Here is a 72,089-nt window from a genome sequence, read left to right as displayed (position 1 = left end):
GAATTAATTGATTAGTTTAATAAAACACATTTAATCAAAAATAGTAAGTGGGAGAAGGTGAACATTTCAATGTGACCTATGGTCTCCATTATTAGTACAACACCGTGAGATATGAATAGGGCCTTGAGGCGGTTTTGTTTCCATCCCCCTAAGGAAGGTTTCTAGACATAATAATACCAATGTTGGCTTCTTACGAAGATAGGAAGGAGTGATGTATTTTAGGCTTGACCGACCCTAAGGCGGCACTCTCTAAATTAAGTCATGAATTCCAAAATAATGGGTGTTTTCCTAAAATATTTGCATCTTGACGTGGCATGTTTAAAAGGCATATGGACACACGTGACTGATTATTGATGAAGACGAGTTAGGGATGATGCAAGATGAGTTAGCCAATCTAAAATCTAACTGTAGCGTCCCAAAATTACCTAACAAGGCTTAGGGCCATGATTAGCAGGTCAGGATGAAAATATATGAAATTATATGTGTACTTGAAATATTTGATTGTGATTATGTGAGTTATATGATAATATAACTAGTTATGCATGGTTAGGGATATTAAATATGCATGTGGGCCCTTCTCTTATTAGAAGAGCAACTTTCGTAATTTAGTCTGTTGTGGGCATAATTGTATATATGTTCATATATGTAATATATGTGAGAGAAGACATTATTATGTCAGTTTATTTGGGTTACTCGGCACATGACGATCCTAGGGAGCAAGTTACCGGGAAAGTCACAATGCGACCTAATACTTGACTTGGGGTGAGTCAAGGGTATGTTAAGTATTTGGCATCAAATCGGGTTATCGGGTAATGGGAATGAATAATTGAGGATTTATTTGGAATTAGTGAGATTAGGAGGGAATACTAAGGATTTTGACCATTTTTCCCTCGGGGATGTATTTGGTACCCCGAGCCTCAAGATTTGCTTAAGTCACTTAAGCCTTAACGAAAACAAAAACACAAACACTCAAAACACTCCTTCTTAGAACCAACTCTCTCTCTCTCTCTCTCTCTCTCTCTCTCAGCTTCCTAAGTAAGTTCTTGAAGAACTAAGAAGATTTTTGCTAGAAACTAAGGAATTGAAGGCTCGGGATTAGAATTCAGATAGCTTGTGGCTAGGGGATCACCTTTCACAGCTGAGGTAATGTGTTAATCTCTGTGTTTAACTGAATTATGTTAGAATTCGTAGCTGTTCTTGAGGTGTTCTTGAGCCTTATAGCTCAAGAGTTAAATTGGAAGTTTTGATGAGTTTTGCATCTGGGTGGTAGTTGGGTTTTGTTGATGGGGAGATATTAAAACTGTTATATGGATTGAATTATTATATTAGGGTGAAATTGGGATAGTTTTGGTTGGATTTGGCTGATGAAAAATGGACGAAATTTGGGTTCGCAGGGCCAAGTCGCGACGCTGTTCTTGAGGGGCTGCGACCCAACCGAACCTGGGGCCTTAGGAGGCGCACCACGACCCCCAAGGGCAGGTCGCAGCCCGTGTTCCATTTCCATGGGAGGAGGGCCTCTGACTTGAGGGGGGCGCCGCGACCCTCAAGGGTAGGTTGCAGCCTGCCTAGGATATTTTGGCCATGGGGAGTTTTTAGAGACGAAAATATTTTCCTTAGGGCTCGGGATCGATACTACTACCCGGTTTAGTAGAATTCAATGTCCCAGAGGCTAGGACTCGGTCCAGAAGCCTTTATTTGCCCATTATTGAAGGAATCCTATATTATGGTTTTGACTAGGTTATTGCTAGAGGCATAGAACTAGGATCGTGCTTAAGGGTCGTTCTTATTTTACACTATACTCGGTCCTGAGGTAAGAAAACTCCACCCAATACATGTTATATATGATTAGGGCTTGGCTAAACTATTAATAATAATTATGATTAGGGCTTGGGCTTGGGCTTGGGCTTGGGCTTGGGCCCCTGAGAATATTTATGTTTAAGTTATCATTCCACCTGTTAATTAAACCTACTTGAATATTTTATACCTGCTTAGGTGTTACATGACTGTTTGCATGGTTTGTGTGGCTAGGGTTGACCCGTTAAATAAGCATGATTATTACTATGATTACGATTACTTAATGAGGTTATGTGATTAATATGTATGAATGTTTTTCTTATTAAGGTATGCCTATCCATATCTGTTTCTGTATCGATATTCAAATACCTGGTTCAGGGCTTGACTTATTAGACAAGGACGACAATAGTGCGCTGCGCATTGGTCAAAAGGCTTAGGCCTAAATCAGCAACGTACTATTACATTGGCCAACCCAATGGTCAATGGAAAAAAAAGTGTAACGCCCTGGATAACCAAGACCGTTACACTGTGTGTTTAAAATAGTGCAAGACTTGCTAATCAAGTCATTCAAACAAAGTGTAAACTCTATACCATTATCAGAGTAGGAATAAAAAGATTTTGGTCACAAACAGGCTATTTTCATTAAAAATGACAGTTTAATACATGGAGACTCAAAACAGGGTTTAGATGTCTAAGTTGCAACAAGTTCTAGAAGTTACAAATAGTTCAAGCCACTCTAATGGCAAAATATACATTTTAGGTTTCCGTTCCTGTACAATTTGTCGACCGTGGCGGCCGAGCACCTGACGTTGTACACCTCACCCCCAGAGCTCTCCAACTCATGGTTGAATCAGCCTACCCTTGCCTTTACCTGCACCACGTAGCACCCGTGAGCCAGGGCCCAGCAAGAAAGCATAATAACATAGTAAGATTAACATCAATAACCAATTATTCCACAGTGCATAACTAGAAATTCATCAATTCATAACACTTACTCAAGTAGTGATAACAGATGTCATCCAGACAGTCAACTAACTATATCCATAACACAATACTCACATTCAGAAACAGTAAGTTGTCATATCCATCAAATAACAATCAGGGTTGGCGCCCTTAGTCGCACCCTCTATTTAACACACTGTCTTCGGCTCATTAGGGCCGCCCCCAGTGTAATACTCACTGACTCCAGCCAGCTTAACCGAGCTCAGTGATAAATAAGCTGCCTCAGCTCCCAGTGGCTGAGCCGCGCCCCAGTGCGCAAATAATGATTCCGACACCCTTAGGCCGGTAATCGCATGTCCCATGGCGTAATAACACCATCTCACGACATTATATACAAATATTGGGAACTCTTAGTCCTATCGTGACCACATGGTTAATCACATTCACGTAACAATGCATACAAACATAGGGAACACTTAGTCCCAACCTAACCACATACTCAGGTGCAGCTTTCTTACCTGTAACCCGAGCTTCCGATGCCCCAAAGCCGCGAGCACGGTCCTCAATCCCGAGCCTCATCAAAGACCTAGTCACAACACAAATGAAACATCCTTTATCACTAACCAATCCAAAACTACTTCCCGGAACCAATCCCACACTCTCGGAATCCCCAAGACCTTAAAACAATACCCCGGAGACATCCCCCGAACCCCCGGAGCAAAGGCCCAAAATTGCAAAAATTCATGCCCTGAAATTGGCCTTGGGCCGCGGCACAGCTTTATTGTGCCGCGGCACCCAGCAAGTCAGGGGCCTCGCGCCGCGGCACACAAGAACAGTGCCGTGGCACGCCTTCGCGAGCCCAGAATTCTGGGTTTTTCTTCACGTTTTTCCCGAGCCTAACTTACTCCAAATCACCCCAAACTCCATCCTAAGTCCCAAAACCAACTCTAAATCCTTAGTAAACCTCACAGCACCCTAGAAACATCATACCCAAGCCCATTCACACAACTATTCCCAAGATTCACTCTTGAATTTCATGCTTAGTAACTCAAACCAGAAAATTAGAAACAACTTGAACCCAAACACAAACCACATTCCAAACTCCCTAAACCTCAACAGAAATAAGCCTAATAATTACACAGAAACCTTACCTTGAGTGGTGAGTCCAACCTCTAGCTTTAAACCTCCTTCCCCTTTGATTACCCAATTCTGAGTTCATACAAAACCAGCCACCAATTTGTTTCAATTCACACTTATCAACCAAAAATCAGACTTGAAACTTACACAAATTATAGACAAACCCTTACCTCTGAGTAACCTTGATTTATGCTCAATTTAGTTGCCTAGAACCATCAAAGCTCCCCTCCTAGGTCTCCCAACTTCATCTTTCCTCTTCTTCTCTTTTCTTCTATCTTTTCCTTACATTTCAGCATAAATCAATTCCCCACCAAGTGTTATACGTGACCCCCCTTTCCTTCAGCTGAAGTAATCCAATTCCTTGCCTAATGACCACTTTACCCTTCCATCTATTTCCCATTCCAACTAAACCTCAAGGCCCTTTTTGTCATTCCTACTTCCTTACAATTCTACCACTTCCTTTAACCAAACTTGTTACTCTCTATGGTTACTAACAGTTACACAAGTTACCAAACCACCGGTTACCAATATCTCACAAGAACTAAATTACAAAATCCCCAAAATACCCCTAGGCTCTTCCCGAGCCGGGTATAGAATCCCGTTGTGACTTTTGAGTTATCTAGCTCTCTAGGACCGTCTCGGCACGTGCATCGCATTAATATCACCACACCCACGTGGTACAAATCACATCACATAATTATCACACTTATGCCCTCAACGGGCTAGAATTATCACATATCATAATACACATAATCATGCATCTCAAGTACTCGAATAGTCATATAACATGCTTAAAATCATAATCATGCGTCTTAATCATTAAATTCATGCATACTTCCCATTATGCCCTCCAGGCACGCTAATCAAGGCCCTTAAGCCTTATTAGCAAATTTGGGTCGTTACAAAAAGTGTTTGGCAAAATCTATGGTCGGTTACGCATATCTAAGGGCGCGGGCCCCAAATGACTCTATGGTCAGATAGATAGGGGATAGGGCCTCAGGATTGATACTATGGTCAACTACACAGGACAGCGGCCCCAGAATAGTCTAATGACTATTTATTTGTAATTGTATGCCAGTATGAATAGGTTATTACTACTGGACGTGCTAGATAAGTATCTGGAGATTTATACTTCCTGTTTTTACACATGATTAGTTTTCTTGCTGAGCCTTGGCTCACGAGTGATTTGTAGTGTAGGTAAGGGTAAAGGAAAGCTTCACCAGCCACGAGTTGGAGAGCTTCGGTGGGGGCATGTACATATGCGGCTGTTCATCCACCATAGCCGAGGATATCTAAGAGGAACTAGGGTTATAGCCCTAATTTTTCTACTTAGGTTGGCATGCTGTAACTTTTGATGTATATACACCCTTTTAAATGTTTGTTTGTAATATTTTGGGATCCCATGTATGTATGAAACTTTTTAAATAAAAGTCAACAATTCCTTTGACCAAAGCTTTTTACTCTAAACCTTGACATTAACCTTAGTTACACGTTTATAACCAAATGACTTGATTAGCAAGTCTGACACAATTTAAAATACACAGTGTAACGGTCCTATATTAGGAGGACGTTACAACTTGGTATCAGAGCTGTCAAGGTTTAAGGGTTCTTGAAGACTGGTTGGGCATCTACACTCGCCACTAATGACAAGCTCGACTCAGGGTTCAGTAATTATTATGTAGTTATGTGCTTAAATGCTTAAACATAATATGAATGCCTTATCTACGTGCCTGTTTAGGAAGCATGAGATAATATGATAGGGTCTGGCTCTTGATTGATGCATGAACGCTAAAAAACATGCTTATTAGCATTGTTACTGCTTATGAATGCAAGGGAACTGCTTATTAGCGTTATTATTTGCATATAGCCTAGGAAATTGTAACGCCCTAATTTCACATAGATTACCGAGAACACAGCGTTGGGTCGTAATCCTAAATATTGCTATTTTATTTAATAAATACTTAAAAATAAATACATGGACCCATGGTTTTACAAACACAAAATAATTGTCTCTGACATAAAAATATGAACAACATTTAAATAAAAATTTAAAATAACTTTCTTAAAAAAAATAATAATAATAATTTGGCCCGCTTGATCTTGCTTGACTATATGGTCCCCAACGAATACATCATGAAGCTCTTAGGTCCCACTCGCCACCAGCCATTCTATCCTTAATTTCCTGAAATAACAACATCATAAGGAGTGAGCTTCTAAGCTAGTAAGGAAAATACAAACAAGAGTTAGTCATATAATCAAACATAACATAATTCATAAGAGTCATGCAAACACAAACCTCTAAATCATATCATAACTTAAGTCATAATTCTAAATCATAATCCAAGCCATAAATCATACTCTAAGTCATAAGTCATAGGTCATAAGTCATAAATCATAACTATAGGTCATATATCATAGTCACAACTCAAATAACAAGTCAGATATAATAAAAAAGATAAGTGTTTATACAGGGGTGGAAATTAAGCCTCGGACAAAAGTCTGTCATACACCGGACATAGGTCCGTCATAAAATTTTGGGAAACCGAGCCTACCGGACATAGTCCGTCATACATCATTGGACACCTTAGGTCCAGACACACTTACTCCTTTATTGTACCTGAAATGTTAGGTCATACAAACATAAACTATATCACACATTACATAAACTAGATCATAATACTAAACTATCTAATTTTCCTTACCAACACTGGGATAATTTAGAACAAATGCGGGACTTGGAACACTCCTAAAACCAGCAATAAAAATAGCGAGTATTTCTAAAGGAAAGAGATGAAAGGAATAGAACTAAACCACCAAGAGGAAACTTACCAAAAATACACCTTAAGTTCAAAGAACTTAAAAACCTAACCACAAAACCATAACAAAAGTTAGAACCTGAATGAAAACTAAAGAAACTAAGGAATCTAACATAATTGAACTTATGAATAAGGGTACCTTTTATTGACCTTATGGATTGGTCTATCCCCAATACCTAAATGCACTAACCTCACTTCCCAAAGTGTTTTATAAAGCTTAAGAATAGAAAATCTTTTCCCAACCCAAGTGTTTATCACTCTTATGGTCCCACTAGCACCTTGGAGTCTGATCACAGCTGAAGAGTAAGTGAAAGGGTTGGGTCCTAAGTCTTATTTATAGAGTTCTAGGAATAAAAATTTTCTTTTTGGCTTGAATAAAAATAATGAATTTAATTGAAGATATTTGAATATTCGTCAATCAGAGGCTGAAAACTCGGTCAAAACTATCAGAGGTAGGTCTAAGGAGTCAAAGTTCTTTTAAAAAAAATTAAAACAAAAGTAAAATAAAAAAAATGTATAATATAGGCGATATATCATCCCTATGTGGCGATATATCAGCTTCCCCCTAGTCCCGAGTCTCCGTTCGTACTATTGTGCAACGTCAACGTGTTTTCCGTATTCTTCGGCAGGCGATATTTCGGCTCCTATGCTGCGATATATCGGCATATGTGATTATTTTAAACAAGTAATTGCACTTTTTCAGCATAATTAGGTTGGGTAATTACTTTGACTGAGTCAAACTACGACCCTAACAATTTCTGGTGAAAACTAAGTCCTATATTTCCTTATTTTATCATTAAAATAATAATTCCTTAATAATCATGCTTATGACAAGTGTCGTATTCTTATTGGCTGCATCGAAACCTTAGGTTTTAATAAATATCATATTTATAACCAGCAATATTAATCAAACCTTATGTTATAATTAATATTCTTAAACTATAGGTTAAACTTATAAAATCCATAACTATTGCTAGGAATTTCCAACTTAGTCTCGGTTTGAACCAAAATCCACGAAATCTAAAATACTACAACTACCACTATCTAGCTAACTAAGTAAACATTTTGGGGCTCTACAATCATCTCACTTTCTAAAATTAATTAAAATAATATCACAACTAAAAGTATTATTTTAAATTAACACTGTTAATGAACATGTCATAGCAAACAATTAAATAACTGGGCTACTTGGATATTACAAATCTTCCCTCCTTAAATAAATTTCGTCCTCGAAATTTTACTCACCAAATATCTCAGGATATCGCTCCCTCATATTTGCCTCCAATTACCATGTTGCCTCTCTTTCAGTGATATTGCTCCACAAGATTTTAACTATCGGGATACTTTTGGACCTTAACTCCTTAGTTCCCTGCTCTAGAACGCGTGCTGGTCGTTCTTCATAACTGAAATCTTGTTTTAACTCCAGAACCTTGTAATCAAGCACATGAGATGGATCTAATATATATTTTCTCAACATTGATACATGAAAAACATTATGCATTTCAGCTAATGATGGCGGTAAAGCCAACCAAAATGCTACATGCCCTACTTTGTCCAATATCTCAAAAGGACCTATAAACCTCAGGCTTAACGTTCCTTTCTTTCCAAAACTCATACTCCCCTTCATCGGAGAAATTTTGAGAAAGACTTGGTCGCCTACTAAAAACTCAACATTTCTTTTCTTTGTGTCAGCATAGCTTTTCTGGCGACTTTGAGCGACAACCATTCGTTGTCTTATCATTTCTACTGCCTCTGTTGCTTCTCTTACAGCCTCGGGTCCTAAGTATCATCTTTCACCAACCTCATCCCAATGAAGTGGTGATCGGAACTTCCATCCATATAGCATCTCATAAGGCGCCATGCCTATAGTTGCTTGATAACTATTGTTGTAAGAGAATTCTATTAATGGAAGATACTTGCTCCATGAACCCGAGAAGTCTAAAGCACACGCTCTCAGCATATCTTCTAATATTTGTATGGTGCGTTCTCACTGACCATCGATTTGAGGGTGAAATGCCGAACTTAGTATTACTTAGTGCGCATTGCACGAGGTAAACCTTCCCAGAACTTTGATGTGAAAACCGATCCTCTATCAGAGACTATCATCTTTGGAATTCCATGTAGTCTCACTATCTCCACCACGTAAAGCTCTACATACTGCTCAACATTATAAAATGTTCTTACTGGTAAGAAGTGAGCATATTTTGTGAGTGTATCTACTATCACCCAAACAGAGTCATGCTGCTTGGTGGTCCTTGGTAATCCCGTCACGAAGTCCATCGCTATATCTTCCCATTTCCATTCAGGAATCTCCAATGGTTGCAAAGTTCCAGCGGGTCTTTGATGTTCGACTTTAACTTGTTGACATGTAAGGCATTTCGCTACAAATTCTTCTATGTCTTTCTTCATCCCCGGCCACCAGTACATTGTCTTGACATCATTGTACATCTTGGTCGATCCGGGTGAAGTGAATACGGAGTAGTGTGCGTTTCCTTCATAACACTTTCTCTTTATCCTCCACTTTCTGGCACACATACACGGTTTCTATATCGTAGCATGCCTTCTTTTGTCAAGGAGAAATCAACATTCTCTGAGCTTTGTATTGTTGCCTTCATCTTAAGAAGAAACTCATCTTCTTATTGTTTCTCCTTTATTTCCTCCATTAGAGTTGACTTGATTGCGAGATCAGCTAGTTGTCCAGTTATTAGCTTTATTCTGAACCTCTTAATATCATCTTGTAAGTGTTGAGCTATCCCATTAAGTGTTAACAAGCTTCCGTAACTCCGCCTACTAAGTGCGTCTGCCACGACGTTAGCTTTTTTCCGGATGATACAAGATCTCACAATCATAGTCTTTTACTAACTCCAGCCACCTTCATTGCCTCATATTAAGCTCCTTCTACGTAAAGAAGTAACTTAGACTTTTGTGATCCATATAGATTTTGCACTTTTCTCCGTATAGATAGTGCCTCCAAATCTTTAGAGCGAAAACCACCGCTGCTAATTCTAAGTCATGAGTCAGATACTGCTGTTCGTACTCCTTAAGCTGTCTCAAGGCATAGGCAACTACTTTTTCATCTTGCATCAAAACGCATCCAAGTCCCTGCTTCGACGCATCGCTATACACTACAAACTTGCCCTTATCATTTGGAACGCACAGAACTGGGGCTGTTATGAGCTTATCCTTTAACGTCTGGAAGCTTTCTTCGCATTTCTCCATCCATTCAAATTTTTGTTGCTTCCTCGTCAAATTTGCTAAGGGTGTAGCTATCCTGGAGAACCCTTCAACAAATCGTCTATAGTATCCTACCAATCCCAGAAAACTTCTCACCTCCATTGCATTCTTAGGTTTGGGCCAGTCCTTCACTGCTTTGATCTTGGCTGGATCTACTTCCATGCCATCTTTAGACACAATGTGTCCTAGAAATGCCACCTTCTCTAACCAGAATTTGCATTTCTTAAACTTAACATATAATTGATGACCTTTGAATCATTCCAACGTCAGTCGTAGGTGCTCTTCATGCTCGGCTTTCATTTTTTAGTAGATCAATATGTGGTCTATAAACACCACAATGAACTTATCCAGGTAGTCCTTAAATACACGGTTCATAATATCCATGAACGCTATTGGTGTGTTTGTTAAGCCAAAAGACATTACCAGGAACTCGTAGTGTCCATATCTAGTTTGAAAAGCCGTCTTTGGGATATCTTATTCTCGTACTCTTAGCTGATGATACCCTGACCGTAAATCTATCTTCCAGAATACCATAGATCCTTGTAGTTGATCAAAAAGATCGTCTATTCGAGGTAAAGGGTATTTTTTCTTGATCGTCACTTTATTCAGTTCTCGATAGTCGATGCACATCCTCATACTCCCGTCCTTCTTTTTGACAAAAAGCACTAGTGTTCCCCAAGGCGAATAGCTCGGTCGGATAAAACCCTTGTCTAATCGCTCCTGTAGTTGGATCTTTAACTCCTTTAACTTGGTAGGCGCCATTCTATCAGGAGCTTTTGAGATTTCTGTCGTCTTAGGTGCCAATTCTATTTCAAAATCAATTTCCTTACTCGGAGGTAATCCCGGTAGATCTTCTAGAAATACCTTGGGAAATTCACATACAATAGGTACATCATTTGGTTTGAGTTGCGTCTCCCATGACTTGTCCACCACACTAGCTAGAAATGCCTGGAAACCACTATTGATTAATCGCTGAGCTTTGAGAGCTGAGACTATCGGTATGCGAGTTCGAGAAAATTCTCCTTTGAAAGTGAACTGCTCTCCGCCTTCTGGTTGAAAGTTGACTTCCTTACCCTTACAATCTATTGTTGCCCCATGTTTTGCTAACTAATCCATGCCTAAAATTACATCATAATCTGTAAGGTCTAACTCGATCAAATCTACTGGTAATTCTTTTCCTTCGATTCTAACTACAACACCACGCACCCCTCTACTAGATAGCATCCTTTCCCCCGAGGGTAACTCCATGACAAACTTATCTCTAAAAAGTTCGCATGGTCTATCTAAGCTATCGATCATATTCATAGACACAAAAGAATGCGTAGCTCCTGAATCGAATAATACATTACATAATTTACCAGAGATAGTGACCTGACTTGCTAGCACTGTACTACTAGTTTCTGCTTCACCTTTAGTAAGAGCAAAAACTCTAGCTGACACGAGCTTGTCATCTTTCTTTTGATCCTTCAACTTTGGTGAATCCTTTTTAATGTGTCCTTCTTCTCCACAATTGAAACAACCTTTCATCTTATATCTACATTCTCCTGAATTCTTCCTCTTGCAGATAGGGCACTGGGGATATTCCACGTATAGCTTCTTATTTCCATTACTTTCTGACGCAGTCTTATTCTTTTTACCGGCCTTTTGATTTTGACCACCGTCATGTTTTCATTTGTGGTCATTCTGGTCATTGTTATTCCTTTTGGTGTCCCTTCTGGCCGCACCTTCCTTCCAGATCCTTTCTTCAGCCTGCTCAACTTCCAAGGCTACCTCTAAAGTTTCTGCAAAAGTGGTTGTTCCCCGAATCAGCTTCACATCATGAGCTATCATAGGTTTCAATCCCTTCATGAATCTTTGAATTCTTAGCGTCTCAGTGGGTACCATGTCCGCCGCAAACTTAGACAACCTATCAAACTTCCTGGCATAATTTGTCACAGGCGAATTCCCTTGAGTAAACGCGACAAATTCATCCACCCTTGTGGCTAGAATCGCAGGATTGTAATACTTCTTGTTGAACACTTGGATAAACTCATCCCATGTCATATTTCTCACATCTCTAGTCTGTTTCACTATATCCCACCAGATGCGGGCGTCTTTCTTTAGCAAAGTTGAAGCGCATGAGACTCGATCTTTGTTTCTCAGCCGCATGTGTTCTAATATGGACTCCACCGATCGAAGCCACTATTCTGCTTCTATCGGGTCTGACCCACCATCGAAGTTCCGGGGTTGCTGCTTTCTAAAGCGTTCATATACTGCCTCATAGCGAGGTTCTGCCAAAGGTAGTACTTGCACTATAGGAATAACTTACTGCACCACTTGTTATTGTTGCCCTAAGTTTATTTGGAACTCTTCTTCCCTTCTCCTTAGCTCTGCCCTAAGACAGGCATTCTCCTTTTCCAAATTTTCTCAAGTAGCAGCAGCTACTGAATCTTCCACTACATTGGGTGCCTCTGGCACTCCTGGGGCTGCTGGAAATTCTTCATAGGTAAGGGTGGCTGCTACTCTTCTTCCTCGCCCCCTTCCCCTTCCTTGGCCTCTCCCTCGGCCTCTTCCATGACCATTTAGTCTTTTGGATTTTCTTGGTTATTGCTCCATGTGTCTTCTCTGTTTCCCCAAAAGGGAAAAGAATTGAAATACTAAGACAAACAAAACAAAAGAGGGTGCAACTTAGCCTATTGTACAACTGTCTATTAGGTCCATCTATCTATAAAAACTACCCTATTACAATTAAGTCCAACTCGGGTAAATGGGCCTTAACAACTGAATCTTCCATGGAGAAGGGTTGGGTTCAGTATATCGTACCCACTACTAAGGCCCCCTAACTTCCACTTGGACCCAAAAGACAGGAATTCGAACCCTTGCTTAATTAATTGTTATTTATTTTAAATTGGATCCATTCTAATAATGCAAAGAAAATGGGCCTTCACAAATGAGTTAACCCATAAGAGAGGAATTTAAACTTTACACTTTCAATTGAATCCAAAAATTTCTTAACACTTACTAAACAATGAAACAATAATAAAAGCAAATAACATGTTAAAAAAAATAGCAACTAAGGAAAATATTCTAAACAACATATAATAACATTTAACGATGTGATCTTATATGTGTAATCCTTCACATCGGATCCATCATCATACACAGGGTTTGGTATATTTCTTATTGCTTTAACCTTTGTCCATTGGGCTGATTTATGAAAATAACACAAGAAAAACATTACAAACATATTTTTAAAAAAACAATGTATATACTTACTTAGTAACAAGTAGGTCCTTTGTAGCTATCGTGTGTATTTCGTAGGCACGTGTAGGACCAATTCGTTGCTCTGATACCACCTGTAACGCCCTAATTTCTCATAGATTATCGAGAACACAACGTTGGGTCATTATCGTAAATATTGCTCTTTTATTTAATAAATACTTAAAAATAAATACATGGATCCATGGTTTTACAAAAACAAAATAATTGTCTCTAACATAAAAATATAAGCAACATTTAAATAAAAATTTAAAATAACTTTCTTTAAAAAATAAATAAATAAATAAATAATTTGGCCCGCGTGATCTTGCTCGACTATATGGTCCCCAACGAACACATCACGAAGCTCTTAGGTCCCACTCGCCACCGGCCATTCTATCTTTAATTTCCTGTAATAACAACATCATAAGGAGTGAGCTTCTAAGCCCAGTAAGGAAAATACAAACAAGAGTTAGTCATATAATAAAACATAACATAATTCACAAGAGTCATGCAAACACAAATCTCTAGATCATATCATAACTTAAGTCATAATTCTAAATCATAATCTAAGCCATAAATCATAAATCATACTCTAAGTCTTAAGTCATAGGTCATAAGTCATAGATCATAAATCATAACTATAGGTCATATATCATAATCATAACTAACATAACAAGGCAGGTATAATAAAAAAGATAAGTGTTTATACAGGGGTGGCAATTAAGCCCCAAACATAGTCCAGCAATAGTAACCTACACATATAGTTTTTTAATTACAAACAAATGGTCATTGGACAAATTTGGGGTCGCTGCCATGAACAGTTGACCATAGAGTCAATCCTGGGGTCCTATGCCCAAGCTACGAGACCATAGAGTCACCTGGGACCTTTGCCCTTAGCCGTGAGTAACTAGATGTAGAGCTAGTCCAGTGTACCTGGCGCTTTAATGTTTCTTCGACCATAGGATCGGCCAACATAATAATACGTTGTTGGTTTAGGCCGAAGCCTTTCGACCAGCATGCAGCGCGCTATTGACATCCTTAATAAGTCAACCCCTGATCCAAGAATACATACCTCAATACATAAACAGATTTGGATAGGCATATCCCAACAAATAAGCATGCATGCAGGTTAATCACATAACACCATCAAATAACCACTCCCATGATACTAATCATACTTATTCAACGGGGCCTCATTCCCTAACCACAGAATTCATACAACATTCATGGAACACTTAAGCAAGTATCGACCAACATGTGAAGCAATGGCTTAAATATAAATGTTCTTGGGGCCCAAGCCCTAGTCATGATAATTGATAACAATCAGACCAAGCCCTAATCACATATAACACATATTGGGTGTGATTTTCTTACCTCAAGTCTGAGTATAGCATAAATAAGAACGAACCTCGAGCACGTTCTCGGTTCTGAGCCCCTAATGATAACCTAGTCCCAACCATAATATAGGATTCCATAAATAACGAGTAAATAAAGGCTTCCAGACTGAGTCCTAGCCTCTGGAGCCTCGAGTTCCACTAAACCGGGTTGTGGAATTGATCCCAAGCCCTAAGGAAAAGGTTACCTTTTTAAAAAGCTTCCCAAGGCCAACAATGCCCAGGCAGGCCGCGGCCTGACCCTGAGGGTCGCGGCGCGCCCCTCCTAACAGCAAGCCCCCTCCTCTCTGTCAAGGGGCGCGGGCCGTGACTTACCTTTAAGGGTCGCAGCGCCCCCCCCCCCCCCCCCCCCTCCCCCAAGACAGAGGCCTTCTAAGGCCCTGGGTTCAAGCTGAGTCACAGCCCCGCAAGAAAAAGGTCACGACTTGGCTCCACGAACCCAGAATTTGCATACTTTTCAGCAGCCAAAACCAATCCAAATTAACCCAAACTCATCCCAAAATCATAATTCAATTACTAGAATTTCCTTAAGCTTAAATGACTTAAGCTAATCCCGAGGCCCAGGGTACCAAAAACATCCCCAAGGGCAAAATGGACAAAATCGCCAATATTCCCTCCTAAACTCAGTAACTCAAAATATATCACTAATTATTCATTTCCATTACCCGATAACCCAATTAAAAGTCCAATACCCAAAATACCCCTCGACTCGCCCCGAGTCGGGTATTGGGTCCCGTTGTACCTTTCGCGCTACCTTGCTCCCTAGGATCGCCTCGTGCCGAGTAACCCACATAAACCCACATAATAATGTGGTCTCACACATATATCACATAATATACAATTATGCCCGCAATGGGCCAAATAATCAGAATTTCCCTTCTAATAAGAAACGGGCCCACATGCATATTTAATATCTTTAAACATGCACAATTAGTCATATAATCACATAATCCACATAATTACAATTAAATATAACAAATAATCACATAACTCCATATATTTCCATCCTGGCACCCTAATCAAGGCCCTAAGCCTTAATAGGTAATTTTGGGACACTACAAATAACCTACTCATACAAGCATACAATTACAAATAAATGGTCATTGGACCATTCTGGGGCCACTGCCCTGAGTGGTTGACCATAGAGTCAACCCCGGGGCCCTTTGCCCTAGATATATGACCATAGAGTCACCTGGGGCCCTCGCTCTTAGCTATGGGTAACTAGCCATAGATGCAACGACCCCAAATTCGCTATTATGGCTTAAGGGCCTGGAGTAGTGTGCCTGGAGGGCATAATGGGATTCTGTGTGTGACTTTTATGAATTTAATGCATGATTATGATTTAATGCACATTATATGACTATTTGATTAATTGTGATGCATGACTATGTGAATTAGTATGCATGTAGACCTGATTGAGCATATTTGTAATTTGGCCATGTTGGGCATGACTATGTTGATACCTGTGATCTATGACTCGAGACGATCCTAGAATGAGCGGGTTAGCGGAAAGTCAAAGCGGGAACCTGTACCCGGCTTGGGTTAAGCCTGGGGAGTTTAATTGAGAATTTGGGAATATATTTGATGATTAATCAGGTTGGGTAGCGAGCGGGAATTATTAGGAACACTTGAGGAATTAGTGGGAATTTGGGTAATATGACTAAAATGCCCCTTTATGGACATAAAGGTTTAGAATTAGTAAGGGAGGGCATTTTGGTCATTAGGCTTGTAAGAGATAAATTAAAGAAGGGCTTTATACTTAGTGCATTTAGTAGAGAAAAGTTATAGGCTGAAAAGAAAGAAAGAAAAGAAAAGAGAGGGAAAGCTGAAGGGTTTTGTCCAAGAACGGTTTGTGGCTCTCCCAACCTAATTCCTTCATTTTCTTGGAGTCAAGCTCAGTGGAGAGCTAGGGTAGGCTGAGCATCAAGGATCCTAAGCTAGGCTTGAGGATTGGCAAGGGGTTAGCAAGATCACATTTGAATTTGAGGTAAGTTCTTGGGGATTTTCTATTTTAGGGCTTGACTGGTTTTGAGTTGTGTTTTGAGCTAAATGGATGGGGTTTTTGGGGAAAACAGGTCAAGGTTGTGAAGGTGCAAGCCAAGGAGGTCTAGGGTTTGATTCAAGGTCGAAATTCCACCCACGGTATGATTTCTAAGATCCTATCCTTGTTGTTTGAGTGATTTTCTGGTTTTTGGGTTCATTGAGTTAGATTTTGAGTTGTGGGTTGCTTGAGCTTGGGGTTGAGTTCATGGGGTGCTTGGGATGAGTGTGATGTGTGTTTATGTGTGTTTTATGTTTGGAAAAGATTTGGGCAAGATTGGAGTTGAAATGGGAGAAGAAAATCGCAAAATGCAATTTTGGGTTTGGTTTAGCTGCAACTAGCGCTACTGCGCTAGTCAGGGGGCGCTGTAGCGCTAGCCCCTGTTCTGGTGGGGTGGTTCTGCTTGTAGCGCTACAGCGCCCTCTTTTGAGCGTTGTAGCGCTGCACTATTCACAGAGGGGATTTTTGGGCTTTTGTGAAGGGATTTTGACCTAGGGTTCGGGGCTTGATTCCGCCACTTTGTTTTGAGGATCTAGGACTTCCCGGGGGCTCGGGATTAGTCCCGAGGCTAGGTTTTGGTCTTGGGATGTGGTGATGACTTTGAATTATGGATTTTGCTTAGGTAAGCGCTAGGGCTCGGGTAAGATCATGCTCAAGGAGTCAGGTTGATCAAGGTTACCGAATCTAAAGGTAAGAAAACCGTAACACCCGAGACTAGGACATGGCCCCACTGTGTGATTGCAGGGCATGGCCCTAGATTGTATTATGTGCAAACGTTTAACATTAAATGAATCATGATGTGTGTGAATGATTATTTCGAATGTACTATATGTGTGATTATAATGAAATGAACGGCAAGGGCCGAGTGCGGCGTAGGCTGGGTACGGCCGTGGGGCCGAAAGTAACACTCAGCACATGGGATGCTTATAGTCAGGGTGGGACCCAAGGGATACATGAGTTATCCTCGCGGTGAGAACCGAAACCCCAGGCTTTGGTAAGGCCTCTGGGGCGGCATGGTCGTACTTGTTTAATTGATGGTTTTCCTATTTATCAGTGAATTATGCCAGCTATATGATTTGCATATGTTATGTACTATTTGGGTTTTCTTGCTGGGCTTCGGCTCACGGGTGCTCCGTGTGGCAGGTAAAAGCAAGGAGTCGGTCAACCGGCCATGAGTATGGAGAGCGTGGGGGCGGCGCGTACATGTTCGGCCTGCCCGACTGCTTTGGTTGGGGGCATTTTGTATATGGCTGTATTAAACCATTCTTTTGATAACTGATCAAGTGTAAATCTATTTTTGAGTTGTAAATATTTTGTAAACCTTATTTTGGGATCCCAGATGTTTTATACTTAACGTTTTCAATGAAGTTAAACATTTTAAAAGAGTACAGCCTTAAATTCTAATTTATCCACACTTTTGGTTTTAGAAACCACTTAGAGTCAGTCAAAAGCACGATTTCTATTTTAAACTCACTAAGTAACGGCTCTAAGGTAGTAGGGCGTTATAATAGAGCTAGCCAAATATTTTTGTTTTCCATCAACCATTGGGTCGGCCAACATAATAGTATGTTCCTGATTTGGGCCTAAGCCTTTCGACCAGCGTGCAGTGCACTATTGCTGTCCTTGACTAGCATTATTGCCGCCCTTGACTAATAAGTCAAGCCCTGAACCAGGTATTCGAATACAGATACAAAAATACACATAGATAGGAATACTTCAACAATACAAGCATGCATACATATTAATCATAATATATCATCAAGTAATCGCAAACATATTATTAACCATGCTCCTTAACGAGGCCAAGCCCTAGCTATGCAAACCATGCGAACAGTCATGTAACACTTAATGAGGTACAGAATATTCAAGTATGTTTAACCAACAAACGAAATGATAACTTAAAAATAATCATTCTCAAGGGTCCAAGCCTTATTCATAACTATTATTCACAGTCGATATATCGACCCCTATAGGCGATATACCGCCTACCCTTATGCCCTGAGCCTTTGTTGTTTCGTTCGTGCGAAGTCGACGTGTTTTCTGTATCAACCTTAGGTGATGTATTGGCCCCTATAGCTGCAATATATCGGCATACGCTGATATTTTAAATGCGTTTTTGCACATTTTCAGCACACTTGAAGTTTGTTAAAATAACTTTGACTGAGTAAAATGTGATCCCAATAGCTGCTGGAAGGTTCTAGACCTTCTAGTTCTATCCTTTATTAATTTATTCATCTAAAGTCCTTAAATCCTTAATAAACATGCATGTGACAAGTGTCACGTTCTTAATTATTCTATCTAAACCTTAGGTTATAATAAATAATATTTCTAGGACCAGCTATATTAATCAAACCTAATGTTAAAATTAATATTTCTAAACTATAGGTTAAACTTATAAAATTCATAACCATTTCTTCGAGTTTCCCACTAAATCCCGTCTTGAACCAATAATAACGAAAACTAAAATACTACAAGCTACTACCACTACTATCTAGCTAAGTAAAATTTCGAGACGCTACAATTCTCCCCTAATTAAAAGAATTTTGTCCTCGAAATTTACTTAGCGAAAAATTCTGGATACCGAGCACGGATGCCTTCCTCCAACTCCCACGTTGCCTCTCATTCTGTACTATTACTCCATAAGACCTTTGTGATGACCCACTAATCTATACTCTTGGACCATTATCGAACTATACATACAAATTCTTACTAAAACATACATTTGCGAAAATACCATAATTTATTATAAACTTGTAGAAACAAAGGTTACTTTCATAAAAATAAGTAGGATATGGGTACCCATTGTCTTTAAAACAAAAATAACTTAAAGTAAAAAGAGTTACATAGAAAATGCGGAAAATACATTTAAACCATAAAAAACATAAACAAGACTACATCCTCGAATCGAATAACGATCGGCCCCTTGACTCCATTCACCATCGATACACATCCTCTAAGCGTCACGAATCTTACCGCCTCTAAAGCTATTTTCCTGCACATAAAACAGAAAGGAATGAGCCTAATGCCCAGCAAGGAAAATCTAACACATAGTCATAAACATAAACTTCATAATAAACGTAAAGACATATCATAACACATATTACATACACTTATTATAATGGCCATTATTACTTGGGGTCCCATAGACTAAACAAGCTTATGCCCATGAGATTAGTGGGGTCCCACTAGCTAAGTGGGCATATGCCCATAACCTTTTTGAGGTCTTGTTAGTCAAATAGGGCATAAGCCCAAGCCTACAAACATACATATTCATAACACATTTAATAACATAAAACATATTTCATAACATAACACATAAGCAATACACATATAGATTCTATCCTATTTTCCTTACCAAAGTTACCGGGATGTGTGGACTGAGTTGGGACTTTTTGGAACACTCCTAAAACCATAAGAAAGAGTGAGTCTAAAGAAGAAAGGAGATGAAATGAAAGGGATGGAAAGACTAAACCATTTGAGAAACATGCTCACCGAAACTTATGTGCTCAAGAACTTAGATTCCCTAACCAAAATGAAGATTAAGGTTAGAGATTGAGTAGAAGACTATGAGAAAGAAAATAACATAATACAGAAATGAACTAGAGTTTTGGTTACCTCAAAGACTAGAAACACCAATCTACTCCTCAACCGAAAAACTCACTTCCCAAAGTGTTTGATAAGCTTATGATGTTTAAGCTTATGATTTTCCCAAACCAGGTGTTTACACTCTCACACTCACTTAACACTAGCAGCTTCTGAACTTAGAGCAAAAGGTGAATAATGGCTGGGTACTAGGTCATATTTATAGAGTTTGGGAATGAAAGTATCTTGATTTTACTTGAATAAAAATAATGGCTTTTTAGGTGAAAATCATTTGAATAATCGTTCAGTAGAGGCTGAAGACTTGTTCAAAAGATGTTGGACTTATGGAGGAGTTTGAATGGCTGAAAGGAAAAGAATTCAAAAGTGTTTGAATTTATGCTGGAGGAGGCGATATATCACCCCCTGTAGGCGATATATCGCCTGGGCCAGTATGCCCGAGGCGACCGTGCATCGTCTCGTGTTTTCCGTATCTACGTGCTGCGATATATCGCCCCCTATAGCTGCGATATATCGGCACACGCTGAATAATTAAACACGAAATTACACATTTTTAGCTAAGTTTGAATGGAGTAAACAGCCTTGACTAAGCCTTCAACGTATTCAAAGCTGCTGACTGACCCTATAACATTCAAACTTTACCCTTATTTAATTTAATCCTCAAAAATACTTAATCCTTAATTACCCATTCATTACATGTGCTTAAAATCCTATTGGTTGATATCTAAACCTTATAGTATAATAAATATAATCCTTAATTATCAGTCATATAATCAAACATTAGGTTATACTTAATATTCTTAAACTATAGGTTAAACTTAGAAAATCTATAAGTACTACTATGAGTGTCCAAATAATTCCCGGTCTGAACCAAAAATCCACAGTAACAAAGATAATACTAAACATACTATAATACTACTGAACAATTAGCTAAGTAAAGTTCTTGGACTCTACAATTTTGACTATCAGAATACTCTTAGGCCGTAATTCCTTTATCCCCTTTTCAAGGATACTAACTCGTCGTTCCTCGTAACTTAGGTCTTTCTTAAGTGCTAACGTACCGTACTTGAGAACGCGAGATGGGTCTGACACATATCTACGCAGCATTGAGATGTGAAACACATTGTGGCTATCTGCTAGAGCTGGCGGTAGGGCTAATCTATATCCTACTGGTCCCACCTTGTCCAATATCTCAAAAGGACCTATAAACCGGGGACTAAGTTTGTCTTTCTTCCCAAACAGCTTCACTCCTTTCATAGCAGATATTCTTAAGAAGACTTAATCTCTAACTTTGAATTCCACATCTCACTGCTTGGCATCCGCATAAATCTTTTGTCGACTCTGAGCAGCGAGCATACACTTTCTAATCAACTCTACTGCATCTTGAGCCTCTTTAACAGCTTTGGGTCCAAGAAGTTGTCTTTCTCCTACCTCGTCTTAATGTAATGACGACCGGCACTTCCTTCCATAAAGTAACTCATAGGTTTCCATACCGATCGTTTCCTGGTAGCTAGTATTGTGGGAGAACTCTATAAGTGGAAAATACCTACTCCACGATCTTTTGAAGTCTAGTACACAAGCGCACAACATATCTTCTAAAATTTGTATGGTACGCTCGGACTGACCATCGGTCTGAGGTTGGAATGTCGTACATAGACTTAGCTTGGTACCCATGTCTTGCTACAAGCTTCCCCAAAATCTCGATGTAAACACTGATCCTCTATCAGATACTATTGTCTTAGGGATTCCATGCAGTTGTACAATTTCTTGAACATAAATGTATGTGTACTGATCTGCAGTATACGTAGTCTGACGGGCAGGTAGTGAGCTGACTTGGTGAGTCTATCTACCACAACCCAAGCCGAGTCGTGTTGCTTATTTATTCATGGCAATCCTGTCACGAAGTCCATGGCTATGTCTTCCCATTTCCATTCTGGAATACTAAGCGGTTGCAATAAGCCTGCAGGTCACTAATGCTCTGCCTTTACTTGCTGGCATATGAGGCATTTGGATACATATTCTCCTACGTCTTTCTTCATTTGCCTTAAGGTCGTGAGTCATCAGGGTCGACCCCTGGTGAACTGTGTTAGTTTTTATAGATCAAATTAGAGATTATACGCAGTGGAACAACAATCAAAATTGTTAATTTAACCCCACAAGATTTCTAGATCTACTTCTTCACATACATATATATATATTGAATCAAAGAGATGAATAGAAAATTACTTCAAGTCCTTCCTTGCTGCTATCTTTTTGTACGGCAAAAATCCTTGAGATCTCACACCAGGATCTTCCAAAATGTTCTCAAGACACAAAAGAACGAGTGTGGGCTCGTTATACAAAACAATAGGCAAAATCTATTTATTAGATGTTCTCAACACATGAGATCTGATAAAGTTTGGACCTAAATTTGTGAAGAACAATGACATATGCTTGTAGCATTGTTCTATTTCTCTCAGGGAGATTTCACAATATATTTTCTATCGCTGAAAAGTATCTCTCTAAAAAACTAATCTCCTATCTTTAATATATCCAATATATTAAAAAAAAACATTAGTTATTTTAAACAATTTAAAAATAACTAATCATTATCAGATTTTTGTTTAAATAATAATATTTTAATCATATTAAAATATCTCATTATTTATTTAATATTTAAATAACTAAAATTGTTGAACCAAGATTCTTCTAGAACCTTCTTGTGCGTGTAGCACAGTGACTGTGCACTGTGCTACACACCCACCTCATGCCAGGAAGGGCATGTGATTTTCCCAATTTTCATCATTATTTAAATACCAAAAATCCAAAAATAATTTAATTCAAAATTAATTATATTTTTGTTAAATTAAATAATTAATTAATTCTCAATTAAATAATTACACATAATTATACAATAATTATGTTTAGTGCATAGAAAATATTTTACTTATCAAATAAGCCATTTTGCTCATTTTTGTATTTATCTTTGTCAGTGTTTGTTTGAGCCATTTCAGGGACCATGGACCTATAACATTAAGCTCCAATAAATTAAAACTAAATAATTAAACTCTTTAATCATTATAGTTAATTTATTAATTATGATATTTCTCCACTATAAATTCATAATTGAACTCTTTATGTTATAGATATACTTTTATAGAAATCTTATTTTAAGTTGTCCATTGATATAACCATTTTACAATAGTTCAACCCTCTAATTAATTAGTTCATAAATTAGAATGGAAGAATTACCATTTTACCTTTCTAATTTACTTCTTATTCCTTAAGTACCATTAATTCACTAGTGAACAATTAATCTATAATCTAATTATAGATTTGAGCTCAAAACCATTCAGTTCCAGAATTAACCCTTAAGGGAACCAATATACAATCTGTTAGGAAAGATTAGATTCTGTATTGTTGATACATGTTCCCAGCCATCCACGATATTAAATCTCCAAAACAAAAGTCATTAGCCTCATTCTATGAAGAGACCTTAACGAATGAATCAAAAGATTTAATAAACATAAACAGGAGTTCATGAACACTCAGGATTTAGGTTGATCTATAAATGATCATCAGTTATGATATGAATTACAAATCTTTATTATTAAATGGTTTTTGGATAAAGACTTTTATTCATATCGGTCCCTGTCATGTATAATCATATTATATAAAGCACATTTACCGAGATGTCTTTCCACATCAATAATCTGAATCTAGATTATTTGTATCAACATGATACTCAGTAAATCGTACTTACAACCCCAATTAAATAATTCCATAACTTCAATTTGTTGTTGACTATTTTTATTCATTCATGTGATCTTAATTCTCTCATACTAATACAAGATCGCATCCTCAATAATGAATATGGAATTTTTCTATTATTTACAAAATTATTCAAACAATAATTTAATAATCTAAATATAACAATAATAGACCATTGTATTTATTTATTCATTGAAATAATAAATGTCTTTTACATGCTTTTAAGACATACTCCTAACAATCTCCCACTTGTACTTAAAGCAAGTAAGGCATTTCTCTCAATCCCATATTATGTACATGACCCTCGAATTGCTTTGTAGGAAGCATCTTTGTAAGCAGGTCTACCAGGTTGTGTTCTGATGCGATTTTCATAATGGACACATCTCCTCTATGTACGATTTCTCTGACTAAGTGGTATTTGCGCTCTATATGCTTTCCCCTCTTGTGGCTTCTTGGTTATTTAGAATTAGCCACTGCTCCACTGTTGTCACAGTAAAGAACAAGTGGTTTCTCCACTTCTAGAACCACTTCCAGATCCGTGTAGAACTTTTTCAGCCAAACTACTTCTTTAGCTACTTCACAAGCTGCTATGTATTCAGCTTCCATGGTTGAATCAGCTATACTGGATTGCTTAATACTTCTCCAGACAACTGCTCCAGCACCAAGAGTGAATACTGACCCAGAAGTAGAATTTCTACTATCTTTGTCTGATTGAAAATATGAGTCAGTGTATCTAGTAGGTTCAAGGTCACTACCCGAATATACTAACATATAGTTCCTCGTTCTCCTGAGATACTTGAGAATATGTTTCAACGCAATCCAGTGTTCCAAACTTGGATTTGACTAATAACGACTGACAATCCATCTGCATAACATATGTCAGGTCTAGTACATAACATTGCATACATTAGGCTCCATACAGCTGATGCATAGGGATACTTCTCATGTCCTCTTGCTCGTGTGGTGTCTTTGGACACTGATCTTTGCAAAGAGTGATTCCATGTCTGATCGGCAATTGACCCTTTTTGGAAATTTCCATAGAGAATCTTTCAAGCACTTTATCAATATAATTTGCTTGTGAAAGTGCTAAGTGCTTGTTCTTTCTATCTCTTAGAATTTTAATGCCTAGAACATAGCTGGCTTCTCCCAGATCTTTCATTTGGAATTATTCAGCCAACCATTTATTTACATTTGATAATGTCTCTACATCATTCCCAATGAGTAGGATATCATCAACGTAAAGAACGAGGAATACTACTATACCATCTTTGATTTGTTTATAGACACAAGGTTCGTCAACATTTTGTTCAAAAACAAACGTTTTAATTGTGTCATCAAATCTAAGATTCCAAGATCTAGAGGCTTGTTTGAGTCCATGAATGGACCTAAGAAGCTTGCAAACCTTTTTCTCTTGATCTTTTAATTCGAACTGTTCTGGTTGAGACATGTACATGGTTTCGTCAAGGTAGCCATTCAGAAAAGCTGTTTTGACATCCATTTTCCAAATCTCATAATCCATGCACGCAGCTATGGACAAGAGTATACGAATGGATTTTAGCATGGCTACAGGAGAAAATATTTCTTCATAGTCAACGCCTTCTTTTTTTTGTTTAACCTTTGCCTACAAGCCTTGCTTTGAAAGTCTCTACTTTCCCATCCGCTCCTCTTTTCTTCTTGAATATCCACTTGCAACCAATGGGTTTGATATTCTCGGGTGGATCTTCAAGAACCCAGACAGAATTGGAATACATCGATTCCATTTCTTGGTTCATGGCATCTTGCCATTTTTCCTTGTCAGAATCATTCATTGCATCTTTAAATGTCAATGGATCGTCTTTGTTCTGTCAGACACAAGCATTTGAACTTCGTGTTCATAACATGTGGGCTTCTTACTAACCCTCCCTCTACGATGAGGTTCTCTACTATTCTGACTAGAACTAGCAGTTTCATCTTACCGTTTCTTATCAGTTTTTGTTGGTGACTTTGCAACTTCATTCGAGACCATCTCCTCCAGGGCAACCTTACTTCGAGGTTTGTGATAGTCATATTCAAGAAAAATTGCATTTGTCGATACAAATATTTTATTTTCTTTTGGACTATAGAAAATTCCACCTCTAGTCTCTTTGGAATATCCTACAAACATGTGCACTTCAGAGCGTAACTCCAACTTCCTGGTCTTTCCTTTAAGCACGTGTGCAGGACACCCACAAATTTGAAAATGGTGTAAACTACGTTTACAATTATTCCATAATTCTATGGGTGTCTTTTAAATAGACTTAGATGGAACATCATTCAATATGTATAGAGCACATTGAATATCATAGCCCAGAATGACAGTGGTAATGATGAGAAGCTCATCATTGATCTAACCATATCTAATAACGTTCTGTTCCGTCTTTCTAAAACACCATTTCACTGTGGCGTTTCAGGTGCAGTGAGTTGGGATTGAATGCCATGCTCACACAAATGGTCCTCGAATTCAAAATCCAAGTACTCTCCTCCTTGATCAGATCGAAGTGCTTTTAGTGATTTACCTAATTGCTTTTCAGCCTCTGCTTGAAATTCTTTGAACTTTCCAAAAGTTTCAAATTTTATTTGCATCAAGTATAGGTAACCATATCTTCAATAATCGTCAATGAAAGTGACGAAATATTCATAACCTCCTCTTGCTTGTATATTAAGTGGACCGCAAACATCCGTATGTACTAGCTGAAGTGGTTTTGTGGCTCTTGAACCTTTAGCAGAGAAAGGTCTCTTGGTCATTTTGCCTTCTAGATAGGATTCACAAACAGGGAGAGATCCAATAGATAGTTCTCTTAAAGGACTATCCTTTACAAACCTATTTATTATGTCTAGAACAATATGGCCCAATCTCAGGTGCCACAGATATGTTTCACAATTGGAATCAGTCTTATGTCGTTTAATAGATCTAGGATTAGTTGTTTTAAATAATTCAGAATTATAAAAAAAATCTGTCATTCATCATAAGTATGTAAATTTTGTTTATCTCAAAGCATTTGCATAACAAGTAAATAGATCATTTCTTTAAATAATAACAACTTTATTAATCAAAGAAATAAATGTTATGCAAAAAAATAGAAATAAGTTTCCAAACATTAATAATCAAAATTACTAATAATAAACTAAATTCCTAGACTGTAGTTTTCTTTGTTTAAAGAAATCTAAAATTTCTAAAACAAAATAAAGAAATTTAAATTGTTCAACTAACAATAAAATTACTAAATAAAACTACTCTCCAACTTCTCCATCTCCTTACTTGCTATTAAAATCCTCATTAGTCTCTTCCTCATTTTCAGGGTTCTGATTTTGTAAAGGAAAAACAAAAGAAAAATAGATTAGTGGCATATATTTTTTAATCTACTATCCAAAAATTTGAATCTTATATTCATAGTTTTTTAATCTATTATTCAAAGTTGAAAAATATATGTAAATCTTATTTACTTTTTTCGTTTGATATAAACGATGACACTCAGCAAAGACTTCCTCTGTCATTGCTCGCCACATCTCATGTGTTGAGTTATAATGTATATATTTTTCATTTGTTTCGTCAGGCATGGTTGAAAGCATGCAATGACGTGCCAACCGATTGGATTTCATCCAATTTGCATATTTTTCTTCTGCTTCATAGCTAGTAGCCAAAGGTGGTTATGTTGGAGGTTTGTTACAGACGGTTGACATCATCTTTTTATAAGAAAAAATGGTCAACATGCCTCGAAACTAGTGTTTTATATTTTCAGGTTCAAAAACCAAGGATTTGAGAAAAGCATCGGTGTGTAATTCACCAATAGACATTTTTGCTGGGAATAAATAAATAAATACAAATATTATTATATTTAGAAAAATAAATATCAAAGTTTCAGAAATTAAACGTGATGCATGAGCACAATTAAAACACATAAAATAAAGTTTAATTTCCACGATAAAACTTTCTAACAATTAAAGTGCCGCCTTAGGGTCGATCAAATTAATCTTAGAGAATTTATAAGACATTCTTATCTGTATTGTTTAAAACTTAAAATAACTCATTATTTTCTCTTTTAAACATTAAAGTGCCGCTTAGTTTGGTCAAGTTATGATTATCCACTACAAAAGCTTAATCATAACTTTGTGAGCGTAACCCATTATTTCGGAGTTCATGACTTAACTTAGGACATGCCGCCTTAGGGTCGGTCAAACCTAAAATACATCATTAGTTCCTATCTTTGAAAGAAATATAACCTTGATATTGACATGTCTAGACACCTTCCTTAGGGGGATGGAAACAAAGCTGTCGCGAGGCGCTATTCATATCTCACAGTGTTATATTAATAATGGAGACCACAGGTTATGTTGAGTTATCAACCCTCTCCCACTCACTATTTTGAAATAAGTGATTTTAACCTAATTAATTATAGATTCTTTAAACTTTATGAACATAATTAAAACTGGTAAGAAAGCAAGTTTCTAGGTCCATATCCAATTTAAAATTACCAATTATATTCATCTAAATTTTACTAAAAAATAATTTTAAAATAAAGTTTGTTTAAAGAAATTAAGTCATAAAGACTTAACAAAAATGGTGTGATATTTTACCAAGTTTTCAAAGAATAAAACTAAGTAATTTATATGCAATTGGTTTCGCAAAACAAATCATATAAAAATATAGGACAATCTCAATAATCATGTTTCTACCAATGAGATGCATGATAATAACTGTGTGGGATTTTTATGTATGGCACAAAATGCATGAACATACTATCAATCACATGAAAACAATTATTTAAATAAATAAATAAACAATAAATGTTGAACCGGGTGCTTTTAGGTATTTCTAATTTTACAACCTCTTTATAAAATTAAAATAAAATAAAATTCGCCTTGATCTCCATCAAACTTCTTTACTTTACTTTCGGTAGGATATGTATCGTTGGTCCAGAATAATAATAAGAAAATAATTTTCTAATTATCTTGATTAATTAAAATAAAATTTTTAAATAATAATAATTTTATTTTCTCTCTAATTAAAACAAATTTTAATTAAAAAAACATAAATAAATTTAATTAAAATCTGTTATTTTGAAAATTAAATTTTTAAATAAGATATCCAAAAAAATTTGTTAGGATAACAAAAATATCTCATTATTTAAATATCAAATTTCTAACAAATAAGATATTTAACATTTTCAAAAAAAAAATAACTGATTAATTTCAGAAAAAAAAAAAAAAAAATTCTGGACCAGTAACATGAGGACAAGTGGCACTGAAAAGTGTTGTCAAGGCCCATTGTACGATCCGTACGACGTCCCCGACAGCGGCTCAGAGGATGGCCTCAGAGGAACAGTGGCTGAATTTTGAATCCCGGGCTCCGTTTTGACTTTGTGTGATCGGAATTACAATTTTATGATTTTAAAAACCAAATAAAATTACATAAATCCTATGCCCCATAAACAAATCCTAACCCAAAAACACCATACAATTAACGATTCAACATTACCATGCATTCAATCATATTAAGTCATCCATTCATTCATCATAAATAAATAAATGCATAAAACTAAACCCACACAGATTCAATATATATATATATGTGTGTGTGAAGATGGCTCTAGTATCATTCTTAATGAGATATACGAGTGTGTTGCTCCCGAATCAAACAATACTTAACATATATTAGTGAGGATTGGAAGTTGACCTGTGACCACTTTGTACTAACTTCGGCTTCTCCCTGGGTCGAGGTAAAGACTCTGGCTGGAACCATCTTGTTGTCCTTCTTTTCATATGTTTTGAGCTACAGACATTCATTTTTCCGATGACCTTCCTGGCCACAATTGAAACAACCCTTGGTGTTTGCGTGACACTCCCCAGGATGTCTTTTCTGGCACTTGGAGCAGTGAGGGTATTCCACATAACCCGAACTATTATTTACATTGTTAGTCCGTGCTTTTTTGTCACCATCGTCTTGCTTATTATCAGGATGTTTTCTTTTTTGTCCATTATTGCTATGTTGGGGGTTGTTGTTGTTTTTATCATTTTAAGTCTGATTTTGCTACCTGGGTTCAGACTTGCTTGCCTCCTCCTTACTAACATTTTCTTGGATCCTTTCCACCTCTATAGCCATTTCCCGAACATCGATGTAAGAAGTGGTTCAATTATTTTCCAGCTTGACACCTAACTCAATCTTGGGTCTGAGTCCCCTGGTGAACTTGGTTACCCTTAAGAAATTGGTTGGGACCAACTCTGGTGCAAACTTGGCTAGACGATCAAATTGTCGAGCGTACTCGACTACCGTCAAATTGCCCTGCTTCAGACTGGCAAAATCTTCCACCCATGTAGCGATAACAGCCGAGTTATAATACCTTTTATGAAACAGCTCTACAAATCTAGCCCAAGTCAGGGTGGCGATGTCATGAGTCTGTTGTACTAAATCCCACCAGATTCTAGCATCCTTTTTCAAGAGAGAGGAAACGTAGGATATGCAATCCGCGTTGCCAAGGTTCATGTATGCCAAAATTTCCTCTACATTCCTGAGCCATTCTTCCGCCTTAAAGGGGTCGGTTGTCCCTTCAAAGTTTAGAGCGTGTTGCTTTGGAAACACTCGTAAATTTGCTCTATGTACTGAGCTGGATAAGGCGCGTAGTTCGCCATCGGCCATCCCCCATATGGACCTACTTGCTGGGGTGCTTGAGCCACTGGCTAAGGCTGCGACTAAGGTTGTGGCTGAGGCTGCGGGTGCGGCTATTCTCATTGTTGTTGTAGCAGTTCTTCCACTTTTTGACGTAGCCGGATAATTTCAGCGGTGTTGTCCACCAGAGGTGGTGCATTTCTATTGGTAGCAGTAGTAGTAGCACGCATTCCCCTTCTTCGGACTGGAGGGGCTTCATGAGTCTCGTTGGCAGTGCTGGAGGCATTGCCGTTCGTGCGTGCAGATCTTCGTAGAGACATTTTCAACAAAGTTCTAACAGTCAAGAAAACACGTTAGAACTTACCCTAATAGGTTCTAAGGCAAAACTTAGTCTAAACAAACATAACTCGGACCTATCAGTTATGATTTCTTATGAAAAAAATTATGTAAGTCATCTTTATAAATTAGGGTGTGTTTGTACACATAGAACATTAAGCCATCTTTATTATTCTCTAAGTCTATTTCTAACCACCCTATATGACTTAATTCTCAGGCTCAAAACTCGTCGCTGTTCCAAAGTTAACCATATTGAGGGAGGGCTGGGATCAATAAAATTGTTCCCACTACTATGGCCCCCTAAACTTTCAATAAAAAACCCGGTTCATTGATTTGTATCCACCCTCACTGAACTCAATCATTATTTATTGAATTTATTCTAAGTTTATTATGATTGTAAAAAAAAAAAATCAAACTCATACATGTCATTCAAAAAAATAACAACTTTATTCATTTGGAAAAAGATTTTCACTAATTACAATCACAAATTCAAAATAAATAAATAAACTATACTAATAATAACTAGGGTAAATATCTAAAAATCAGGATATTCTACATCTGACCCTTCATCTAACATATCATCATCTATCTCCTCATAATCATCATTACTATGAGCCTCAAAACTACCTCGAGAAATATTCATTAAGATATTATGCTTTTGTTCATTAGTCAATTGAAATTCAAACTTAGAAGTAAACCTAAGTATAAGAAAATAATATCTCATGGCTACCGATAAATCATCTTCATCATCCATAGTCTCTCATAATTCTTCTAATTTTGAAACTACAGTAGGAAAATCCTTAAAAAGCCTAATTACTAAGACATATTGTTCCATGGCTCTCATCATAATTTGCTTAGTGGTTTGAAGGTGAACTATCTCCTTGAGAAATATGATCAATCTGGGAGTGATTCTTTCCAGCACTCCTATTGAATCCCTTGGCTCTCCAACCCTTTTCAATGCCTTAATAGCTTGGATATCATGATAAGTCAAAGCTCCATTCAGTTTGACTGAAAAAATAATGACTAAAATGTTAGCTATTATCATAAACATAATAATCATAACATAAACACTTACATTGGCGGTTAGATTCGAAGCTTTTGCGTGTGTATCAAGGAGAACTTCATACATATGAACTATGGGCTCTAATACCAACTATAATGCTCCGACTAATTCTAAGACCACTAATCATAACTACTATTTTGGAATACATGCATAAAATAATATAACTTTATTATCACCAGCTCGGGTGTATGAGTCGGGCTAAGCACGACCTCCGACCCTGGGATTAATGGAGGGGAGGGGGAATCTAAGGATATAATCTTTAAGATCCTAGGGGGTTCAGGTCCCTCCTCGAGGATGGATTCATCTACATACTGCCTAAACCAAGAAGCAAACGCTCCCTGGAGCAGAGAAGGCCAAGTCCTAAGGTTGGTTCCGTACTCTTCAAAGATAGAAGATCTAAAGTTCAGCGTGTTGTCAAATACAATGGTGATTTTTGGGATAATTGTGGTCGTAACATACTACTAAGCGATCCACGCATTGAAGGAGAGTTACATTTAGGTCCGGTTCAGTGGGGTGGTGACTAACTAGCTGGTTGGGGTTAAAACGTATTAACCTAAAGCTAGCAGCAGCCCGATCTAACTCCCTAAAAAGGTATGGGTTACCTTGGCCAGAGGGGCGACTGCTGCCCCAGAAGCAGACCGGTCAAGATCAGGTCTTTGATTAGCTTCAGGAACCTGTCTTTTCCAAACAAGAGTCACCTCTACCTCTTCCTCGTCGGTGTCCTCAGCGGTTGGCAAAGACTCTTGAGAGGAGGGAAGCTCGAGGATCACCGAAAGTGGAGCTCGGGTCCTCAAGGCCAATGTTTGACCCTCACCGATCAGCTTGCAGGCCAACATCGTGACATCATTCATGACCTGGCGATAATCTTTTTCCCCAAGGGAAAGTCTGGATAGTTTCTCATACTGACCCCCGAGGGTCACAAATTTTTCCCTCTTGGTGAATATGGCTGCACGAAAAACAAATCAATCAGGACGTGTACGAAATATATATATATATATTTTTAAGTAAAAGGAATGAAAGTTCATGAGCTGGGTTTACAAAGGTAGAAGACTTACGAGGCCGGTTGAAGTATCAGTGTTCGCAATTCTTGAAGCCATTCCATATAAAGAATAAATCTTTATAGTTGTTTGGATAGCTGGGAAGCTCATTGACGGAGGTGGAGCTTGGAAACCGCATGAGGAAGTAAAACCCCTCACCGCGTCCTCTCTGGTTGGGGCTTGCTTTGAGACAGAAAATCGAATAAAATATCCACTGGAGAGGGGACCTCCCACTCATGCCTCAAGAATAGATATTTCAGCCCCGCCAAAAGTCTATATGAATTTGGGGGTGCTGGAAAGGAGCCAGTTTCACGTAGTTTAAGAAATCTATGAAATACTGGTCCAGGGGAAGGAAGGCCCCAGCCTTCAGATGCTCATCGGTCCATGCCGCATAATCATCTTGGAAAGGGGCACAACTCATTTCCCCTTCAAACACATGTCGGGCAAGGAGACCACCAGCTTTGATCTCGATGTTGTGAATCAACATGATTTTATTCACTTTCCCTTGAGTCTTGATTTTCGAGATTATGTGCTCGGCCTCGAATAATGCGTTGGGATCGATGGAAACTTCTTTCTCCACTACCGGACCGAAGTGCGGAATGGGAGAGTCAGGGGCGACTTGCTTCCCTTTGTCTTTGCATTGGGTGGATGAGCTCACGGATTTCTTCTTAGGGGGTGCCATCAGATCGCTTGACGACAAATCGGCCTAGTTAGTAAGCGACCTAAGATGATCTATAACTATGTCGTAAAGGTACGAAGGACGAAATGGATTATTTTCGTTATACGAGATAAAGTTATTCTTAGCCCCGTCACGTGGTGCCACGCGATATCCTAGGCTACATGCCTCGGTTTCTTAATAATCCACAGATACTTCGGGATCTGCATGTCAGAAATGTCAGACCTAGTACTCTCCTTTGGAAAGTGGTTTAGTGTGAAACCACTCAAAGAAGCGTAACCCCTAAGCTACCTAGTATTAAGCCTAAAGACCTTTCAGTTTCTTTACCCCGAATGGGTATTCTTTAAACTAATTTGCCATTAGGGCTACCCCAGATGAACCCAGAAATTTTCCCAAGTTCATGAGTATCTTATTTTTAAAACATGTTTGGGTTCACGCATTGAACCTAAGTCGAAATCTATTTCCTATGAACATTTAGAAATAACCTAATGGTAACAAACAATGAACATTGTAAACGAACATTATTGAGAAAAGAAATCTCATTGGATAACGAAGAACAAAAAAAAAAAGAAAGGGAAATCTTTTTCAAACCAAGGGATGAGATACTTACAAGAAATATGTTCGGTGACTAGAGGATTTAGATTCGGCATTGGGAAGCTCCTGGAAAGCTTCTGAAGGTCTGGGCACGATGAATAGTTTTGGGGATTCTGGGGAAGAAGAAGGGAAGTTTGAGAGTTGATAAATGGAAAATTTTCGAATGCAAAGGTGATGAGATTTGAAGTCTGATCACCCTAATTATACGTAAACTATGAAATTAATTTGGGCCATCCAATTAGGGCAGCTCGAGATCCAAGGGCAAGATTAAATAGACCAGATGGAGGCAAAAAGTTGACAAGACAATTATTTCAGTCCTCGAAATCTGAATAGACGCCAATTGCAGTAGACCACTTGTCCAGTACTCGAGTAGTAGGCAGGCATGGTTTTATGTGACAAAAGTCTAAAAGCCCGTACTATGTATGTCAGAAAATGATGACATCAAACGCGAGCAGGATCTTGGGGGGCAAATGTTGTACCCTAATTTCAGCACGAGTTCATTCACTCAGCTCAAGTACAGCTGGAAGATAAATACATGGAAAAATAACCAAGTACGATATATGATTGTTATCCATGTGGACAGCTCGAGATTCATAATGTTCAGACCTAGTGTTAGGCGTCCTGACTTTACCACGAACTAAGAATCAGATAGCTATCAGAGCACAAGCTCATGAGAGATATGCAGCTCATGGTGATTCATATATAACGCATACTAAAGGATCCCCAAAGACTCGAGATTTGTTTATACGTGTATTCATGACCAAACCGTCATATTTATTATCCGAGATAGCAAGAACATATTTATTTTGTTATCAAATTATATCCCAGCATAAATGGGAATGATTTGTGTTAAATATAGACATTATGTAATTACGTGATTGACTCACGCAGTTACCCAAACATGTTCATGGAATTCCCCTATAAATACTGGGAATATTGAACAGGAAAGGGGGACCATTATTCTGTAATATCGAAACTCTGCCAAAATAGAGAGAGAAACAGCAATAATATTGACTCGTGGACTAGGTGGATTTTAACCACTGAACCACGTAAAAGTTTTGTGTTTTTTGAGTGAATTATTGTTATTTTCATTATGGTTTACCATCAAGCACTAATCTTCCCTTATTATTTCTTAATACACTATTGGCGAAAAACCACGTCAATAAAACTCATTTCAAAAATCAGAGAAATAAACAAAAATATTTATTTCATGATATATATAAATCATATATATATAGTACATCAATTGTAATACTGAGCTCTTTTTTTAAAACAAAAAATTGTAATGGAAACCCCAAACGCGTGACCCAATGAGAATAGTGAAAAGTTTCCTTTTCAAAATAGTCCAATCAAATTTAATTTGGGAAACACACTAAATTTTAAAATTCTTACCAAATATAATGACATACAAAATAAAAATAAATATAATAATATTTATTAAAATAGGATATAAAAATGGTGTGATAATGCAAATAGTGTACACCCTATTATTCTCATAAATCTTATAGATTTTTGTTATGCAAAATGTAATTTTCCCTAAATTAAATCACCAAATATTTAATGCAACTTATGGTGATAAAACTAGGAGTGTTCATTGGTCGTATTTGATGGATGTTTTACTTGTCCAATCTCAAAGTTGAGTTGGTAATTGCCACCTTGTAATTCTTCCAATTAATCAAAACCTAGTGTTCAACCCCACCCAATATATTTAATCGGCTTAACCTGTCTAATCTGCCTAAGTTTTTTATTTTTATTTTTTTTGCTAAAGTCTAAATTTCTAACTAAATTGTTTTAATGTTTAAATTCAATGCAAAATATATTTTTAAAGAATAATTAAAAGGATTGGAGATAAATTTAAAAGAAAAGAGATCTTTTTTATAAATTAATTTAGACTTATTATTAAACAAGTAATATTATAAATTAATTGAAGACAAAATTCAATTTATTTATGTATTTATATATTTTAGAAAATTACCTAAAGCATTAATTGGATTAAAATTTAAACATCACATAATGAAATCTAAACTTTAACGATAATAGTCTCTAATGTCCTCGCCAATTCATTTATAAATATAAGTTACATATTAAAAAATAAAAATAATTAGAAAAGGCTTAATAGGGTGGGTTGTGTTATAATGGGCGGTTGGCATCGATTTCCAACCCACCCAATTTAGTAATTAGGTAGGTTAAAAAAAAGTGCTTGAGCTTTTCAAGTTGTGTTTTCTTCACTTTTTCAAGTTTAGATTGAGCTGCTTGCAAAACATTTTGAACACCTCTAATAAAAATGATGCAACTTTGGTTAAGTGTTATTTATTACCTCTTGTTGTTGGATTCGTACTTATATCATATATGTGACAGTCAGAATCTTGTGATCTGCAGGGGGAAAGACCGGGTAAAAAGTGTGCAATCCCACATCACCTGGGGAAGGCCAAGTGTGATGATTCTAAGACTATGTAGGTATGGGCCTACACAGTTGAAGAGGGCTTAAATGGATTGATGGGTACGACCTATGCCAACAAGATGCATCTTTTTTTCGATAGCCCATCACTTGAGAACTCCAAAGCTAAGCGTGCTTGACCTAGCATAGTCTCATGATGGGTGACCACCTGGGAAGTTTTCCCAGGAAGCGTGCGAGTGAGGACAAAGCATGCTGTAAAGACTCGTGTTGGTTTACAGGGCCAGTCGTCATTCCAAGAAGCAGTCATAGTGACGTGGGCATTACAATATATAGTGTAAATTAATAAAATGTAATGTCCTACTAATCTATGACTGTTACACTGTGTAATTAAATAGTGCTTAACTTGCTAAACGAATCATTTTTTGTTTTTAAAATGTGTAATTAAAACTAACTCAAGGATTAAGTATTAAAAATTTCGTTCAAACAGTAACCATTTCATTAAAAATATTTTAGTTCGTACACGGGATCCCAAAAGAGTTTATAAATTGATACTGATACAGTATAAATACAAGAAGCCGGCCAGGCGGCCAAATCAGGGTTCAACCCTAGTTCCAGCAAGTAATCTCGACCGTGGCGGTCGAGCAGGCCGCATATTTACACTCTGCCCCTGAAGCTCTCCAACTCATGGTTGGTCCAGTTTTCCCTTGACCTTTACCTACACCACGTAGAACTCGTGATCCAAGGGTCAGCAAGAAAACATAAATAGATTCATAAATAGTTATTCAAAAGACTACTGATCATAAAAATCTTCCTTAGAAGTTATAACAAATACTCAAGCATGCATTCATTCCATTTAAGCTTCCATAGAGCCACACCGATACCCATCGCCCTATTCCTTTTGGAAATGGCTATAGCTCCATTTTTTCGAGCGGCTATAGAGCCATGCAAGTGTATATCATGCTTTTGGGTTGGCCCAGCCATAACGGCTTGCGTTCCGCACGCTATTGCCGACCACAACTTATAAGTCGAGCTTCAATATTAGTCCCGCCATTGCAGCCTGCGTTTTGCACGCTAATGTCGTCCACGACTTATAAGTCAAGCATCAATATTGGCCCTGCCATTTCGACCTATGTTCTGCACGCTTGTGTTGTCCACGGCTTATAAGCCGAGCTTCTATATTGGCCCTACCATTACAGCCTACTTTGTGCACACTAATGCCATCCACGGCTTATAAGTCAAGCTTCTATATTGGCCCTGCCATTATGGCCTGCATTTGCACGCAAATATCGTCCACGACTTACAAGTCGAGCTTCTCAATCAAATACAAATAGATAAGCATCTACTACTTAATACAGATATGCATAGTGTACTCAATCATGCTTGATCAAACATATCAGGCATGGTTATAATCATGTTCAATAATCGGGGCTCAAGCCCTAATCTCAGACCAGGTGCAGTTTCCTTACCTCATGTCTTGAGCGAATGTAGTTTAGCGATCCTGAGTGTGATCCTTTCCTCCCGAGCCTAGCATTACACCCTAGTCACAACCATAACAAGGAATAGCTATCAAGAAACAAGCCAATAAAGGCTTCTGAACCAAGTTCTAGCCTCCGGGACCTTGAATCCTACCAAACCGAGTAGCAGAATTATTCCCAAGCCCTTAGGTTTGGGTTCCTACAACCCAAAATATGATTTTTCCACTTTTCCCCATTTGAGTTGCAACGCGCCCCTAAAATATTTGCGACACTCAACTAGGCAGAGAGCCCACGCCCAAAATCCCCTACACATGCGTTGCAACGCAACCCACCAAGTGTCGCGACGCTAAGGCGGTTCGAGACATCCCTGCTTCGACTGAGTTCATGGGGTCGCGACGTTCCAAGAATAGCGTCGCGGCGCAACCCTGCAACCCATAATTCCTTGCAATTTCAGAACCTGCAATCCCTCATACCATCTCAAAACACATTTTTGACCCAGTTCAACCACGGAAATGGTCTCACCAGCTCAGGTATACAATAAACAACCTTAAAATCTTAACTGAGACTCAACAAAACTCAAAATTAAAGAAAAACATTTAAAACCAGAATTACCCCTTACTAAAACATTTCCCCAACTGTTTCCCTAAGCTTAAAAGCTTCCAAATCTTCCACCAAAACCACTTTAATTCCTTAACAAGCTTGCTTCCAAGCTTTAGAATAAAAAATTATCTTCAAAACTCAAGGACTACTAGAGAGAGAGAGAGTGAGGGAGAGAACATGAGAGAGAGTGTTTGTTACTTCTAAGTTAATAAACTCAGCTGGGCTAAGTTAAACCAAGGGTCCAAAAGACCAAAACGCCCCCACATCACACTTTTCTCTCAAAGCCCTCAAGGGCAAAAACGTCATTTGACACTCTAACCCCACATTATTCACGATTCCCACTTAATTCCACCATACACCAAATACCACTATTTTTCCCAAAATACGAGTCATACTCCAATGAGTTCCGGTAACTAACCGAATTACCAAAATACCCCTTGGATCACCCCGAGCCGGTTATTAATCCTCGTTGTGACTAGACCGCTATCTTTCTCAAAAGGACCGACTCCTGCCGAATATCTCAAATATATCCACATAATAATGTGGTATCAATCATATAATACAATATAATTGCGAATATACCCTTAGCGGGTCAAAATTACAAATATGCCCCTTTAAATAAAAGCATGTTTTTTCGCATATTTAATACACTTAAACATGCATAATCAATCATATCATAATATAACTCATGCAATTCACATAATAACATAAATATTCGATTAAATCATATAATATTCTAATATTGCTCTCATGGCCCCCTAATCAAGACACTAAGTCTTATTAGGGATTTTGAGACGTTACATAAAAGGTATGCAATAATACATTATCCCTAGTAATAATAAGAAAGATCTTCTTATTCTATATCATAGGTTATTATTTTGATGTCACTTAAATATTTAATGTCTACCCTAAGGTGGTGTTTCCTTTGATGGAATGAAAAGGAAAAAAAATATCCCTTAATTTATTTGGTTACTTAAATGAGTAATGATATGCACACTCAAATTATAGAGTCAAACATTACACACAATGATGTGGCAGTTCCTTCTAACCAACCATATTTATTTTAGTTGGAACTCACTATTTTAAAATATAGTGTTACATTAGTGTATATAATATTTTAGTATATATTTTGAATGGACATATTATTACTCCACTTAAATACGGAAGACGACAGTAAAGTTATCTTCTATACTATTGTTGCAACATTAAATGGTTATTTATATTTTTACTTACCCACTAAATGCTTTCCATATTTTTTTTATATTTTTTCTTCAAATGCTATGTATTTATTTGTTAAAAAATGACATTAAAGTCATTAGCTTTAGAGAGAAGAGAGAAAAATAGAAAGAAAAATGAAGAGGATCAGAATAACAGAGAGAAGAGAAGGAATGAAGAATGATGAGGAAAAAAAAAATAGGATCTTTTTAGTAGTTTAATTTTTTTGGAGATAGTTTTGTAATACGAAATAATTCTAGTGACACAAGTAAGCAACGAGAATAATTCAGGTGGAAAAAAACTTATATGTGTCTACTTCTCAACATGCTAGGTCATTTCCTCTCTTTAATCTTTATATGTAAGCTAACATAAAAATCATTTTTTTGTAATTGTAAAATCCTCTTCAATTGGAAAATTACGAGACAAAAATATTTCAAAAATTTTCCTTATTTTTCAGTAATAAAAACGTGTAGGTGAGCTAGCATTTACTGGTATATTCAAGCTGGAAAATTCTTGGTTAATTTCTTTTATTTCTTCATTGTTTTAAATGGGTAAATCTCCAAAAAATAAAAAATGAAACTTTTTAATAAAAATATTCCAGCTTGATCTCTGTTATTTTATTCCTAAGTTTTAGGGATAGGATATTGTTCAGGCGATTCTAATCTTGGTCTCTACGAAAAAGAACCTGGACTGAATTATGTTCTGGAACGTTTAAATCCTGAAACATCAGGATGTGTTGACAAAATCTTTATCTAATCTTGCAAGATTTGTGCTAAACAAAATTCTTAAAGATTTCAAATATTCTCATTTAATATTTGATATCTTTAGAAAACTGGCAGAAAAGCTTTTTTCTCTTCTATAAAAATGAGACTATTTGCCTTGGAAATTTTACCTCTTCTATTATCTTGTTTTCAATAGATATATTGTGCGAGAATAGTTGTTATTTTGATGTCTCTTTGAAAGGAAAGTCTTGGTATAGTTTTCTCTTTTACTAGTTGTTTTGGAACAGGTACAAAGGTACTCGTGACACATACTGCCTTCGGCAGAATGTACATTCAAAGACTCACTTCGAGAGGAAGTGAGCATTCATCAAAGGAGAAGAAGGGATTTCAGACTTTTGGTGGATTTACAAAGATTGGATTAGTAGAGTGAATACTTTCAGATTGCAGCAAAAATAATTAGAGGAAGTCTATGCTTGCTTAAGTCAAGTCTATTGTATTTGTGATATTTTATTAATCAATCTTTTTCTCTGGATTTGTACCCCGTAGACTAGTAGTATTCGCAAGAATACTGAAATCGCGTAAAAATCACTATTTATCTTTCAGTTCTTGCTTTTTCTATTCTATGTATATTCCGATTAATCAAAATCAAGTTCTGATTGATCATAATATTGTTCTATCAAACAAATTTTCTCAATATTTTCTTAATCAAACATGATTAATATTAAAAGTTGGTAATATCTAAAAACGAAATTTTCGATAATTTAATTCGATTGAGATCGTTTATATGATGTTATTTGAGGGTACAACTATGACAATGTGATGTAAAAATTATATTTGCCGGTTTATATAATAATTAAAAGGGATGCTTTATGGTTCATTTCAACACCAATGGACCAGTTACACATGGAACAACTCAAATACTCACTTTATGGAGCTATACAATTTTAAATAGAGGACAAGTGAGTAATGAATAAACATAGATGTTAAGGCCCAACAACTTAGGAGGCGGGTATTTTTTACAAGTGAGTTTCATATGTGTATAAATAAATAAATAAATAAAGTGTTATAAAACCTCTGTGAGTTATACATAAATGTAGTTATGGTTTAGGCAAACCTTATCATTCATTCTCACATAATTATTCTCCCCACAAAAAGACAAAACAATTAACTAAACTCAAAAACCTTATCTAAAAGAAACATAACTACCACATGGTGAAGAAGATAAAGTTCGCTCCCTTTTGGATCATAACCATAAAAAAAAAAAGGAAAAAGAGAACAAGTACAGCTCTGAGTAGCCATGGTGGCCTTGAGCTGCCAGTTTCAACCAACTATCATTAACAGTTATCTAAGCGCTAAACCCAGATCAGCTAATTCAATCTTTTGCTCTGCTCAACCCTCTCAAAGCAATATCAAGGTTTCAATTATACCCTTTTATGATAAAGTTTCTAATTTTCTTAAGAGTCATTATTTTATGAAATAATCTGATGTTTCTAGTGTGCAATATTTTTATTTAATGTTATATAGGTCATTATAAATGGTGCAGCTAAGGAAATAGGAAGGGCTGCAGTGATTGCAGTCACCAGAGCCAGAGGAATGGAGGTGGCTGGTGCTGTTGATTCTTATCTCGTTGGAGAAGATATTGGCAAGGTTCTCTCCCTAACTACCTTAACTTCATTCATTAATAAATAAATCCAATAATGCTTATCTAATATTTCTGTTCTTTTTGTCACGTTGATTTACATTATTGTTTTTTCAAATTAGGTATGTGACATGGAAGAACCTCTTGAAATACCTTTAATGAATGATCTCACCATGGTCTTAGGCTCCATCTCTCAGGTAATTATTAATATAGTTAATTATGTATGTATACATGTATAAACAAACTGAAATATATTTTTCGCAATGTATTATCATATTTGTTATCTGAAAATAAAATACTTGATTTAGTGGATGAGATAACAAGTGTAACAAAAAAAAAAACATATTATTGGTCCTTACATAAATATATTTATATATATTCATGTAGTTTACTGTATATATTTTGAGCAGTCCAAAGCAACAGGAGTAGTTGTGGATTTCACTGAACCTACCCAAGTATATGACAATGTGAAACAGGTATTTTGTTATTTTTTCTATGGCTATGGCTTACCCTTATTTCAACAGACACCAAAGAAAAATTAATAAAAAAGAATCATTGGTTACATTTTCTAAGACATTTCAAATAAAAACTACAGGACATAAATAATTGTTTTTTTTATTATTATTTTATATATTGCCACCTTTGGTTCCAATTAGGCAATAGCATTTGGCATGAGCAGCGTGGTTTATGTGCCAAGAATTAAACCAGACACAATATCAGCATTGTCTGCTTTCTGTGAGAAGGCCAGCATGGTGAGCACAGGGTGAGAAAACTCAATAATACAATTCCCCTTGCCATTTTCATAATTCATATAAATACACACAAACACACTTATTCTCATAAATAAACAATTAAGATGTCAACGAATCATTTTCTTTTTTTTATTAATTTCTTTCTCTCTTTTTGCATTTAATATGAGCCTGCTTTGTATAATAATAATAATAATAGGGTTGTCTTGTTGCACCAACTCTGTCCATTGGATCCATTCTCCTTCAACAAGCTGCAATTTCAGCTTCTTTCCACTACAGGAATGTAGAAATTGTTGAATCAAGGGATACTGCAATGGTAAACTCTCGAGACCAAACATTGCAAAATAAAAAATTGGATTATATTTATTAATATGAAACAAATATTCACCAGGTACATGGACATTAAAACAGAATATAATTGTTTATTCTAATCCAACAGTTGCATGTGAGATATGATACTGAAAAGTAGTGTATTTTTTTTCTCTTTTGGGACCAGGATTTTCCATCTCCAGATGCAACCCAAATAGCCAATAATCTTTCCAACCTTGGGCAGATATACAATAGAGAAGATATCTCAACAGAAGTTTCGGTAATCTGGATTTCTAAAACCATGATCTACTTCATATGATTGTCGTTTGGTGACTTAAATCTTATAGCGACTTTGTCCCCATAAAGGCTAGGGGTCAAGTTCTTGGCGAAGATGGAGTTCGTGTGCATAGTCTAGTTCTTCCGGGTCTTCCTTCCAGTACAACTGTATACTTTTCCGGCCCAGGAGAGGTCAGCTTCTGGGTTTATTCTTCTTGGTCTGAATAATGCTGATCTTCAATGAACTTTACCGTAGCCAAAAATGGCTATCTGATCAAGAAGCATTGTTGTCCACACAGGTTTACTCTCTCAAGCACGATATTACTGATGTGAAGTGTTTGATGCCAGGCCTTATCTTAGCTATTAGAAGAGTTGTGCGCCTTAAGGTAACCAATCTAGTATATCCAGTTATTTATCCTAGTTACTTGAATACTTATCTATCAAGTAAAATCTCTGTTATATCTTTTACTGCAGAACCTGGTGTACGGCTTGGAGAAATTTTTGTAGAACTCTCAGTGTTTTCCGCTAGACTTCATTTGAAAACCTTCACTCCCAGCAATATCTAATCCAGGGACCATTTTTATCCTGCGAAAATACAATATGAGACAAGAGGCACTTTTAAAGAAACATAGAGGGGGGAAATGAGAAATAATATCCATAATGACTTATTATTAGTACTCAAGTCAATTATTTTGCTACAATATTCTTTAATGGTTTTGAGGGACTGCATAATTATTTTTCTTTCATAGTCTCGATTTAAGCTGAACTCCAATACACGTTCGACAATATAACAGTCTGACTTTGATTGCGTTGTTTTGACAAAAATTGAAGCTTTATTAATATTATTTGGAATGAAATGTCCTTGAACAAACTTATTGCTTATTTTTTAGTCAATTCTAATTCCTCCAGATTCACCTGAAGAAATGATAGCATAATATTTAAATTTTGAAAATAAATGGTACCAGGGACCAGCTAGATGGAATCAAAAATACCATTCCTGAATGTATCAACAGTATAAGCTATTTGGTTATAAAATATGCTGGGTTAGCAACTTGTTGACAACAGAATTTTGAGCTTTTGGAGGTATGAGAATTTAACAAGAAAAAAATATGCTATATCTCAGATTCAGATGAACTCAGAGAACAATATGAGCTTTCCTACTAAAAATAGCGGACTGAAAGATCTAAATCCCTTCAAAATTACTACATACGCTCTTACCTCCAATTTTTTTTGCAATAACTCCTATCCAGGCTCTATCTTTTTCACTATATGCATAGCTAATGGTTGAAGCCAACAAGATAAATCCTTCATTTGTTTGCATCATTTCGTTACTTTGGTCAGGAACTTGAGTCACTGGCTGTACAAGGAGAGATCGGGTTCCCTTCGGTAGCATCTCCCAAAGGCCAGACTCTGAAAATCCAATTAAAAAAATCATGTAACACTAGAAAAAACAAAAAGCAAGTTTGAAACCAAGCGAAAGAATCAACATGTTATAAAAGTTTTTAGCAGAAGAGTCAACAGGAACAAAATATTTTCTCGAAATCCAAACACATTCTTCAGTCATGAGAGAATGATTGATAAATAACCACAAACGAGGCCCATAACTTAGGGCAGGAAAATCACTAACTACAGCCTCTACTCCCTCCCTCTAGAATTTAGACAGACCCTTAATCCTTTCTCCCTTGCATCAAATCATAAAGGCTTTCCTTATAAAATGGTATGCTCACCAATTGAATGATTTTCTCGAAATGAGATTATTCAATTAGAGAAACAAATAGAAGATGACATTTGCTAGCTGTTGAATATGGTTAAATTTAAACATTGGTGTTTTTCAAGGTAGTAATAAAATATATAAATAAAGCCCAAGAGGGGCAGCTCAAATGGCCAAAGGTGTAGTTTTCTCCAACAAGGTCCAAGGTTCAAGTCCCCCAGGTTACCTACATAGTAATTACTATTTACTATAGTTTTCTGGTCCTCAAATACTTTAGGGTAGGTGGGTAGCCTAGTTTTAAAAAATATATAAATAAAAAATTCATATACAAATTGTGATAACAGTATAAGTTAAGGGTCAAAAGTGATATTAATCCAAAATAAATAAATAAAAGACAACAAAAGATTATGAGCAATCAAATAAATAATAAAACAGCCACAATGATAACAACACTAATTAATTTAGGAAACTTTGTACAGGACATGACACAGAACTTTTGATTTTGGGTAAATAGAAAATGAGATATCACATAAAAATAAACAAAAAAACTAAGAATACAACAATATCTATTAATAAAGAAAACAAAAAAAACAACTAAACATTTCTAGACAATGGACAACTCAGAAGAACGAAGACAACATTGAAATAAAACTAGGACAGGATACAGGAACTTGATAATGATAATATGATTTTTTTTTCTTCTTTTTAGTAAGAAATGATAAGTGAATCGATGAATTTCTTATCTCTAAACTGATAGAAGAGCGACTCACTTTGTTGGTGGTATTTTTATGGATTGGCATTTGTGAATGAACTGATAAGCTTTTGTGCCTTAATATCTTCTCTTTGTTTTCCTTCAAAATGTTAGCTTCAGAAGAGGAAAATGGGTTTAAAGAGAGGTAGCTGATGGTGTCTTTTAAAGAGTGAGTAAATCAAAACAGTTGATTGTGGGGAGTTCGCTAGGGGAAGGTCATGATTGCTTTCTTCTCCCACTTTACAATTCATAGGGATAATTTCACATTTGCTTTTACTTATTTTCAAATAGAAAGTAATGGATCAGAAGAGATGGACAGAAATAACATTAGGAAAGGTAATACTACTGAGGAAATTTTTAAGTATATGTGAAATAACAAAGAAATGAATGTCTTAGATCATTGAAATTTAATTAAAGACTAATATAGTGTTTTTGATAATCCAAGGTCATTAGATTGGTTCTTCAAACTTCACAGAGAAAGATTTTTCCAATTTCACTTACTTACTAGTTACTCCCCCAGTTATTTAATGCAAACGGTATGTAGCCAAAACAAAATTGATTATCTGAATTATAAGAAAAAAAAAATGAAAATAAATAAATAAAAAAAGCCAGAAAATGTTTACCTGAAATCTGAGGAAAGTAAAGGGTATCCTTCAAGTCCGAGATGCCAATTTTTTCAATTTGTTGAGTGAACCAATCTAATAGATTGGTTTTTGTTTTTGACATATCAATTGGTGTGTTCCAGTATCCACGAACACACAGTTCACCTTGAGTTGATATTAACTGCAAAATTAAGGACATTGTTAAGTTCCTAGTCTATTCAACTTCTTGATTACTACATTCTCATCAGAATCTCTCTCATTGTTTAAGTCACTAAAAACTATGTTTCAAAATGAATGGATAATAGGCATATGTACCACAGCTAGAGTGTTTGTATTGCGAAGTAAAATGTATGTCGCCCAAGCCAAATCTTCTTTCTGAGTATCTGAAACATCTTCAGACATCACAAATATCTGTTCACTTCCTTCAGGAATAGTTGTTTGATCCATTGGAGATGCACCCTGCATACATATATAAAGATATCTTCATAAACCACCATAACATTTGCAAAAATATTTTACTAAGAAAAGAGAACCATAAATTATTGACAAAAAAGAAATCAATTTCATCAATTTGTAATCAAGTCCAACAAATTAGTATCCTATACAATGACATATCTAAAAGGATAAGTTTTTACCAACTTTTCAATATTATGAACAAACATATAATGCAAATTAACAGAAGAAAGTGAATTTACCTTGAGAAATTTTCCGAGATAGGGAAGTACAATTGAAAATGCAGTCAAAGAAAATCCTAAAGCCTCAGTTCTCTATAGCCAAAAAAAAACCAAAAACTAAGCAATATTTTACGATAAGCTTATACATACGTAGAAATCTAAACCATAATTAACACGAATCTAATATAAAAAACATGGTTTTCATATGCCTACGAGTTGTGCTGGGGTAATATCAGCCACTGAGTTGGAACCTGCGAAATGGTTTAAAAGCAAAAGCGAGCCGAATCCATATCCGATCCATCTGGGTAAGTAGGACTCGTCTAGCCCAGGTATCCCTGAAAACCAAAATCACTCAAATTCAAGATCATAGTCTCAGAGTAAACTAAAGAGAAGAAGCAGTTATTTTTTTTTACCGAAAGTGAATCGGAGCACTGAGAGATTGACTTGAGAATTTTCTTGGTTGCTTCTGGAATTATCATCGAGACGAGCAGAGACAGCTAAGGACTTTCGGACATTGTTTTTGGTGCGAAATTGGGTTGGGATTTTCAACGGAATTAACGGACCAAAGGAGAAGCAACCGGTGCTCATATTTTTTTTCCTTTTTTCCTCTCGGATGTTTGGGAAGTGGGAACTGAGAAAATTAGCCGTCGTGCCGAGAAAATTGAAGAAGAGATAAGCCCAATTACATTAGTTCGGTCCAAATACATGATTTCGGCCCAATGCTCAAGGAATGTCCTAAGAGAAGTATACATAAATATAAATAAGGGAAAAATAAACATAATTTTTATATTTATAAGAAAAAAATAATTATATAAAATATGATAAGTTTTGACAAAAAAAAAAAAAAAAGTTTAAAATATGGTAATTCCATATAATATAAAAAATAGATTAACATAATCATAAATACACAAAACTCTCTCTTTTTTCATTTCTTCCTCTCTACTCCCCCATTTGGTTCTCTCATCTCATCCCTCCGCTAGTGATGCTACATTCGCCTCTGCCCCCCCCACCCCAACGACGATGACGCACCCCGCCCCTGCCCCTGTCCCTGACGATGACATACCTCCCCCTCCGGTTCTTCTTCTTCTTCTTTAGATCTAGTTTTATTTTTATTTTCTTTGTTCTTCTTCCTTTTCACATGTGGTTTTGCCATTTCAAATATTTTTTTACACGTCATATTTAATTTTTTTTTCCTTCTAAATGTAACTGTAACCGGTTACAGTCACGATCTGTTCTGATTTTTGGGTTTTTTTTTTCAGATCTATTTAAGTAATCAGGTACAATGGCGTCTGATTCTTTTTATTCATATCTAATTTCTTTTAGATCTAGTTGTAACCAGTTACAATAACGATTAATTTAGATTTGTTTGTTTAGATCTTATTTTGTTTTCACCTGACTAAGTAACCAGGTTTCATGGCGATTGGTTTTGTATTTTTAGATCTGAATCTGTAATCAATTACGATTATGACTAGTTTAGCTTTTTTGTTTGTGATCCTATTTGTTTCCAAGTCTGGGAAAATAATCAGTTACCATCGCAACCGAATTTTTTTTCATGTCTATTTTGTTTTTCAGACCTAGCTATAACCAGTTACCTTCATGATCAATTTAGTTTATTTTTTTTCATATCATCTTTTTTTTTTCCAAATCTCACTACGTAACCAGTTACAATTCAGTTGACATTTTGATAATGGTACATTAGTAAAAAAATTAAAATTATTTTTATAGTTGTAATTAGTTACTACAACACCACTTAAAAAATAAAACTGGTTTTTATTGTTATAACCAGTTGCCACATATCACTGAAAAAAATTAACAGTGGCATAGGATTACTATCACAAAAAAAATTAAAATTGTTTTGATAGTGATAACCAGTTACTACAGATAAAATGTTGATTGAAGAAGATAAAAAATGGAAGAAAAGAAGAAGAAACAGTAATAAAAAGTATGGTGATGAAGGTCTCACGTTTTTTTCTTTAAAGAATTATGTAAACAAAATATATTTATAAAATATGAATGATAAAAAATAATATAAATAGATTAAAATTATAAAAATTAACTCAAAACATATCAAAACTAACTACTAAAAATGTATAAAAATAAATAAAATATGGTATACAAATATATGGGAAAAAACTCCCATAAAATTGTAAAAAAAAAATATGCCATAAAACTTATGGAAAAAAAACTACCATATTTTTCAAAATTTAAGAAAAAATATCATATTTAGTGTAATTTTCTCATGTCCTAAAACCTCATATCAGTCGTCAATTTAATGACATGAGGCCTCTAAATTAAATTTTAGAGTTCTATTTTTCATATATAAACAGCCGGGAATTATTCAGCCCCACAATAATATTATTTTAATAATTTATTTATTTATTTTTAATAAGTAAAAAAAGTCATGGATTTTATGAAGGGTATTTGCGTAAAATTACTTTTAGTGTTGGATATATTTTGACAACATAATAATGTATTTAGCTAAGGTCTCTTTGTATTATAGGCATTAGAAACACACTCAAAACAAAAACACAAAATTAATGAGCATAAACCCGTCATTTGTGAATTGGGACTAGTCATTTGTGTCTAACTTTTTGTGTGACACTAGAAAACATGAGAATAGTCATTTGTGAAACCATTTTAAGAAAGTTTGCAAGCTAAGTCTGTGTTAAGATTGATGAGCATAAACAAAATACACTACAACAATTTTTAATATATATTGTATTAAAAAATGACACATATTTAAAAGTGTTATTAATAAGCAATTAAAAAAAACACGGATCCCATATGTGAAAAATTATATGGCGCCATATGAAATATAACTAGGCGCCAAATGAAAATAAGACACACACAGAAAACTTGTCTCAGCCTCTGAACCCCTAAGCCTCCATTGAATCCCTAAACCTAATTTCTGGTTTCGCCTCTCTGTCTCTCTGCCTTACACTCAGCTTCTACACACCATGTTACTCTCCTCCACTCACTCTCGTCTACACAACCACGTATCTACACTAATTTCTGGTTTCGTCTCGTCATTCTCTGCCTCACGTGAGTCTCTGGAGCACACGACATCGGTGAGAGCTTCCGGAGGACACAACGGTGGTCATTTTTCTGGTTGTCTCGTCTATCTCTGCCTCACATAACGATTCTCCCCTGTTGGAAGCAAGAACATCTTTGTGAGGTGAATTTTTTTTAAACAGATTTCATATAATCAATATATAAATATAGGGTGAACTTCTAGGGTGATGTATAATTTGATTTCATTTTTTTTATATTATATTCAAAGCTAGAGAAATAACAAAACCTGTGTGCATACAACACATATACATATATATATATATAGTAGCATTTCTTTCTTTTAGATTACTGAGCAGTAAACTTCTATACCATGAGCCATAGATTTCTTTGTGATGCAGAATAGAAAAAACAAAGAAAAGGGCTAAAAATACCATAGTCCACTTTTTCACATCTGTTGTTAAAATCTTAGAAGCTTGTGGCCAGCCAACATTTGAAGCTTATGTAATAACATTTAAATGATGTTAGTAGCAAGTCTGTTATAGCAAGTTTGTTAGTAGTTAAGGATTAGTTAGTTGGTTTTCTTGTTAACTAACTTTCTGTTAGTTTGTTGGGATGGTTTGTACTCGACCATCTTGTAAATAAGAGTTGTGTAATTCTTTCTCAATCAATAACAATTACAGAGCATTCTTTCCATTCATTTTTTTATCTCAACATGGTATAAAGCATATAGAAATAGATCTCTATTTTGTTCAAGACAAGATGCTTCGCAAGGAGATTATTGTGCAACATGTTCCTGCTGAGCATTAACTAGCAGACTCCCTTACCAAACCAATCTCCAGTTCTAGGTTCCCTTTTCTTAGAGACAAACTTGGTGTGGTCAGTTCTACCACCCTAAGTTTGAAGGGGGTTGTTAAGGGTACCTAGTGCTGAGCTGTCTCTCTAAGCTGTGTATAGGAAGTCTGTTAGTAGTTAAGGATTAGTTAGTTGGTTTTCTTGTTAACTAACTTTCTGTTAGTTTGTTGGGATGCTTTGTACTCGACCATCTTGTATATAAGAGTTGTGTAATTCTTTCTCAATCAATAACAATTATTGAGCATTCTTTCCATTCATTTTTTTTATCTCAACACAGATAAGTATGGAATCTTGATAAGAAGCAAAAGGCCAACAATAAACAGAAATAGTTTAGTCTCTCGTCACTCTCTTCCGTTGAGCCACTGAAGCACACTTGAAGATTTCCCTGCAGAAGCAAGAACCCAAAGGTAACCGACTGGCATACATAAATTTTAAATACCATCCCAAGTATCTTCATGCACATTATTCGACACTTTTACCATCTTTATTTTTTGTACTTTCGGTTGTGCCAGTTCAAGAGAGAAAAAGAGTGTTTGTGTGTGTGCATGAGCATGTGTTTTTATTCTCTTTCATTAAAGATAGTCCACTTATAATCAGGTGGTTGTGGGTGCATTCGTCTCTTTTTTATAGAAGTAAAATAACATATGAAATCTGTATCAGAACCAATGCAAATAAATCTCAATAGTTGAAGGGAAAATATATCAATAGATAAAACAGCCAAGACCAAAACTTTGATCAAATTATATCAGCCAAAAATCACAATTTTCTGCATAAAAACATGAACAAAAAAGTTTAAAATACAACCTTTGTGACTCGATAATGGGAAGCCGGACAGAAATAAGCTCACAGAAGAGCTCAAGAATCTCCTGAGTTGCCATCATATTCTCTTCCCTGATTATATGCTCTACCTAAAATGACAAAATCCCAATAAGATCAACCATTCAAATATATTCCAAAGTGAAGAAAAAAAAACTAGAACAAGAAACTATACCCTAATTCTAGCAGTAGCTGTAAACATTAGTACAGATTCACATCAGAATGCTAACAACTTATGAAGAACTCTCTAATGAAATCGTTTAAATGAAAAAAATTTCTATGAAAATCAAAGAAAAATTCTCTGTTTGGTTGCTATGAAAATTATGCATTAATTAAGATATTATCAGCTATCAAAAACTTGTCTGTAATAAATAAAGCAATGGTTCTACACACATATATTTCATATCAAGAAGCAAAATCTTTGTTTGGTTGTTAAGAATATGGTGGCCCTTATATGTTTTAGTTGTGGCTGTTTTTGGTTTTATGTCTTTACTTAATCAGGCTGGCCCTTATATGTTTTAGTTGTGGCTGTTTGTGTTTTAGGTCTGGCTGTTTGTGTTTGAGTTGTGGCTGTCTGTTTTAGTTCTGAAAAACAAACTTAATTTACAGAAAGAAAAAAAAGCAAAAAAAAATAACATTAAAAAAATACTAACATGATCTACAGCCCATCCTATTGATTGTTTGATGTTTTTTTTTTACTCATGGTTGTTGTTTCTATTTAATGGAAAAGGTTAAAGGGTTTGCGTTTGTATTTTTGTGAATGATTTGATCTGTTTTTGTTGTTCTTAATGAGGCTGGCCCTTATATGTTTTAGTTGTGGCTGTTTTTGTTGTTCTTAATGAGGTTGACCCTTATATATTTCATCTTTCAGGCTTGCCCTTATATATTTCATTAACAGATGAATCCAAGTTTTTTATGTACACATTTGTAAATTTAGCACTACCGATCTTCATTCTTTCATACTTCCCAAGAAACTTTGTTACAAATCTGTACACCATGAAAAGAAACAATATTTGATGAACATCAGCAAATGATTCAATCATTTACATGTTGAAATTTGGATGTAGAACTTGTTGTTCTAGCTTGGTTAGTGCTTTTAAATTTACTTGGTAATCGATCTTAAGTGCTCATTTTATTCAATATCATACTTATTTCTGTTTCGTTTTTCTGTTAGTAACTTTGATGACATTTTCCTCTAGTATCTTGAAACTAAGATGTTGAGTTTTGGAAGGTCCTATATCAAAATGTATCCATTATATATATATATATATAAAAATTTGTTCAATAATGTTTTTATATATGTAGTAATATTTTTCAATTAAGTAAACTTCATAACAAGTTGAGAAATCATTAGAATGTATAATATGATTTAATAAGAAATCTTATTGTCGTTTTATGTGAAGAAATATTAGCATCGATATCTTATATTGATGTGTGGATCTTTAGTTTTTATTTATTTTTATTTTAATCTGTTTATGATACATTAATTTTAGATTTTAAAGATCATCAAACATTTATTCAAATTGATTTAATTTTAGAACATTGGAGGATTATATATGATTAAATGATTGGATATTTTTTATACAAATATTTATAATAATATGGGAATAATTGAAACTTTGTAATAGAATGTACATACATGGATATGGTTTAATAGTATTTATTCTATGAAAGGAAAAAAAAACTCATCAATTTAATAATAACAATAAAGTTATTTTCTCTCAAGTCAAACCTAGTCAATAAAGGAATTGAAGACGGTTATAGTTGACTGAGATCTAATTTTCTTATGATTTTTTTTTCAATTGGTTTTTCTGATTCTCTTTATATGCTTTTGTTACATTTATTTTCTAGATAATCTTTCAATGATATCTACCCTATGTGACATTTATTTTTCTCATTTACATGTATATATGAAAATGTCAATGATATTTATATATGAAAATGTCAGTAAATGGCAAAATTGCAAGGCGTGCGACTGGTTTCTCTCTCCCCATGGTGAGGCGTAAGAAAGCTGGTCAGAAGCCTAGTTTACATTCATCTCCGTAGGTAATAAACAAGGATAATGTACATCATGATGAAGTGGTAGAGGAGGACCCGGTTAGAGAAGAAATTGCGAATGAGTTTTTTGCAGATTTAGTGGAGAAATTTCAAGAGGTTGGGGAGGATATCTTTCAGGAGGGTTACGTTGAACCTTCACCTGAGAAAGAGGTTGGTTCCCGGAAATGGGCGATTGAATCGGAGGAGACAGACTTTCAGGAATTGGCTAAGGAAAAGTGGTCTAACTTTCAGGGGAATCTTACAGCTAATGGTGGAGTCCGGCTCAACTATGAGGAGCCGATGGTTCGTGATGGGAAACGTATAGCTCAAATCGATGTAGAGGAGACTGAAGTGGAGGCATCGTTTTGGAAATCTGCTCTGGTTTGTGTTGTCTTAGGAGCAAACCCCCCTTTAGCTGTCTTTGAAGGATTTATCAATCGGTTATGGGGGAAATTAGGTATAGAACGAATAGCCCGAATGAATGCGAGTCACACACTGGTCAAGTTTAGGGATGAAACAACTAGGGATTTGGTTTTGGAAGCAGGAGTGGTTCACTTTGATAGGAAACCAGTCCTATTGAGGCCTTGGTCGACTGATTTAGAAACTCTGAGGGTGGTGAACTCAGTCCTTGTTTGGATGAGATCACCTAATATTGGCCTTCAATATTGGGGTTTAAAAAGTCTGAGTGCTCTTGTTAGCACTATAGGGAAACCTATGATGATGGACAGGGTAACGAAGGAAAAATCTATGGTAAAATTTGCTAGGGTCCTTGTGGAGGTTGAGATTACTGATAGATTACCTCACTCAATTAGTTCTATCAGTGAGCGAGGCCAACTGATGGAACAGGCTATAGAATTCGAATGGCTTCCCACACGATGTTCTTGTTGTAAGGGTTTAGGCCACACTGCATCAAGCTGTAAGAGTGCTCAGGAGGTAGTTTCGAGACCAAAACAGCAGGTTTCAGCTTCAGGCACAGGGGATATTAGGGGTGTTATGGCTCAGTATGAAGCAAAAAATGAGAATAAGACAGTGGTAGAAACTCAAAAGGATGCTGGGAATGAAGTTGATGGTGATGAGCCGGTTCATCAGGGAGGTTCGAAGGGGCCACTGACCGCAACAACTGAGGACACTAATGAGACTGGTTGTTCGACGGCTGAGAAGGAGAAAACTTGGACTATACCTAGGAAAGTGGGGGGTCTGAGGAAGAAAAATTCCACAGAACATACTTTGAAAGCTAATAAATTCAGTGTTCTGCAGGAGAAGATTGGTTTGGTTGCAAACAAGGAATCACATAAACCTCAAAATTCTAATGGAGGGGTGTAATATCTTATGTTGGAATATAAGGAGATTAAATAAGAGAAATAAGCAACAATCTTTGTTACAATTTTGTTTAGTTCATACAATTGGTTTGGGTAGTTTCCTGGAAACTAAACTTCACAGCAGTAAAATTGAGGAGATGATGAATGAGGTGTTTGTGGGTTGGAGCTGGTATAGTAGTAAGGCTATTGAAGGGAGAATATTATTGGTTTGGAATCTGGATTTGATTCATGCGGCTGTTGTTTAGGAGATGGACCAGCTGGTTACTTATGAAGTGCAAATAAAGGGAGTTAGACAAACTGTTGTTCTTTCTTTTGTGTATGGCCGTAATTCTTTGGAAGAGAGGAAAAAGCTCTGGGCTCGGCTTCAGCTTTCCCAATCTAATTCTAGACCTTGGCTGGTAGCAGGGGACTTTAATGCAGTTTTTGATTATGATGATCGTAGTGGAGATAGGCAGATTTCAGCTTTGGAAGTGGAGGACAGTAGGCAATGGAAGGCTATTTCTCTATTGACTGAGTTAAGATTCAGCGGTTCTTCATTCACCTGGTCTAATAAACAAAAAGAAGGCTTAATAATTTTTTCAAGACTTGATAGAATATTTGTTAATGAAGTGTGGATTGACTCTTTTCCTGATTCAGAAGGTCGGTTTAATTGGGATACATTATCTGATCATTGCTTTTGTATCATCAAAGCTGTCCATTTTCAAGTTTCAGGGGTAAAGCCATTTAGGTACTTCAATATGTGGGATAAACATCAGGATTTTAGGAGCTCTGTCATGTGTAACTGGTCTAAACCAGTTGGAGGTACTGGTCTGCAGAAGATTATGCAGAAGCTCAAAAGACTAAAGCCTGTCCTGATCCAGTTCAACAAAGTCTAGGTTGGGGATGTGGTTCAGAATTATGTTTTAGCTAAGCAGAATTATGAGTCAGCTCAATTAATGCTTCAGCAAAATCCTAGTTCGAGTTTATTACATCATAAAGAGGATAAGGCAGCTGCTGAGTTTGCTAGAGTGTCCAAGGTGTATGAAAGTTTCTTGAGGCAAAAAAGTAAGAATAATTGGCTGAGATTTGGTGATGAAAACACAGCATACTTCCATGCTAGTTTGAAACAGAGGAGAATGAGGAATCGAATCACGAGTTTTATTAATGATGAGGGGCAAGTTATAGAGAATCCTACTGAGGTAATAGCTCATTTTCACAATCATTTCAAGGGGTTTCTGGGCAGGAGTGTTACTCTAGCTGATCAGGTTGATTTGAGATGTCTCCAATAGGATTCTGTTTTGACTTTAGATCATCAGCTTGATCTAATTCATCCCTTTACTAAAAAGATGTTAAGAGAGCTCTTTTCAGTATTCCATCAACCAAGAGTCCTGGCCCCGATGGTTATGGCTCGAGTTTTTTTAAGTCTCTCTGGAAGGATATTGGAGACGAAATAACTGAGGAAATTCTGATGTTCTTTGAAAGTGATGTGATTCCGAACTCTTTGAATGGTACAATCTTATCTCTTATTCCTAAGGTTGTTTCCCCATCTAAGGCCACTGATTATCGTCCTATAGCTTGTTGTAATACTCTTTACAAGTGTTTATCCAAGATGATTTGTTTCCGTCTGGCTAAGGTTCTTCCTGTGATAATTCATCAGAATCAAGGTGCTTTTGTCCAAAATAGATAGCTTGCTCACAACATCTTAATTCTTCAGGATATTTTGCATGGGTATTCCAGGAAGAATATATCACCTCGCTGTGTTATAAAAATTGACCTCAGTAAAGCCTATGACTCGGTTGACTGGAAGTTTATGGAGGATATCTTGAATGCGTTCTGCTTCCCTAGGAAATTTATTCATTGGATTATGAAGTGCTTGACGGGAACATCCTATACGCTTCTTTTCAATGGTAGATTACAAGGAAGTTTTTAAGGGAAGAAAGGGTTGAGACAGGGAGACCCCATCTCTCTGCTGCTGTTTGTCCTAGCAATGGAGTATCTTACTAGAATTTTGAACCAAGCATCTAAGCATAAAGACTTTCGGTTTCATCCTCTTTGTAAGAATATGCACCTGGTTAATTTGTGCTTTGCGGACGATTTAATTCTGTTTTGCAAGGGGAATGTGAAGTCTGTTCAGATTCTTTTTTATGGTTTTGTGAAGTTCTGTCGTAGCTCTAGTTTGGAAGCTAATTTGAGCAAATCTCAAGTGTTTTTTGGGGGAGTGGCAGCTGAGGTTAAAGCTGATATCCTTAGATCAGTAGCTCTTGGTGAGGGGAGTTTTCCTCTGAAATATCTGGGGATTTCGCTAAGGCCTACAAGATGGATGGTTGCTGATTGTGGAGAAATCCTAAAGAAAATTCATAATAGACTCCATGTTTGGGCTAGTAGGCATCTTTCTTTTGCGGGGAGAACCCAATTGATTTACTCAGTGTTGCAGGGTATTCGTAATTATTGGATGAACATTTTTATGCTTCCCATTAGTGCGGTTCATGAAATAGACAGACTTTGTCGCAACTTTCTTTAGGGAGAGAAGAATAATCGTAGCAAATTTCATTGCTCCTCTTGGTCCCAGGTTTGTCTTCCAAAAGTAATGGGAGGTCTGGGTTTCAAGGAAGGTTGTATTTGGAATAAAGTCCTTTTGGCTAAGTACCTTTGGGCTTTATCTTCAAAGCAAGATGTCTTATGGGTAAAATGGATAGATGGAGTCTATTTAAAAGGAAATTCTATCTGGGATTACCATATGAAAACAGATGTTTCTTGGTACTGGCGCAAGATTTGTTATTTGGAGATTGGGGCTCCTCATGGTAAGCTGATTTTGCATTTGCTTTATATCAACATGCTGCAGAAAGAGCAAGTGGGGTTTGCCAAGGCTGTTTGGAGCAGTTTTTCTGTGCCTAGACATCGTTTTATTTTGTGGCAAGCAGTTCTTGGGCATCTTCTGACGAGAGATAATCTGGCCCGTTGCCATATTGAGGTTGTTTCAGTGGCTTGCCCGGTGTGTGAAAGAGGTGAGGAATCTCACAGTCATTTATTTTTTGACTATATTTTTTCTCAAAGAATCTAGGAGCTGATAAACAACTGGCTTGGTGCTGATATTTGGCCGAAGCAATGGGACAATTGGAAGAACTGGCTGGACGGGAAGCCAAAAACTGTGATGCATCGCATATATATAGCTTGTCTAGCAGCTTCAGTGTATCATATCTGGTGTAACAGAAACATATGTTACTTCTCTCAGGTGTCCTACACACCCTATAGCCTAGTTAAGATGATTAAGAGGACTATTAAGATTAGATTATAGGGTAGACTTAGTAAAAAAGATTTGAGTAAGAATTGTAATCTTTATGACTTTGTTCAGCAGTTATAAGTTGTTGTGAGGTTGGTTTTTGTAATCTGGTGGTTGTAATCTGTTTGGTGCAATATATTTTCCCTTTTTCATCAAAAAAAGAAAATGTCAGTAAATGTGAACTGAATCTAATTTTCTTAGGTTTGATGAAATTTGAACTTTTTGTTCGTATTACTTAAATTATTATTGCTTCATTTTTATTTCGGGTTCTGCAAAGTATAATTTTGATTCTAGATTTTGTGATGAAAGCATTGTACAAGAACTTTAGTAGCATTAGGCATCATTGGTGCCCAGCATTACATATATTATAGAATACCAAAACTGATTTTATTATAATGAAATCTGTATTAGTGTGTGTGTTGTTGAGCACTAGTAGTGCTCTTTAGTTTTTTTTTTTTTTTTTTTTTTTGTATTGGTATTATGTACGTGAATGCTGCCATGAAAAAAAAATACAATAAATAGACTCTCTTATGTTAAATTAAGCATTCAATAAGTGGCTTCATTGGATTAATTGGTTTGGATAATTTCTTGGTTGTAAGAGTTGTAATTTTTGTTAATGATGACTCCTAATTAAAGGTCGAATGATGTTGATAGTTTATTAATTGGTATGTAATTTTGCTTTCATTTCAGTGGCTTCATTGGATTTCAAATTGGAAGGAAACTTTATTTACAACTGTTTGCAAGAGGTATGTTGTAACGCCCTGGATAGCCAAGACCGCTACACTGTGTGTTTATAAAGTGCTAGACTTGCTAATCAAGTCATTTAGTTAAAAGCGTGTTACCGAAACTATAGAGGAACTAGGGTTAAAATGTTTTGGTCTCAAAAGCCACATTTTCATTAAGTAACATTTCCTGTTTACACGGGATCCCAAAAATACCAAGTTTAAAGATCGTTTACAAGAAACATAAAGTTTAAATACAATATCAAGTCATATTAAGACAAAACAGACAGTTAGGCAATCCCTGTCCTGATCCACTCCTCGACCATGGCGATCGAAAAGTTGGCTATGTACATTCAACCCCACAGCTCTCCATCTCAGGGTTGGTCCAGCTTGCCTTTGCCTTTACCTGCACCACGTAGCACCCGTGAGCCAAGGCCCAGCAAGAAAACACAACAACAGAGCATAAGCAATCAACAGAAAATTCAGTATCTCACATTGCATTACAGGTTCTCAACCATATAATCATTCAGTATAATCAAGTATTCAACATACTAAACATATCAACTCATATCATATATCACTGCACAAATGATAACTAGGGCTAGCGCTCTCAGGCTGCTCCCTCCGTTATCCCACTGACTCCGGCCCGCTTAAACCGAGCTCAGTGAATATTAAGCTGTCCTCGGCTACCAGTGGCCAAGCCGTGCCCTGTGCACAAATATTGTGTACGGAACTCTTAGGCCGCTTTTACATGTCCCATGGCATAATACCATCATTGACACGATACAAATATCGGGAGCACTTAGTCCCATCACAAACATATAACCAGGTGCAGTTTTCTTACCTTTCAATTCACTAGCTTTGATCCCTCGACTCCTTGAGCACGATCCCCCTCGAGCCCTAGCGCTCACCTAAACACAACCATAGGCCAAAGTCATCATCAATCCTCAAGTCCAAAACCTATCCTCGGGGCCAATCTTGAGCCCCCGGGAAGTCCTAGTTCCACCAAACAAGGTGGTGGAATCAAACCCCAAACCCTTGGTCAAAAACCCTTGCAAACAACCCTAAAATCCCTTTATGAAAACAGGACAGCGCTACAGCACTCTTAGGAGGGCGCTACAGCGCTAAAAACAGAAGCAAAATCCCCTCAGCATGCATGGCCTAGCGCTACAGCGCCCAAAGGCTAGCGCTGTAGCGCTAGTCACAGACAGACCAACTCCGAGTTTCTCTTCCTGCGATTTCCTCGAACCAACCTCAACCAAAACCTCTCCAAACCTTTGCCAACCTCAAAAACAACCTTATGAACATACTCCACTCATCCCAAGCACCCCAAAATCTCAAAACCCAATCACATGCATCTCTAATCCCAAAATTCACCATAGCTGTCCCTAAGCTCATAAACTCAGCAAAACTAGTCAAAACATCAAAGTTGAAGGCTTAGAATTTATACCTTTGGTGGAATTTCGACCTCAAGTTGTCTCTAGACCTCCTTGGCTTGCTTTTCCTCAACCCTTGGCTCCAACTTCCCTAGAATTCCCATCAACACAACTTAGATATATTTGCTAAACACCAAAACCAGAACTGAAGGAACTTACAGAATTTTACCTCAAGTGTTGGTGAGTTCTTGCTAAACCTCTGCCAATTCCTCAAACCTAGCTTAGGATCCTTGATGCTCAGCCTAACCCAGCTCTCCTCTGAACTTTGCTCCAAGAATCCTCAGGAAATTGATGGAAAATGCATAAATCGACCTTAGGAACTCTTTGTTTTTCTCTCTTTCTTTTTCTTCCTTTTCCTTCTTTTCTTTCTTTCCTTAGACTTCTATATTTTTATACAACTTCCACTAACATAAAGCCTCATTAATTTCCCCTCTTTAGACTGCCAAATGACCTTAATGCCCTCCCTTTTATTTCTAACCCTTTAATCCACTTAAGGGCATTATAGTCATTTTACCCAATTCCCGCTAACTCCTCGAGTGTCTCTAATATTTCACGCTTAACTCCCGATACCTAATTAATCACCAATAATATTCCTCAATGTCAAGATAGACTCCAGTATACTCACTAAATTCCCATTTATACCCCTAGGCTCACCCCGAGCCGGGTATAAATCCCTGCCATGACTTTTTCGCTACTTTGCTCACTAGGATCGTCTCGAGTCATAGATCACAGATATATCCACATAATAATGTGGTCTCGACAATTATCACATATATCAAAGCAGTTATACCCATAATGGCCAAAATTACGATTATGTCCTTCTAACCTAATCAGGGCCTACATGCATGTTAATACACATAGTCATGCATCTCAAATATTCAGATAGTCATATAACACGCTTAAATCACAATCATACATTTTACTCATTAAAGTCACACATAATTCCCATTATGCCCTTCAGGCACACTAATCAAGGCCTTTAAGCCTTATTAGCGAATTTGGGTTGTTACATATGTTCTCTTTTATTTTTGTTAAAATATTTTGCAAACGTTAGAGGAGTTTGAATATCTTAGATATTCATTCATAGTGAAGTAGGTCCTGAGATTATTATTATTGTGTGTTGCGGTGATAACGGAAGGTTGAGAACTTGTGTGTCTTAGTGAAGTAGGATCTGAGAAATTTGTGTGCTGCGGCGAGATAAGGAAGAAAACTTGTGTGTTGTTTGAATATTTTGAATTGATAATGGTAGATGGTTGGTTAATAAATATGTCTGGAATGTTTTTTGATTTTATATAGAACCGATGCGTTTTCTTCAACTGAGGCGAAACACAGGTATAGTATTTTAGTCCTAAGTCGTGTCTTTTAAATCCTAAAATTCAAGTCTTGCATCACTGCTTTTCACCATGGAAGCACAAATTTGTTATAGCATAAGATAATTAAAAAAAGTATAATATAAGACATAAAAGTAGATCAGCTAGCAAACATATTATATATGTTTTATAAATATCCTATATATATACACTAATATAGGAAAGAAAATATATATAAAAAATAAAAATATTTGTTGACCTAGGACTTGAAAATGAATATATGATTGAGGCGTATGCCTCGTGAGTTTTTAAACGTAAAGGTACTGAGGCGTAAGTTTTGAATAAAATTTGAGAAATGTGAGTTTCGATACTTTTTCTTGGCGCCTTATTATGAAACAAGTTTCGAAACGTAAGTTTCGAACATTTTTTTAAACCATGTTACAGATGAAGCCAAGCAAGCATGCTATTGAGAATTTGTGAAACTAAATTCTACATATCATATATATAAACTCTTTCTTTCTACTTGTTGAGTCCATTAATATAAATATATTTTGTATTTTTGTTTAGGTGTGTTAGAATAGGACAATTAAGTTGGTGATCATGTTGGATAAAAATTGGCTACGCTTCAATAGGTAATAAGAATTAGGGATTTAATTAGTGCGAGCTTAGTAAAATTAGTAACTTACTATATTTGTTACTAATATATTATAAATATGAACTTGTCTTTGAATTGTAGAGCCTCGGATGAGTATAGAGAAGACACTAAGAATTTTGTAGATATGGCAGAAAAGTTGGCTGGTTATCCAGAAAAGTTATTGTGTCCATGCAAAGTTTGTCGAAACTTAAGTCACAAATGTATTAGCATTTTGTATGAACACTTAGTCATTTATGGGATTGATCCAACATACAAAATCTGGTCTCATCACGGGGAAGAATTATCAATAGATGAGGATATAGAGATAATGGAAACCTTTGATTCTGACAACTTGTTTAGGGCTACAAATATTGATGGTTGTGATTTTGAAAGTCATGTAGAAGGTCATGATGACACTTTTATGGAAAAAATAGAAGATGCAGACACTCCATTATATCCACAATGCACTAAATATACTAAGTTATCGTCAATTGTTGCATTGTATAAGCTTAAAACTACTAATGGATGGTCCGACAAAAGTTTTAATGAATTGTTAAAACTTTTGAATGATATGCTCCCTTTAGATAATATGATCCCCAAGTCTATGTACGGGGTTCAAAAATTTCTTCGATTATTTGATTTAGGATATGAAAAGATTCATGCACGTGTCAATGATTGCTGTTTGTTTAGAAAAGATAAAGAAAACTTGCAAGAATGTCCAACATGTGGAACTTCACGTTGGATGTCAGATAAACTGACTAAAAAGGTTCGACATGGTGTACCATCAAAAGTTTTAAGGTACTTTCCTATAATCCCTAGGTTGAAACAGATGTTCATGTCTAAAAGAATTTCAAAGGAATTAAGATGGCATCACAACAATAAAAGTTGCGATGGAAAAATGCGTCACCCAGTGGATTCAGCAGCATAGGAGCTAATCAATGATAAATGGCCATCATTTTCAAATGAAGAGAGAAATATTAAACTTGGCCCTTCCACAGATGGATTTAACCCATTTAGTAATTTGGGTTCTAAGTATAGTGTTTGGCCTGTATTTTTGGTCATGTACAACTTACCCCCATGGTTATGCATGAAACAAGAGAAAATTTTATCATCAATGTTAATTCCAGGACCTAAACAACCCGGGAATGATATTGATATATACTTAGAACCTCTCGTAGAGGACTTGAAATTATTATGGAATGAGGGAGTTGATGCTCATGATGCATTAGACAATACAAATTTCAAGTTGTGGGCTATTGTGATGTGGACAATCCAAGATTTTACAACATATGGGAACCTTGCTGGTTGTAAAAATAAGGGATATTTTAGTTGTCCCTTATGTGGTTATGGTACTCATTCAGAGTGGCTAAAACATAGCGGGAAGTTTTCATATCGAGGTCATCAAAAATTTCTTCAAGAAGACCATCCATTTCAGAGTAAAAGAAGTTGGTTTGATGGAGAAGAAGAGCATGGAAATCTGCCAAGAATCATGAATGAGACTGCAATTGCTGAACACCTTAAAGATTTTGTGAATGTTTGGGGAAAATCCACTTCAAAGAAAAGGAAACAAGATGATTCAAAAGAAATGTGGAAAAAGCAATCCATATTTTTTCAATTATCTTATTGGAAGGTTAGCACATTCTTACTATTCTTATAAAAGATATTTTGTAAATTATTGTCTTTGGAGGAATTTCATTAGTTATTCTTTTGCAACTTTTTTAGGAATTGCATGTTTGTCACAATTTGGATGTGATGCACATAGAGAAAAATGTTTGTGAAAGCATCTGTAATACATTGCTATATGTTGCTGGAAAAAGTAAAGATGGACTAAAAGCTCGCTTGGATTTGCAACATATGGGTATTAGGAGTGCATTACACCCACAAGAGAAGGGGACTAGAACCTATCTTCCTGCAGCTTTACACACACTATCAAAGCTTGAGAAAGAATTATTTTGTAAAAGGTTGTTCTCATTGAAAGTACCTGATGGATATAGCTCAAATATTCGAAATTGTGTTTCAATGGAGCAATGCAAGCTCATGGGCCTTAAGTCACACGATTGCCACATTTTGATGCAAAAATTACTACAGGTGGCTATAAAAGGATTGATGCCAATGGGTCCAAGAGATGCTATAATAAGATTATGCATGTTCTTTAATCGAATATGTCAACATGTTCTTGATAGAGAAAGCATAATGACATTAGAAAATGATGTTATTGAAACTTTATGTTTACTAGAGAGATTCTTTCCACCATCATTTTTTGATGTCATGATTCACTTAGTGGTTCATATCGGATGAGAAGCACGACTATACAGACCAGTCCAATTTCGATGGATGTATCTATTTGTGAGGTGAATCACTAAAACTTAATTGTTTTGTTTATTCTTATTAGTTTACGTGGACATTTTATTAATGATGAGCAAGTTTATGATTAATAGACGCATGAAGATATTTAAAGATTATGTCAGAAATCGAGCAAGGCCTAAAGGTTGTATTGCGGAGTGTTATCTTGCAGATGAGTGTGTGAGCTTTTGTAATGAATTCATTGACCATTCAATTGAACTAAACACAAAAGAAGGTCGAAATGAAGAGCGGTCAAATGATGTGATACTTGAATGTCGTCCAATTTCTAGGAGGAAAGAAATTATATTGACAGATGAGTTGTTAGAAATTGCACATCGATACATTCTGTTAAATACATCTGTTGTGGAGCCTTTTCTAGAGTAAGTGTGTGATATTAGAAATTATTATTTTTTATATTAAAAATGCAGTAATACTAACTCATTGGTCCTATAATTTAGGATTCACCTAGATGAGTTGAAAAAAACAAACAAAATATATGAGAGAAATAGTGGATTACTTTGGAAGAAACATATATAAACTTTTTCAACATGGATGAAGGAAAAGGTAAATTAATTGCAAACTACCTGGTTCATATCAGTTGTTTTAAATATCATTCAGAAAATTAACAATGCCATACTATTATTTTTATAGGTTCCTATGCATTCCTCAAGTTGTGATGAAACTGATTTGTTGAAATGGCTAGCATATGGACCCAGAAAACATGCTACTTCTTACACTGGATATATTATCAATGGTCAAAGATTCCATATACATGACATTGAGAAGTCCACACAGAATAGTGGTGTCTCAATTGAAGCAACAACTATGTGTAGATATAGTGCCAAAGATGTATATCAAGTTCCTAATTTAGTTTCATACTATGGGGTTATAAGGGAGATAATATTGTTAGATTACTATATAGTTCAGATTCCAATTTTCAAATGTGATTGGGCAAATGTCCCTAATGGTGTTAGGGTGGAGGATAGTCTTACTTTAGTTAATCTACACCAAAGTCAATGGTCTGTTGGTAGAGACCCTTTTATTTTAGCCTCACAAGCTAAACAGGTCTTCTACTCAAGAGAACATGATTCTTCCAATTGGTATGTGGTGATTAGGGCACCCCCTAGAGGTTTTTATGACATGAAAAATTATGATGAGCAGGAATTCATGCCTACAATGTCTAAAGTTACTGAATCTAGGTTATATAATGTAGTGGAAGATGATCAATATGTTAGAGATGATTGTGAGGGTATATTAGTTTGATTATTGTTGTGTTTTTTGTAAATTGTAGAAGATGTTTTTTGTAATCAATGGAAATTTCAGTTTATACTTCAGCTCATTAATTGGTTGTTTCTGAGTTTTTGTTTTTGTTTTTGTTGCCAATAATGATAGTGTTTATTTTTGTCACACTTAGAATTTTTATTTCTTTGCTACCAAGAATGACTGTTTATTTCTTTCTTTCTGACTTTTATTATAAGTTTTGTTTGTGATAATTCATAATATGTTGCTGTTATATATGATGATCTTTTGTGACTCATCAAAATTCATTCTAATTATAGAAACGGTTGATCAGAAACTAGTCAAAGAATTTGCCAAGTATAAGATATGCCGCCTCCATCTACAAAAGGAAAGAGACCAAAGCACATACCTACATGAAAATTAGTTAAACTCCTAAATGAAAAGAGGAAGAGCTTTAGACTAAATTTGGAAATGGATAAGGTTGTTGAAGAGAGATATACTAAGGATGTGTCTCCAAAGGAAAATAAACAACATAGAATGATTGTAAGAGATGACTCTTTTGAGGAAGAAGTACCCATCTCCCCTATGACAAGGAGATCTCTTAAAAATCTATTTGAGGTTGAACAACCAATAAACTCTCCTAAAAAATAGTGAGACCACCCACTAATGACCTAATTTCTCCATTCTTAGCTTCACCGACAGCCAACACTAGGGGATCTCTCAAAAGAGTGGTTGAAGTAGAAATTAGTCCTTCAAAGAAAAAGATAAATACCAAACTAATACTTGAAACTCGTACAAATGACCATGCCATCTCACCAACAGCCACAAGAAAATCACAGCGCCTACAAATCCTTGAAAACCCAAATGAAACAATTGCTGAAAACTTGCCACACGAACAAGAACTACCTGAAGAAGTTGTTGCACCTATTACCCAAAAGAGAACTAGAGGCCCTAGTAAAATGAAGTCTATTGCAATAGACGGTGATGGTTGTTTGGAAGTTAAGTTTAACTCAAAGGGACAACCAATAGGATCAACATCAATATCTTTGTCTTCATTTTTGGGTGCACTTGTTAGAGAAATTGTACCAGTAACAATAAAAGATTGGAGGAAGATTCCTCTAGGAATGAAAGAGGTCTTATGGAAATCTATTCAGGTATATATTTTAATCATTATAAATATATTATTTCAATTTATGAACATGAAATTTGTTGAAAATCATTTACATTAATACTAGCCTATCATTATTTTTACTAGGCAAGATATAAGGTTGACAAAGATTGGCAAAAGAGCTATATATTCAAAAGTATGGCAGATCTTTGGAGGGCTTCAAAATCAAGGCTAGTTACTAATATAACAAAGGCACCAAATGAAGAAGCAAGATTGAAACTAAAACCTGATAATATTAAATCAATGAATGAGTGGAAAAGTTTTGTTAAGGAAAAAAATAGTGCTGAGTTTAAGGTATTTTTGTAACACCCTACTTCCTTAGAGCCGTTACTAAGTGAGTTTAAAATGTGCATTCAGCTCGCTAATCGAGGTTTTAGGTCAAAACGTGTAATTAAGCCATAAACAGAGTTATAAACTTTGAAAATAATTCCATTTACTGAAAACCATAAAGTATTTTGACACTTGGGATCCCAAAATACTGTTTAGAAATATTTACAACATATGAATATAAACCACGTCGACTAAACGAAAAAATCCAGGTTTTAATACAATCATCTCTTAAAACTACTGGTTGTGGCAGCCAGGCAGGACAAACATGTATGCGCCGCTTCACGCTCTCCGTACTCATGGTTGGTCGACTTTTCCCTTGCCCTTACCTGCACCACAGAGCACTCGTGAGCCAAAGCCCAGCAAGAAAACCCTCACAAGCATAAAACATATGCATAACAAACACATAACATATAAACAGGCCATCAATAGGCTAACACATACGGCCAAGCCATCCCAGGCGCTTTACCAGGCCCTGGGTTTGCGGTCCACACCGTGAGGATATCCCAGGTATCCTTTAGGGTCTTGCCCTGGCAACTCGCACTCCACGTGCTCAACGCTACTCCCGAACCCTTGCCGTACTCGGCCTTGCACTCAACGTGCCCAACGCCGTTCTCGGCCCATTGCCGTTCCCGGCCCCTGCCGACCTTGGCCTGCACCGTTCCCGGCTCTTACCGAACACTTTTACAATCTCATTGATAGCATAATAAACATATACTAAACATAAACAGATTCAGACAAAGGGCTACGCCCTGCAATTCAAACATATTGGGCTCAGCCCTGCATACAAGCTCTATGGGAAACAGTGGTTTTCTTACCTGTGTTCCGAGCTCTCCGAGCACCGATATCCCGAGCACAGTCCTCTAACTTGAGCCTCGCCGAAACCCTAGTCACCACACATCAACAATATTCATCCATCAAGTTCTAATCCATTAAATAACTTTGAGCCATATCTCTAATCTCCGGGACCTTGAATTCTATCGATTCGGGTGATAAAATCCATCCCGAGCCTTAACCTTTGAGTTCCCAAGCCTAAACACACTTAAAAACACAACTGGCACTAAGAGCCGCGACCCTACCCCACAAGCATCGTAGCTAGCCTCGAAACAGAGGCTAGCACCTCCTTGAAACACGCACGGGCCACGACGCACTTGGCCAAGCACCGTGGCGCGCCTTGAGCACCATGGCCTCCCAAGGCCTCGCATGCATACGGGCCGCGACATGCCCCTCCTAGGGCCGCAGCCCTCGCCTCCAAACCCAGAAATCTCCATCATTTCCTGCATTTTCTTTAAACCAACTCACCGAAATCCAAACTAGCAATTCCAGATAATCATCACAAAGGTTCTAGCCCAGTTTTAACATCAAAACCTATCAAAAACTTGCTCCATAAACTCAGCTAAACACCCTTGCACAGATCAAATCCTACTCACATGCATTTCCTAAGAAAACAGTAGAAATTAACCATAATTCTCAAAGTTAAAGCTTACCCTTGCTGAGCTATGATTCAGAGTTGATCCCCTAAACTCCCAACTTCAATTCCTCAAGCTCCAAGCCCTGGTTTTTTGGTTAGAGTCTCCAAAGCTCAGCTACAGTTCTTAGTTCTTAACTGATTTCTTCTCCTAGCTTGTTCCCTTGTGTTGCCTTAAAGAATAAAGGTGAGAGGTGAATGTCGGTTTCTAAGTTTCTAAACACTTCCTATGCTTTGTTTTATTTAACTCAAACTTTAAGGTTACCTCAAGGCTGGGTACCAAAACGTCCCCGAGGGAAAAATGGTAAATTTCCCCCAATATTCCCTCCTAGACATTCTAACCTCAAATATATCTCCAAATATTTATTTCCATAACCCGATAACCCCATAATACATCTAATACCCAAAATATCCCTCGACTCACCCTGAGTCAGATTCTCAACCTCGTTGTGACTTTCTGGCTAACCGCTCCCCAAGACTGTCTCGGTTCGTGCTGTACAAATAAATCACATACATATCGCATTTATCACATTTATACCCTCAACGGGATAAAATCACAAGCATACCCCTAATATCCAAACAGGGCCCACATGCATATTTAATTCAACTAAACATGCATCTTTATCATATATTCACTTAAATTCACATATTAACATATTAAATCATTTATTGCCCTCCAGGCACGCTAATCAAGGCCCTAAGCCTTATTAGTAAATTTGGGTCGTTACAATTTTATTCTTAACATCTTATAACCAAATATATTTATGATTGAAATTTATAGTTTAATGTCTCTATTAACTTTATATTCTTAGGCTACAAGTGAGAAATACAGAAAAATACGGACAAAGCAACTACCCCACACTTGTAGTCGTAAATGTTATGCAAGATTGATTGATGAATTGGTAAAGCCAAATATATTTATAGTTGTTTTATTATAGAATTTGGTTTAGATATTTTTTAACTTATTTTCTTATTTTGATAGATGAACCATAGTGAAACCAAAACACCACCTTCTAGAGTTGATCTTTGGACCAAAGCACATAAGAAGAAAAATGGTGAACCAGTCAATTCAGAAGTGGTTGTAGCTTTTGTATACACCTTGCCCTTTCAAAATCATGTGACTTTAGTTTTAACTTACTCATTTGTTTGAATACATTTATTGATACTATTTATTTTTGAAGGATTTGGTTGAAGAATATAAGAAAGATCCTGCTATGTCTTCAACTACAAGTGTTAATGAAGACAACCTCACAAAAGTCCTTGGTCCTGAAAAAAATACATACATGAGAGCTTTTGGAAGAGGAGTTACTTGGTCAAAGTTGCAAATTGTTTCAGAAAGAGATGACCATCTCATGATGATAGAAGGTCAATGCAAAGTTTTTAAAGATAAAATGCAACACATGGAGCATCTCATTGTTTCTTCAATGAAAAATCAAGTAAGTATTTTGATGCTGAAACTATATTGAAGTGTCATTGATAATTATTTGCTTAGATTATTTATTTGTTGGTACTCCAAAATAAGAGATAGTGATTAAAAGTATTGTGGCTGAGTTAGTGTAGATTGAATTACAATTTTTTTTTTAATTTTCATGTTGCTGAATTATTTGTAAGGTTATGTTCATTCTTTAATTTTTTTGGGATATTTTCATGTGGCTGAATTTTGATGTTGAGGGATATTTTCATGTGGCTGAATTTTGATGTTGAATTTGTTTTATTGATAAATTTTTGATGTTGAATTCATGTCTTTCTATCTTACTTGTAAATAGAATACATCTACTCAGAGTGAGGAGCAATCAAATGCCAATGTTCAATCAAATTCTCATGTTCATTCCACTCAGGTAATTATGATACTAATTATATGAAAATGATAAAATTTAAAGCATATAATATTCAATATAAAATCATTTACTGCTGTTGAATTGTTTTATTGATATATTGTTAGTGTCAAGAACCACACATTTGGCTCCAAATGCAAAATATTAGATTGGATTGGATCTGGATAAATTATTGCAGAAGGCTATTTTATTTCAAGTGACCCAAAGGATGAGGTTCACCATGTTCCTCTTGGGCCTAATGCTATGAAAGTGTGGATAGATCTTGTGAGAAAGAATGGTGCATTTCTTTGGAGGCCTTCAGCAATTATGTCTACTATAGAAGATGTTATAGGTAGTATAATTGCATGGCCAGCTGATAAAGTCATAATTAGGTAATTAAATTTTCTTATGTACTCTTTTAGTTACTATTAACTTTAAGTTGAAGCATTAATTATTTAAATTTTGTTGTAGCTAAGCAAATGGACTCACAACAATGACAAGTGCACAAAGGATGATGAATTGAAGGATGGAGCAAGTTTCATGCATGGTTTACTTTTGTGTATCTTGTAATGTTTCTGTTTTTAATTTTTGAAGTAAAAAATGTTCAAGATTATAAAACTTTATTATGTTATGCTTTCAAACTTAAGTTAGAACTAAGATCTCATGAAGTAGACACATTCATGGTTTGAATTAGTTATTGTTTAATATAATACTTATTGTTTATCAATCTATTGAGAATTTCATTTTATGATTAATTTTGATTTTTTTTTTATCAAAATACAATAATGAAAATCTTTTAATTAAAAAAAACCTTATAAGTATATTTATCAAAATAAAATTTAAAATATATTATCCACACTAAAGTAAATTTTTTTTTATTACTATATGTTATGATTTAGAAACATATTATAAGCATAACAAATCGTTATGATTTAT

General features: G+C 36.2%; 4 protein-coding genes across 8 annotated transcripts; 3 read left to right on the top strand and 1 right to left on the bottom strand.

Moving 5' to 3' along the window:
- The first annotated feature begins 41,913 nt into the window (after positions 1–41,913).
- LOC133834779 (dihydrodipicolinate reductase-like protein CRR1, chloroplastic) lies at positions 41,914–44,541 on the top strand. Of its 3 annotated transcripts, XM_062264525.1 has the most exons (10): positions 41,915–42,100; positions 42,211–42,333; positions 42,448–42,522; positions 42,736–42,801; positions 42,982–43,077; positions 43,274–43,390; positions 43,571–43,663; positions 43,750–43,851; positions 43,959–44,045; positions 44,134–44,541. In XM_062264525.1, the coding sequence occupies exons 1-10, from the start codon at positions 41,984–41,986 to the stop codon at positions 44,164–44,166; spliced, it is 909 nt and encodes a 302-aa protein (XP_062120509.1). In that variant the 5' UTR covers positions 41,915–41,983; the 3' UTR covers positions 44,167–44,541. The 3 variants fall into 3 exon arrangements, with proteins under 3 accessions (XP_062120510.1, XP_062120511.1, XP_062120509.1); XM_062264526.1 differs by lacking the exon at positions 42,982–43,077 and having other exon boundaries at positions 41,914–42,100; XM_062264527.1 differs by lacking the exon at positions 43,274–43,390 and having other exon boundaries at positions 41,914–42,100.
- On the bottom strand, positions 43,412–48,054 carry LOC133834780 (protein COFACTOR ASSEMBLY OF COMPLEX C SUBUNIT B CCB2, chloroplastic). 3 transcript variants are annotated; one of them, XM_062264529.1, is made up of 7 exons: positions 47,811–48,053; positions 47,611–47,732; positions 47,419–47,490; positions 47,039–47,182; positions 46,745–46,904; positions 44,878–45,069; positions 43,412–44,244 (listed from the first exon to the last, which is right to left on the bottom strand). In XM_062264529.1, exons 1-7 carry the CDS (start codon positions 47,983–47,985, stop codon positions 44,240–44,242), a joined length of 870 nt encoding a protein of 289 aa, XP_062120513.1. In that variant the 5' UTR covers positions 47,986–48,053; the 3' UTR covers positions 43,412–44,239. The 3 variants fall into 3 exon arrangements, with proteins under 3 accessions (XP_062120513.1, XP_062120512.1, XP_062120514.1); XM_062264528.1 differs by lacking the exon at positions 43,412–44,244 and having other exon boundaries at positions 44,759–45,069; XM_062264530.1 differs by lacking the exons at positions 43,412–44,244; positions 47,419–47,490 and having other exon boundaries at positions 44,759–45,069; positions 47,811–48,054.
- A 5,964-nt stretch (positions 48,055–54,018) lies between these two features.
- On the top strand, positions 54,019–56,308 carry LOC133779080 (uncharacterized). The gene is made up of 4 exons (XM_062219080.1): positions 54,019–54,072; positions 54,124–55,433; positions 55,531–55,582; positions 55,679–56,308. The coding sequence occupies exons 1-4, from the start codon at positions 54,019–54,021 to the stop codon at positions 56,306–56,308; spliced, it is 2,046 nt and encodes a 681-aa protein (XP_062075064.1).
- Positions 56,309–63,908: 7,600 nt separating this feature from the next.
- Positions 63,909–65,521, top strand: LOC133779079 (uncharacterized). The gene is made up of 3 exons (XM_062219079.1): positions 63,909–64,328; positions 64,517–65,021; positions 65,187–65,521. The coding sequence occupies exons 1-3, from the start codon at positions 63,909–63,911 to the stop codon at positions 65,519–65,521; spliced, it is 1,260 nt and encodes a 419-aa protein (XP_062075063.1).
- The last annotated feature ends 6,568 nt before the right edge of the window (positions 65,522–72,089 follow it).

The sequence above is a fragment of the Humulus lupulus genome, chromosome 5 (assembly GCF_963169125.1).
Source record: "Humulus lupulus chromosome 5, drHumLupu1.1, whole genome shotgun sequence".
NCBI lineage: Eukaryota > Viridiplantae > Streptophyta > Magnoliopsida > Rosales > Cannabaceae > Humulus > Humulus lupulus.
Note: the sequence above shows the minus strand (reverse complement) of the source record. Positions and strands in the feature narration are given on the sequence as shown.

Bases quoted from the DNA above. Each gene is read 5' to 3' on its own strand.
- LOC133834779 (XM_062264525.1), top strand. From the start codon at position 41,984: ATGGTGGCCTTGAGCTGCCAGTTTCAACCAACTATCATTAACAGTTAT. The intron at 42,802-42,981 runs GTATTTTGTTAT...GGTTCCAATTAG, and splicing joins TATATGACAATGTGAAACAG to GCAATAGCATTTGGCATGAG. The intron at 43,391-43,570 runs GTAAACTCTCGA...TTTTGGGACCAG, and splicing joins AATCAAGGGATACTGCAATG to GATTTTCCATCTCCAGATGC.
- LOC133834780 (XM_062264528.1), bottom strand. From the start codon at position 47,985: ATGAGCACCGGTTGCTTCTCCTTTGGTCCGTTAATTCCGTTGAAAATC. The intron at 47,183-47,418 runs GTAAATTCACTT...ATATGTATGCAG, and splicing joins ATCTCGGAAAATTTCTCAAG to GGTGCATCTCCAATGGATCA. The intron at 45,070-46,744 runs GTAAACATTTTC...TTGGATTTTCAG, and splicing joins TTACTTTCCTCAGATTTCAG to AGTCTGGCCTTTGGGAGATG.
- LOC133779080 (XM_062219080.1), top strand. From the start codon at position 54,019: ATGTCAGTAAATGGCAAAATTGCAAGGCGTGCGACTGGTTTCTCTCTC. The intron at 54,073-54,123 runs GTGAGGCGTAAG...TCATCTCCGTAG, and splicing joins CTGGTTTCTCTCTCCCCATG to GTAATAAACAAGGATAATGT. The intron at 55,434-55,530 runs GTAATATCTTAT...TGGTTTGGGTAG, and splicing joins CAAAATTCTAATGGAGGGGT to TTTCCTGGAAACTAAACTTC.
- LOC133779079 (XM_062219079.1), top strand. From the start codon at position 63,909: ATGTTAATTCCAGGACCTAAACAACCCGGGAATGATATTGATATATAC. The intron at 64,329-64,516 runs GTTTGGGGAAAA...CAACTTTTTTAG, and splicing joins ACCTTAAAGATTTTGTGAAT to GAATTGCATGTTTGTCACAA. The intron at 65,022-65,186 runs GTTTACTAGAGA...TATTCTTATTAG, and splicing joins TGATGTTATTGAAACTTTAT to TTTACGTGGACATTTTATTA.